At 41.8% G+C, this 60948-nt stretch overlaps 4 protein-coding genes across 6 annotated transcripts; 1 reads left to right on the top strand and 3 right to left on the bottom strand.

Moving 5' to 3' along the window:
- Positions 1 to 1291: 1291 nt before the first annotated feature.
- LOC308123005 (CMP-N-acetylneuraminate-beta-galactosamide-alpha-2,3-sialyltransferase 1-like) lies at positions 1292 to 9236 on the bottom strand. Of its 3 annotated transcripts, XM_080485221.1 has the most exons (9): positions 8983 to 9061; positions 8388 to 8543; positions 7791 to 7951; positions 7039 to 7177; positions 4841 to 5125; positions 3817 to 4013; positions 3472 to 3676; positions 3234 to 3353; positions 1292 to 1844 (listed from the first exon to the last, which is right to left on the bottom strand). In XM_080485221.1, exons 5-9 carry the CDS (start codon positions 5090 to 5092, stop codon positions 1680 to 1682), a joined length of 939 nt encoding a protein of 312 aa, XP_080341347.1. In that variant the 5' UTR covers positions 5093 to 5125; positions 7039 to 7177; positions 7791 to 7951; positions 8388 to 8543; positions 8983 to 9061; the 3' UTR covers positions 1292 to 1679. The 3 variants fall into 3 exon arrangements, with proteins under 3 accessions (XP_080341347.1, XP_080341346.1, XP_080341345.1); XM_080485220.1 differs by lacking the exon at positions 7791 to 7951; XM_080485219.1 differs by lacking the exons at positions 7039 to 7177; positions 7791 to 7951 and having other exon boundaries at positions 8983 to 9236.
- A 12421-nt stretch (positions 9237 to 21657) lies between these two features.
- Positions 21658 to 28353, top strand: LOC308123002 (CMP-N-acetylneuraminate-beta-galactosamide-alpha-2,3-sialyltransferase 1-like). Its single transcript, XM_080485216.1, has 7 exons — positions 21658 to 21800; positions 22951 to 23244; positions 23902 to 24098; positions 24234 to 24401; positions 25550 to 25586; positions 25680 to 25799; positions 26360 to 28353. The coding sequence occupies exons 1-7, from the start codon at positions 21798 to 21800 to the stop codon at positions 26540 to 26542; spliced, it is 1002 nt and encodes a 333-aa protein (XP_080341342.1). The 5' UTR covers positions 21658 to 21797; the 3' UTR covers positions 26543 to 28353.
- A 4134-nt stretch (positions 28354 to 32487) lies between these two features.
- LOC308122967 (CMP-N-acetylneuraminate-beta-galactosamide-alpha-2,3-sialyltransferase 2-like) lies at positions 32488 to 38515 on the bottom strand (the record flags this gene model as incomplete). Its single annotated transcript, XM_080485150.1, has 6 exons — positions 32488 to 32646; positions 34277 to 34396; positions 34488 to 34524; positions 36192 to 36359; positions 37422 to 37618; positions 38447 to 38515. 6 exons carry the CDS (start codon positions 38513 to 38515, stop codon positions 32488 to 32490), a joined length of 750 nt encoding a protein of 249 aa, XP_080341276.1.
- A 4163-nt stretch (positions 38516 to 42678) lies between these two features.
- LOC308123003 (CMP-N-acetylneuraminate-beta-galactosamide-alpha-2,3-sialyltransferase 1-like) lies at positions 42679 to 53905 on the bottom strand. The gene is made up of 7 exons (XM_080485217.1): positions 53513 to 53905; positions 51224 to 51526; positions 46720 to 46916; positions 44842 to 45009; positions 43835 to 43880; positions 43593 to 43712; positions 42679 to 43493 (listed from the first exon to the last, which is right to left on the bottom strand). The coding sequence occupies exons 2-7, from the start codon at positions 51476 to 51478 to the stop codon at positions 43326 to 43328; spliced, it is 954 nt and encodes a 317-aa protein (XP_080341343.1). The 5' UTR covers positions 51479 to 51526; positions 53513 to 53905; the 3' UTR covers positions 42679 to 43325.
- Positions 53906 to 60948: the final 7043 nt, after the last annotated feature.

Below are 60948 nucleotides of genomic sequence, written 5' to 3'. Positions count from 1 at the left end.
AACAGTAGAAAACTGTAAGAACACGAGCACTGATTGATCAATCCTCGCTCTTTGGAGAGTAATAATGATCGGAAGGGATTCGAGGAAAGCAGCTCGGACATTTTAGTTTCAGTCTGAAGGTTGCTCCAGGCACTAAAAGGAACTAAAAGCTGGCTCTCCCAGCTCAGTCCGAACACGAGGAAACATGCAAGTTGAAGAATGTCATTGGAGCGAAGGGAATACTGGCTGTTGGTCCTCTGGAGAAGAGCACTAAGATAAGAAGGAACCTTTCTAAATCAGAGGTGTCCACTATTTTAGTTCCGGGGGCCTGATACAGCCCAATCTCATCTTGAGTGGGCCGGACGGGTCAAATAGCCTCATAGAAAGCTTTAAATTTAAACTTTAACATTTTTCTTTGTTGTTGCACAGAAAATATGTGATGAAAATGTCTATATTTTGATAAAACCAAACAATTACTATAAAAAAAATAGCCAATATCTCAACATAAAGCCAATTTTAATACAACCTACTGGTGCAAAAAACAGTGAAACGTCCAAAATATTTCTCCTACAGCAGTTGAATTATTCATGTTTTTAACTAGTTGCGATCCAACTAATAAAACCCCACGAAACTGGACCCGAGCTATTAGCTGTTGAGGGACCGAAACATCTACATTTTGCAAATTCTTCAATAATTCTTTCTTCTACGGTCCGATCCATTGGACGGTGTGTAGAATGGGAGATATGCACTTTGTATACACTTTTGTTTTTTTTTAACCCGCTGTTTTTATTTTGGTCCCATTACCCTGTCATAATGCTTTCCCCATTAAAAACAAAACACCTATTATTAAGTCTAGACCTCTCGCTTCAAAATACTGAAAGAATTGGGGACAAAAAGAGCTTAAAACATTCACAAGTTGAGGACATTACCACACTTTAATTGGGAAGCACCAGCTTCCCCTGCCCTGTTGAGCCTCAACATTGATTTTGTTATTATTCTCCTTACCCAGTGCTGCTCTGTGAAACATTTCTTTAGTTTGTTTTTTTTTCAAACGTTTTACCTGTGCTCTGTACTGATAGGGCAGTAGGAGTCTGGAGGCGGGGCTAAGACGAGCAGAGGTGACTGAGGAGTGAAAATGGCTGGCGGACGAGAGCGCAGCTCATGAGGAGGGAAAAAAAAACAACTCTTTTTGGGGTGAGTATTGTGTTTAAAATCTGTCGCACCTCTCAAATCAAAGTACCTAAAATAACTTAAAGGTATCACACACAAAACGTACTCGTATTCGAGAGACCACAAGTAACAATAACACACAAACGGTTCCAATACAATGCTGCAGTTGTTTTATTTTCATGACTCATTGCCTGTGTTACAAAACAATATCTGAAAGAAGTATTGGAACACGATGATTCATGTCCACAGCATCTGTCAATTTTCCACATCCCATTCATTGTCTATGTGAAAACGGACCGCAGTGCCAACCCAGTCTCACGGCAGTGGGGCGTAGCCCCGGAGCTGCCCGGAAAAACGCACTTCAACATTATACATTAATTTGGAAATGTAAACCCATTCAGCTCGATATATACAGACAATAAAATGAAAAAAGAAGCCCGTTGGGATACCCAACGGGCATCTCAAGTTCCCCCGTGAATAAATAACACAACTACAGTATATGATTTCACACAAACTCATTGGAACATTAACTACTGTGGCACAAAGAAATGTATTTTCTGTTTGTTGTGTAAATCCTGAATGACTTCAGATTCCTGCTTCCCAGGGTGGGGACCCGTTCTGATTTGGTTTCCCAGTTTTTCAAAGTAATGGTTCCAATTTCCATCTTTGTCAGCTCCAAATCCAAAAACGTTAACCTGGAGAAACAAAGTGAACAGCACCGTCTTCATTGATTCATTGATTACACAACTACTACAAAGATAACTTGGCAAATATTTTGATAAGTTCTTCAAATTATACACGTTTTCCTGACCTGCAGTCAGAGGCCCTGTTTGCATGTGGATTTATGACATGAATACAGCACCCACTAGAGGCCCGACGGGAAAACTACATCATTTCCATGTGTTTGTGCTGTTTCCATGTAAACGGACATTGTTTTTCAAAATGTTGTCGTCTGAACGTGAAAGTTCTCTGAAACTAAAACGTTAAAAACAAGACACTTGAAATGCCGTCGTGTGAACGAGGCCCAAATCGCCGGATTTGGCCTTGTACTAAGTCCTGCATATTTACGGTAACCTTGAGAAGAGATGGCTGTACGTTAATAAGCTCTGGCCCATTCAGATAAACAAATAGCTGAACTGAAATGACATCTCCCAGACAAATGCAACGAAATAGCTTCAGTGCCACAATGACTCGGCCTTATTTTTGTTCAAACACCTCTTGAAGGTTCGAAACTTGTCTGAAACTATTCATTTTCAGGATTTGAGATACTAATCGGAGTAAGCCGGGGAAGATTGTAACCTCTTTGGTATTTTTGTGGTAATTATTACGCTGAAGTTTACAATCAGTCAGGAAACTTTCATAACTCTTTCATTTTTGTTCACAACATTCTAAAGTCTGGGATAAGTGGTGGACGACGGATGGACGGACATTGTAAAAGACCTTTGACTTTCTGGACATCGCCTCAGTGATGAGGCTAAATGCACAGAGGAGAGCGTTTGTTGACTTGAGTAACGCGTTATGAATGAGCAAAGAGCGGGATGGAACCATCAAAGCTGTGGCTTTACACTCTTGCTTATTACACGGCGCCACATGGCGTCCATAAACTCGGGTACGACAAGACAAAATAGGTTTGGCTGCAGGATGAGGCTCCAAACTGAATCCGAGGAGAAAACTGCTATGATGTACGTCAGGGAACATTGAACGACGGCGTTCAATAAAGTAAGCCGATGAAGAAGCTCGGTATGCGGTCCGACATTTTACTTGTGACGTGCAGGTCAAGTATGTGTGTCTCTATTCAGTTCAATCCTCATCTTAAAATGTCAATATTTACACTGTAGTTACTAGTTATGGATTACGTTTGTGACCCTAAATCACATAGAAGCTTAAACAACACAGATCTAAACTAAGAGCGTTGGATATTTCTACTGGGAAGGTTTATTTTACAGCGAGTAACCGTGACTGAGTCCTCCGAGAGCCCCTCTCACTGCACCACTTAATACCACATCTTTGAAGGTATGAGCCAAGATATTGCCGCAGTATTTCTCCTCAGATTGTACACCTGCCCTTTAATATCCCAAACCTACCTCATCGCACATCTGCATGCTGAGAGCGACGGTGAGGAAGCCAGTGGAGGGATAACGGCCCTTCTTCTTCAGCCAGGCTTCATGAACATACCTCATGAAAGCTGGATTGAGGAGCATCACCTGTTTTCAAACCAGACAAAACATGTGGATTTTTATTGCAATTAATCTCTAGTTCCTGCGGTATATGTCAGTTTGTTTAAAAAAAAAAAAAAAAAAAAAACACTTTTAGAATACTCACCAAATCTTTGTTGGCTCCCCTGTTGGTGCTTTTAATGCCGTTTTCCAAGTGAATTTGGAGCCACAACAAATCTTTTATTTTGAAAGAGAAAAACAGGAGTCTGGTAGTGTTGTCCAGTCTGGTGGCGCTCTCTGGATACATGACACGATGAGTGGTTTTGCGTCCAACATCTTCTTCAAAGCCTTTGGTTGGACCCCGATTCATTCTGAAACGTACAAAAGGAACAAACATTTAACCATTCCCTGTTAAAAGTACATCTTTGGACAATAAGACATTGGTACATTGGATTTTGTTTTGATGTGATAATCCAAGTGATGATGGATGTCGACTCACAAACAGGTTTACCTTATAACGATGTCGTGCAAATCTATCAGACGTCCGTAGTGTGACCCCTTCAAATTCCCAGAATTCCCCACCACGGCACAAGACCTGCAGCGGCTCGGACTCGGTCCGACCACACCTGGAATAGGCGGGATTATCTGAAACAGTCTGTCCAGAGTCCCGACGTAGAAGGTGTAGTTGCGTTTTTCCCCCTGTAAACGCTAAAGAGAAAGAGAGAAAGGAGTTTATTTTTATTTTTTTTTTTATCAATTTACAACTCAGTGAAATCGCAGTACTTGACACAATATTTGTTTCTGGTGTTCAATGTGGAGTTATTCACATCGTTCTTAACAAAAGACACTTCCTACACGTACGCACATTTTACCAGCTCATCTTTATTCAGTCTTTTGATGGATTCCATTCAAGCATCTTTGCAGGTTCCACAACAGGCACATTGAAGACCAACATGAAAATAGCCATGAAATCAAAGTAGACCCAGGCTCATGTACTTCCTTTGTATGGGGCATATATTTTAGTTTGTGCCTCCTTGTTTGTAATTTTGCTGGTAAGAAACCAAACATTTAACAGTTCAAATTACGTCACATAAAAGCTCCCAAAAGCACCTTTAAAAGGCAAAACAAGCGGTTTCTGTGAGAAGCAATAACTAAGGATACAAGCCATTCATTGAATGTTTGTTCACAGTCATTCATCATGCAGTACCAGTGTGAGGCGTGCTGTGTTTAGGACACCGAGCGTTGATTTAAAAAGCTTTAACTGGTTTTCCTGCCGAGGACTCGTTTTGCTCATTTTAGGAAGTAATGGAACATAAAGGAGAAGCCAGAATAAACAGTTTGCAAAATAAAGTAGTTCCTTCCAGCAAGCATACGGTCTCACTGAATTAACCACAGTGTGTGTGTGTGTGTGTGTGTGTGTGTGTGTGTGTGTGTGTGTGTGTGTGTGTGTGTGTGTGTGTGTGTGTGTGTGTGTGTGTGTGTGTGTGTGTGTGTGTGTGTGTGTGTGTGTGTGTGTGGTATGAGTCAGTATTTACCTTCCACCAGTTGAAATCCACCTCTGAAGTGTTGTGATCTTTAGACAAAAAGGGTTGTGGAGCTGTATTGATCAGCATCCTGAACCAAGGATCTCCGTCTGTTAAACATTTGCGGCAGGCGCAAACAGGAGACGCCCAGAGGTTGTAGCCGGGCAGGGAGAGATCCCACGAATACGTAAGAAATACAGCAAATGATGTCATGCACACCAGGACAGAAATGGCTCTTTTAAATTTTCCCGCTTTGCACATCATCTTTAGCTGCCTCGGTGTGGAAAGGCTCCAAAGCTGTGGACACAACAGGAAGAGAATTAATGAAAATAAAAGTGTTTCAGATCAATGCAGAATACGTGCTGTAATTCTCAATAAAATGCAAAAAAATTGCTATCTCGTACCCTGTTACACAGACCAATGTTAAAGAACTGTAGTTCTACACTCATTGCAGCAGAAAGGGAAACTCAGGGGTTTAAAGTCTTGGGGGTGTTTGTAAACCCACGTTTTCTCATGCTGCTTGTTCCGGCGGGACTAAAATAGGCAAAACTGACACCAACTTCAACATCCACGTAGCATTTGCAGGCGTTTTCTCAATCAACTAAGAAGCCCTGATATTTATTTGAAGCAGTGGGTTTCGGGACTTCAGGAGTGTGCAGTTTGAGCTTGAAAAGCCCATCGGTCCACGTGAAAAGAGTGAAGAAAGGATTTTATAGGGCTTTCACCACAGCGGGGTTTGTTCTTTGTTTGTTCAGACGCTTGATCAAAATGAAAATGAAACAAGTTTTCAGCTTGAAACGAGCAGGGGTGTGCTGGAAAGCCCTTTTTCCACAGTGCGAGTCCGATTACTCTCATCCGGGTGAAAAAGACGTCCTAACTCACGTCACTGAAATATAACCACACTGTCAACCCGTGCCTTTGACTTATATCCATTTTGTTAGGAAAACTCCAGTTGTGATTCTCTCCTTCGGGGTTTCTGTCAAAACTATAATTGCAGTTTTTTTTTGTTTTTTTTTATCAAAGGATCAAACGGCTTCTTTTGGAAACATCAACCTAGTGTTGAATGACTCTTGTGAAAAACTTAACATTTGCATATTCTCACATAACTGGGAAAAAACATCTCTATTGAAATGCTTGTGTACAATCAGATCACCAATCAGCCACGAGCTTTGTGCGAAACTTTCAGTCAGCCAAACTTTTACTCACTTCTGTTTAACCTAAAAAAAAAAAAAAAAAAACAACAGTCGGGCACCGGTAAAGTCACATATCGGAGCACTTGTACGAACTTGCCTGCACAGGATCTGGCAGGTTGTCAGCGTACACACAGTGTTAACGTCAAAAGGAAGTATTCCTCCCAAAGACTAGTTTTTACATGGGGATTAATAAGCTTTCAGAAACAATCACAACACTGAAAGACTGGAGCTGCAGTGTTTACTCCATATGAAAATAAGCAAGGATTCCTCACCCAGTTAGGAATTTAATTTCTACTCATCTCAGTTTGTTCATTTGTACGGTCAAATAACAAATGTGATGCTTCTGGAAATTATCTTTTTGTTGTTGTTTTTTTTTAACCATTTTAACCAAGTCTTTTACATTTCTGTACTTCGGTTATTTAATTTTTAGATTTTTTAATGGAACCATTTTGGTTTAGTTTTTTTTAAATATATTATTTTCACTCATAGACCCAGGCACAATCTTCTTCATTACAAATGAAAATTACAAGTCAGGGCGGACAATGCCCACAAGTGGAATAAATATTCACACCTTTGATCAACATGTTTGTTGGTAAAATCATTTCAACATTTGTTTAAAATTTAAAAAAAAAAAAATCATAGTCCTTTACTCTCTCAGTTTAGTTAAGTGAAATTAATGCCAATATGATATATTGTAATTAAAAATGTTGAACTCTTCTGGCTTGAATATATCGCTTTTGTTACGCAAATATGGAACAACCCAAATGTCTTCAACCTCCAGAGTGAGAACTGGGAGAAAAAGGGCCCTGGAGTCCCTCTAGAGGAGAGGAGGATAACTGCGGGGCAAGGAGTCCTCCGCTGTGATTGGCCCGGAGAAGACAGGAAGTGGGTCATGAGTCACAGTAAGTCTCTGGATCGGGGGACCGCGACTTTAAGACGCTTTGTACACATTGAATCGCTGGGTGCTTCGTAATAGTCCTTCCTATCTCCTTTCCTATCCGCTTTTCTTGTGTTTACCTGTTTAAGTGGCGGCCATGATAATGAGCGTTGGAATGCTTCCTTTACCAAAGGAGACCAGATCACGTCGCCCCACAATTCCTTGCGGCAACAACATTTAAAGGGACCCGCACATCCGAGCGTTCAGGGAAACTCCTGACTGAAAAGGGAGCAGATCATGTTAAGTTACCAAAGCAATAATCTGCCTTGACCAACTTTAAATAATCTAAAACCCGGATCCCAACTAGGAATGTTAGTGGATGTTGTAAAACAAACACAGTAAGGTAAAGTTTTGTGCTGCTTATTCTCAGTTTCACCAGGCAGCCGTTTCACTTTAGTTCCTTTTCCCTTTGATTTACATTCAAACCTTGTGATATTTCAGATTATATCAATGGTCAGAGCCACAGGGGAAAGTGCTAGAAATGTGCTTTTTGTAGTCCCTTTTCAGAGACTTGTAGTTTTTTTTCACTACGGCAGACGTCACTAACCTTCGCCCCCGGATTATTATTACATCGTCTAGTGGGAGTGCGGTCTGATAAGATATAAGATAAGATATCCCTTTATTTATCTCGCATGTGGAGAAATTTGCATTGGTACAGCAGGATAGTACAGAGAAAGAAGCACGCATAGCAGGAACTAAAAAAGCAGATAAGAATACAATATAACAGAAGAATATGCACACGGTGCCTATAAGTGTGGACATGTACAGAATATGGGGTTGGATGTATTTTACATAGTAAATACGTTCTTATAGATTATTATAGTTATAGCACCACTTCTTGCCCAGTTGGAGTGGAGTGATATTGTCCGGTGGTGGTGTGCAGTGGTCTACTGGGAGCAGGCTTGGTTGAAGAGTCTGACTGCAGCAGGGAGGAAGGACCGGCGGTATCTCTCCTTCAGACACCGCGGGTGGCGAAGCCTGTCACTGAAGGAGCTGCCCAGTGATGTGATTGTCAAAATAACGTGGTCTTGTTAATAAATACTTGTGTAAACTAGAACTATCTCAGGTCTATTGTCCTCAGCCCGCCACAGTTTTGGAACAAGCAGGATACTGAAAATATTTAACAAAATTGAATGCGTGCTGTGATCAATATGATAGTTCAAAAGTGGTACTTTCAGTTTTTCGATGAGTGGTTTTTCATGTTTTACCTTCAGTTGAATATAATTCAGAAGGTGTAACATTACAAATTTACAGTGCTCTCCATTTTCATAATATAGCCTATATATTTCTCAAAACGTTACAATAGTTACAAAAAATAAGACATGGAAAGTGAGTATTACTTGCTGCAACATGTCTTCAAATTGTAAAAGTCGTACCTGCGCTGAAGTGACTGCTCTGGAACCATTTTAAATAAAATTTGTTTTCTTACCTTGTTGTCCTTTTGTACAAAGAGTCACTATTATCCTCCAACAATGGCACGCTCCTTTTTCCTGCTGCACACTGGAGGCGCTTGTGTAACTGTATGACGGAGTGGAAGTCATTGAAGCGGTGTCATTGCAACGAGGATCGGCGGGGCAGGTTTTGTCTGCGAATGAAAACAAAAGATTTGCTTGGAATTAGTAGGAGGAAAAGCAACAGTTCCTTGTAGAGTGATAAACATAATTTGTTCCTGTGCAAATCTATACAGAATGCCAGCTGGTAGGTCATCGTACATCACAGGTTGAAAACATCGGAGCCTAATCTGCCTTGTGTAGGTGCATTTTAATTCATTTACATTTAATCATTGTCTGGTACAAGTTAGGTTAGTATTTTCCTATAACCAATAGAGGCTTAAGAATGACCTTCACGCTACACATACACAGTACAGCTGAAATAAAGTGCTTGTGTCCAGAAGGATGAGCCATAATGCTTCTGAAGCCATTAATCCATTAAAACGTGTCAGGTTCGGTGTTTTTTCATGCCACTCTGTCCCAACATAGCTGTGTCCTGTGTGCGTGCCCCGGCAAACTCAAAATGTACAGTACCGTATTCCGTCCATCCTTCCTTCCCTGCTTCCACTTAGTTCATGTGGTGTTGCAGTAGCAGTTTAGGGAGACACACGTCTCTGTCCACTGCAACTTCCTGCGGCTCTTCTGTGGGAACCCGAAGCCACTCCCAGACCAAATCAGACATACCGTCTCATGGACTCAGACGTGAAGATGTTTTCACACTCAGCAGCGAGCTGCTCCCAGTGACCGCTGGAGGCCCTCGTGTGGCGGTGCCGGGGGGGCGTCGTCATCTGCAAAAAGCAGAGACGTCACACTCAAAACAAACATGATGTCCTACTTGGAGTCCAGCGTCCACCGTGAACAAGTCCGACTTAACCCAGAGTATGAAGTGGGTCATTCTATGTGGGTGATACCGAACAGCTCTGAAACATCGAGTCATGAACTCTACAAGTCTTGTCCGGGGTTCTCTGAGATATCGGATTCCACAATGTTACCAGCAGATTATGAAAGTCCAGTGCGGAGAGTAGTCTTGCCTTCAAACGTGACGACTTTCTCACCAATCCCATAGTCGGGCCAAGCAAAGGTCAAATGAACACTAAATAAACCAAAAGTTTCACTAATGAGTAATTTGATGGTCCACTTCTTAAGGTCATGTGTTCACTGTCAGGATCAGCTGGCTGACAATTCGGTCTGTCCAGATGAAAGAAACTTCCAATTTATTTGACTAAAGCTGTGTATTTTTACTGATGAAGCAGCCCTCGTGCATTTCCCACACACTCACCAATACACAACAGCAATGAAGCTTCCAGGCCAGGGGGCTGGCCCTCCATTGGCTTCACTTTCTTGCCCCAAAAACGGTTCAGAACGCAGAAGAGCAGCTTAACTTCTAAAGTCACTTTGGCAAGTGTAGGACGGTCTTTATTAAAAAAAAAAAAAAAAGAGCTGTAGCGGACCGCAGCCGTAGTGCTGCAAGGTGTTGGCCAGTCTGAACAGGCGCATCAATAAAGCCTGAGCTAAGAAACTGTCCTTAGTTTGACTTATGTGTTAAAGGTCCAGCAGCGCTGCATGCCGGAAACACCCGCATTCAAAATCATCATCAAGTCTTGAACTCATATTATAGAAAAGTTTCCGAGCTGCGTTCTCTCTATTGTGAAGTTTAACTATCTCATCACTAACTAATCTGGAGGAATGAGGCAGAGCCAGCTCTTGTTTGTAAAGATTCCTGGCAGAGGGAACGTTCTGTCCTTCATCACCTGCTGCCCTCGAGTGTTCAGGAATGTAAACGATGCAGGCGAGACGATAACGTCCCATCTCTCCTCAACGACTGTTAAAACCAGATGTCTGCACACTTTATGGTCAATAGATTTCCCTTACATGGGTGCGGCTGCCATGCAGAGAGCTCAGTTCATCCATTGAGATCAGTTGGGCTGTCGTGTCTTGCTCAAGGACGCGTGTGGACAGACGGGGGATTGAACTTGCAACCTTCAGATTGAGAGAAGCCTACGTACTCAACCAAAAAAAGACATTTTTGCCAACTTTTCACAAAACAAATCTGCCTGGACACTCAAAGACAATTTGTAAAGTTTTACTATATTTGGCAAAATTGTATAGTTCAGCGGATATGTAACAATTTAAGACCAAGATGTTCACTTCGGAAGAAAGCATGACATTTTGTATGCAGGGGATTCTGAGTGTGCTGGGTCCGAATTGAATGGGATCCACGCTGGCAATTCAAGGGTTCCCACTGAAAATGGAGAAATCCCAGATATCCGGCCACAACTTTGATTCCGTTTGACATAGAAACATGATCTCAGTGGTAGATTATAGGTTTCTGGGGTCAAGGAATACAATGAAATAGTTTATAGTACTGTCAAGATGCGCTGAGAGCAAGATCCAAGATGGCCACGATCTGTTTTAAGAACTTTGATATCCGATCGTAGCATTGGTTCTTTTTGACATAGAAACATGATCACTGTAGCAAAGCAGCTCAGAAGTACAAGAAGTTCAATGGGATGATGGTTACATATAGTGGAGGAAAAAGCTTGGAAACAATTTGCTGAAATTGCAGAATACATGGTTTTATGCTGCAACAGCAGTGGGGTTAAAGAAAAATGGTTATAGTGGAAGTCAGAGGGACATTTTTGGAAATTAGGAGAATCGAAATAAATAATTTGGCACTACACACATTAAAAAGAGAAGGGTTGGACACTGAAGTTTTTGAAGAAATCCGTGAAAAATGATATTGGCATTTGGTGATTTGATAGCAGTTGTTTTTTTTTTTTTATGAGAGTACATTTTTGCCACAAAAAGAAGGAGAAGATGGGAAAATTGAAAATACTGTGTTTTATCGTCATGACTTGTCAGCTGCATTATAAAAGAGTCTTAGAACATTAAAGTTAACGTGGCACTATTGTTCAAATATTGATAAGTTTCACTTTTTTGAAATAAATTAAAAGAAAAATGCACTTCAATATTATACACTCATTTGATTATCTAAACCCATTCATCAAGATATTTGCAGAAAATGAAATTTAAAAAAAAAAAAATTTCTAATGCAAATAAAACTTTGAATAAACAACAAAAACATACAATTTGACACAAGCTCATAGGAAAAATAACTACCGTGGTACAAACAAACAAATTTTCAGTTTCTTGTGTAAACCCTGAATGGCTTTGTATTCGTGATTCCCAGCGTGAGGTCCAGTTCTGAAACCTCTGTCGGCTCCAAATCCAAAAACGTTAACCTGAAGAAACAAATGTGAAGCCATTAGTCGCATTAGCACGTCACATTTATTGATTATAATTAAAGATAGTGGAAATAACTAATCCAATAAACATGTTTTGATAAGTTCTGCAAATTATAAATGTTTCCCACAACGTTCTCGGATCAAACATTTGAGGCATTTTGGGGCCCGTTTATGCGACAAAGGTCCCCGGAATCACAGAAAACGGAACCTTCAACGGTGGAACTTCTTGTTTGTCTCAACTCCAAACAGAAAAACATTAATCTGGAGAAACAAACGTTAAAAACCATCAGCGTCATTAGTGTGTTTTTCATAGTATCGTCCTCACTGATTACGCTTTGTAAGCTGTCCACCACAACAATACAAGTCATGAATGACTAAATAACAAAAATGCTCCACGACAGCAAAACCTCTGCTATACTTTTCTCAAACACCTCTTGAATGTTTGCAGGACCAAGACCTCGTTTACGCGACAATGTGTGAAGTGAATCCGAATCACATTACTTTTTCAAGGTAACCGTGACGACACTGTACAGGGCAACGTTTTGAAAACGCACGGCCACTCGTGGATGTTTTTGCAATGAAACCACACACGAGCGCAGAGAATGAATAAACTTCACTGGTCAAAGACTTAAACTCCAGAGCCTACCTCATCACACATCTGCATGCTGAGAGCGACGGTGAGGAAGCCAGTGGAGGGATAACGGCCCTTCTTCTCCAGCCAGGCTTCATGAACATACCTCATGAAAGCTGGATTGAGGATCATCACCTGTTTTCAAACAGGAAGAACGTCTTACATTAAACGCAATGAGGGATTATTTCATATCAGTCTTGATAAAAAAAACACCTTCAAATTACTCACCAAGTCCTTGTTGGCTATCCTGGTGGAGGTCTTAGCACTGTTTTCCATGTGGAAGATAGGAGAGAATAGACGAGCGTCAAGCAGGTGTTTTTAGTAAATGAATGCAAATGATAGACTTTCCATCACCTCAGCATCTGTTCATCCCTGATGATGCTTTGTTTATGGTTCCTCTCCCTGCAGGGCTAAATACAGACCAATGAGGTCCAGTGATGACACTTACACCACTTGTACTTTTCAACTCTCAACACTGAGCCAGTGTTTGTTTGGTTTTTTTGGACCGTGGTCACTTTTTGTCCCTTTAAACCTTCAAATTTCATTCAACTACTGTTGAACTCGTGACTTATAGCTTCTGTCCTTCTGTAGCAGCAGATAGCCAGGAGAATTTCTTTTTTTTTTTAATGTACACTGTGATTTTTAGATGAGATCAGGCGGATGTTTTTTTATGGTCAAAATTTGTTTTGACTTTAGTTGATCCATTTACGGAGGAAAAACATTCCTAGAAGCTGCTGTTTGTTGTGAGTATATCTAACTTTGTTTGACGGGCCTTTCACTGCCCAAAACCAGGAAAAATTGGAAATTTGTGCTTTCCTACATTTTTGCATAGAAACATTTACCTTATAATTGTACAGCCTCGATACATTTTCTACAATCTTTGCACCCTTTTTGACAATGAATTGCTCCACATATAAATTTAAAAAAGTTATAATAATGCCATGAGTTTGTCTTCCTAAGAAAAGCGTAAAAAAATTCTCAAAAATAGTAAATGAATTTCTCACATTAGTGTTTTTCCACCACTTCAGCGGTACATTACAATATTAATCACATTTACTCATTCATGGAACCAAACATTTGTGGTCTAGCGTCTTGCTCAAGGACACTTCATCATATGGACAGATATGGAATTGAACCTGCAGCCTTCCAGTTGAGAGACGACCTCTTCTACCAACCGAGCCAGTGGTACCAACATTCCGCGCCCGAAGAAGTTCCTCTGGCTCAGTTGGTGGTCGTCTCTCCTTCGGAAGGCTGGAGGTTTGATTCTCCATCTCCCCCTGTCCACAAACGTCCTTGAGCAAGACACTGAACCCCAAAGTGTTCCCAGCGGAAGGACTGAGCACCTTGCATGGCAGCCGCCTCCATTGGTGTGTGAGTTCATGTGTGAATGGGTGAATGTGATTACCAGTGTGAAGTGCTTTGATACTGGTCATGGTCAAGTTAAATAAAAGGAACTGTGTGTAACTTACTTTGGATTAAACTGATTTTGGAGCCACAACAAATCGTTCGTGTTGAAAGAGAAAAACACGAGTCTGGAAGTGTTGTCCAGTCTGGTGGCGCTCTGTGGATACATGACATGATGAGTGGTTTTGCTTCCAACATCTTCTTCAAAGCCTTTGGTTGGACCCCGATTCATTCTGAAATGTACAAAAGGAACAAACATTTAACCATTCCCTGTTAAAAGTACATCTTTGAACAATGAGACATACTATGGGATACTGGATTCTGGTTTATTTCATAATTCAAGTAATGATGGATGTCGACTCACAAACAGGTTTACCTTATAACGATGTCGTTCAAATCTATCAGACGTCCGTAGTGTGACCCCTTCAAATTCCCAGAATTCCCCACCACGGCACAAGACCTGCAGCGGCTCGGGCTCGGTCCGACCACACCTGGAATAGGCGGGATTATCTGAAACAGTCTGTCCAGAGTCTTGTCGTAGAAGGTGTAGTTGTGTTTTTCCCCCTGTAAACGCTAAAGAGAAAGAGAGAAAGACTGTCTTTACCAATTTACAACCTTCACAGTTTATTTGTCGCGTCGTGGCTGAACCCCAGCCGTCACCTCCCTGTTCCATAGACACGTGAAGGTGAGAAGCACACGAGGCTCCCCCAAACTAAATCCTGATGATTTCATTTATCGTTCAACCAAAAACACCTGGAAATGAATTGATAGAAATACAAAAGTACAATTCCTTTAGCCCACGTGTCTTTGCACCCAGACGACCACAGTTTGCCAGGTCTCTGTGTCTCACCTCACGTTTCCTATTAACCAATGATCTTCTCCTTCTGTGTGCTCCCATCATGAGTTCCACCTGTGTCCTCCCTTTCCCTGTGTATTTAAACCCCTCACCCTCGGTTTGTCTTTGTTGACTTATCTTGTCAACGTCTCGTTCCACTTGTCATCTCGTTGCCCATCGTTCCTGATTTTTTATTTATTTTTTATTTATTAATTTCTTTTTTTGTGTGCTCCCTGAACATTTTCTACAATAAGCTCTGGTTTTAATGTAACTCTGAGTCTGCGCTTGAGTCCTGTGGCACAAGGGTTTGCTGTGTCTCCCAGCACAATGTCCAGAGCATGGAGGAGATACCTGAAGACAAGCCAGTACACCAGGACACGTGGAGGGGGGTGTAGGAGGGCACCAAGCCAGCAGCCGGACCGTTACCTCCTACTTTGTTCACCTCCCGCCCCTTACTTGAGTGTTCCCGGTCAAAATTGAGCGGTCTGTTTTAACTGCTCTTAAATTGGCACAAAAAACATTTTTCACCACTGAATTTTTAAGTCAACATTGTTTAGCTGGGAACAATGTCTCAAAGTAGTGTTTAACATGAATTTATAGAATTAGACATAAAATAACGGCAGTGAAAATACAAATAGGCCAAAAATTGATAGAAAATGGATTACAATATGAACGTGTAATGTGAAAGATAAATGGAAGACCAAACTCAACGTGTGTGGGTGGGTGTGAATTTATGCAGATGAGTGGCATGTGACACTCAGGTCAGAGGGAATCTTACAAACACAGGCATCACATTTGCAGCATCTCAGACATGTTTTGTTGTCTCTAGGGGCACAGAGCTCACAGCACTTCCTTTTCTGCCCATGTCCTTGTTGGGGGAGACCAGCCAGGGCAGCGGCTCGGGCTGGGGCTCGCACACTCCAATCCAGACTGGCAGAGGCTGGTGTGCGGGGAATGTGCTGGTGCCATTGAATAAGAGGAGTCACCAAAGCTTTCCCCAGCTCTGCTAGGAAAAGTTTCCTCTTCAAACTCTTCCCCTGATTCCAGGTTGGGTTGATGGCTGTCGACACCACATATGCATTGATAGTAGACACATCAATGATGTTATGGAACAGTGCCACTGGCCAGAGGGCTGTCAGCTCCCCCCCCCAGGTTTGTCATCTTCAGTATAATTCCCTTGATAGACTCTGGTAAAAAGAGCTGGAAGCTGGACTTGATGCCATCCACCGTGTTGGCCCTGGCGTCATCTTTATGATGTTTTCCACTCTCGCTCTTCGTCCTCTGTCCTGGGGGGATGAAGACCAGAGCAAGTGTCCATTCTTGGACTGGAATGTCTCCTCAGGTGCCTGTTCTTCAGGTGCCTCTCCCTCTCCCATCTGCTGACTGGCCAATCTCCTCAAAGTCTGGATCAAAATCTGTGTTGTCTTCCACTTCCAAGACATCCTCCTCTATCTCTGGTTCAATTTCAGTGCCCTCTTCATCATGTCCAAAAAGCTGGACCAGAACCTCTTCGACAGAGAACCGCTTGGTCAGTCGCTGACTCATTGTGCTCAGAGTCAAAGGAGTGCAAGGCAAACATCAAGCTATATATATATGTGGTCTGTGTGAAGATGATACATTGATTAGTCTGGAAGTTGGTTCACGTGGGAGGATCACTATGGGTGAATATAGTCTGGATACCCATTCATTTCCTATGGCGGTCACTTTTGACCGGGAACACCAAAGCTGTAACAAGGTTGATTAAAACACTCAGAATTCAATGAAAGAGGTGATCATCACTTTTATATGTTTAAGTGCATAGTGTGGAGGATATCATAAGGCCTTGAGGCAATCGGATGTAAAACACTACATTTATGAGTGTTTTAAGTTGTAAATCGGTCAGATTTGACCCGAACACGACAGGAGGGTTAAATTTTCCCAGTTTGCAGATCATCTTTAGCTGCCTCGGTGTGGAAATGCCCCAAAGCTGTGGACACAACAGGAAGATAATCAATCAACTTTAAACTGTTTCCGATCAATGCAGAATATCTGCTGTAATTCTCGAAGAAATGCAATTTGAGTTAAAGATTGTGAAGAACATTTTTAAAATAAATGTGATTTCCTGGCCACTTCTGAGAATGAGCCATAGTCGTAAGAACAGTACGTTTTCCACCGTTCCAAACATCCACTTAATCTTATCATACGATATAAATGTTTAATCTGCAAATCAACCGGATAATGCTGTGTTCCAAAACAAATCTCCAACTCTGCCAGTTGATGGGTGGAAAGTCATTTCCGTCGGGCGTATCAATGGGTCCGAGTGGCTGACAATAAAAACTTACTGGCCGAGCCTAAGTTGTAAAATGTGTTACGTAATATGATAAGTCTATGAAATACATTCAAACTAAGTGATTAAGAACAGCATAAAAAAAGAGGATAAATAAAGTAAATGCTTATTGAGAATAAATGGTTTTCCCACTATGGTAGAGTCACACATTTCAAGTCCAAGTGGAACCCTGCCAAGAACGTCTAGGACCTTTTTTAGGAAAACAAAACAAGTAGAATATCCCCTGGAAATGCTGGAGGAACAGCAATCAATGAGACTGACTCCATAATACACAATGCTGGTGCTGGTGGTTGTCATTCACTTGTTAAGCTTTATAACTCCAGGTGAAGCGTCATAAAGAGTCAAGGTTCTATCTGCTTTACAGCCAACAATAAATCATGAGGTCTGCTACCTTCTCACAGGTAAACACCAGAAATGCATGTTTTTTTTCGTCAATGTTTAGAAAGTGAAATATATACATGACTATTCTATTACACTGCGTACTAAATACTGAGCTTAAGGCACATATTGAGTTTACAAATCTGTATTCAGGACACAGCTAATACCGTCATCATTATCATGGTAGAGATGATATAAAACAGTGACTAGATTACATAACGACCTGAAGGTTGGAGTGTCGATGACACTGGATGACAGGAGTGAAAGAGTTAAAGCAGGGCTCGGCAGCCTTTACAATCAAAAGAGACATTTACGTGATTTTCCACGAAATCTGATTTACCTGCAGCTGCAAAACGATGAGACTACAAAACGTTTGTAAAACACCTTCAAAAACTGTATCTTATGTTGTGTTTATAAAGTTTCAGTTACAGGTTAAGATGGTAAACATTTCTTTACATTTTCAGCTGTTTCATCCTTCCCTTCCTGCGGTTTTCTGACAATTTTGACCTTTTAGAAGAGACAGAATAGAATAGGTAGGTAGGTAGGAAGGTTGGTACGTAGGTAGGTGGGTAGGTAGGTAGATCGGTAGGTAGGTAGGTAGGTAGGTAGGTAGGTAGGTAGGCAGGCAGGTAGGCAGGAAGGAAGGTAGGTCGGTAGGTCAGTCGCTAGGAAGGAAAGTCGGAACGTAGGAAGGTAGGTAGGTAGGTCAGTAGGAAGAAAGGTCGTCGATAGGTAGATATGTAGGTAGGTAGGTAGGTAGGAAGGAAGGTTGGTAGGTAGGTAGGTCGGTCGGTCGGTCAGTAGGTAGGAAAGAAGGTCGGTACGTAGGAAGGAAGGTTGGTAGGTAGGTCGGTTGGTAGGAAAGAAGGTCGGTACGTAGGAAGGTAGGTAGGTAGGAAGGAAGGTTAGTAGGTAGGTAGGAAGGTCGGTAGGTAGTAGGACTAGAGATCTGTTGAAAACCTTTCTCAATAGACTGTTGTTTTTTTCATTGGTGTTTCCTTCTCAAGTCCTTGACTGTCATCAGGTGAAACGTCAGGGTGCTTACGGTGCAGGGTGCTGCTGGAGATGCACGCTCATACTACTCGTGTTTCCTTTGACATATGGAACGTGTTTCACAGAGACAATCTTGCACCGAGACAAGAGAGGAGGCGTTTCAAACGCTGGGGAAGGAAATGACAGGTGAAACTCATGCACAGGGGACGCTGACTGGAAGGTGGACATGGTTATCAAGATACCCATGTTTGTCAATATGTGAAGAATAGCAAGGTGAAGTAAAGTTATGATGGCAGACTTTTTATTTCTAATAACTCCGTTGAGCAGTGGCTTGTTTTTTTTTTTTATTGTTTTTTTCCCATGTGGTAACTGGCTAAACTTCAAAGCTGCCAGTAAACGAGCTGCTGTTTCCTATTTGGCTCAATTAGTTGACGTTAAGAGTTCTGGAGAGGCCTGACTTAAAAATAACCAGCTCATCACTCATGGCTCCAACACCCCAAAGAACAAATCGCAGGGGAACCACCGGGGTACATAGAAGCTCGTATTCAGAAATACAAGTACCTTTGCTGGGGGGGCTATGCTCTGTTTAAGAAGCACAGCTGAGGGCCTTTCTGAACTGACACTGTTGATTCTACCTTCTTGCACAGGTTAAGATAAGATAAGAATTTAGTGATCGCACAGTGGAGAAATCCACATTGTTGTCAGCAGCAGTACACACAGAGATAGACACGTACCGGACAGAAAAAGATAACATGCAAAAAACTAGATTAAAGATTAATGGGTTCATAGAAAGTGAGTCTTCAAGAGTAGTGGAAAAAAAAATCTATCAAAAATCTAAATATTATCTCCACAAAGATCTTTTTGTACAATTAAAATCAATGCAGTGTGTCTGATTTTCAACTTTGAACGCACACACACGGTGTCCATATTATATGTGGAGGTACACCATTGTGACTGAATTTACAAACACATGCATTTCATGATTCATGACATTAATCATAAAGCTTAAACGTTACAACATTATATGTACTATATCTCATTTGTAATGCCAATTTACATTTGTATTAACAATAATGGTCACACAAGCTTTTTTGTTCTAATCTTTATGTTAAACAACAACAAAAATGCAGATACATATATAATGCGACACATCTGAGTCATACCAGGGACGAATTAACTCCCTCCCCTCTCTCACGGTGGCATGCTGGGACATAAAAGAGAGCACGCACAAGAAAAAAAGAGGGAAAAAAAGGAAATAAGGGAAATAAGAAAACAAAAGAATAAGGAATAAAAGAGTAAAAAAAGAAAAAAAGAATTTAAAAAGGTGAAAATAGAAGAAAAAAAGAGAAATAAAAAAGAAGAGAGCGAGAGAGAGAGCACGCTGAAGGAATGAGAAAGAATGGCCTGAAAAGGTAACTCTGGTCTGACACACAATCAAAACGCAAGCTGGAGCTGCGTCTCTGTCCTGGGGAAGGAATGCCCACCACGAGTCTCACGAGCCAATATGATATGAGACTTGTGAGGAGCATCATGAATGTGGAAAAGAAAGTTATTTTAAAGGATTGATCTGGCTGATCTGCCAGTCTTGAAAAAAAACCAAAAGTATTCCATTACGCTATGTAGGGTCAGGCAGAAGACCTTGTATTGAGTGATCTCCGACAAGACTGTTCTCTTCTGCTTGCGACTAAGAAATCTAAGTTGAACTTGATTTTCCCGGGTAAAACTACTAACATTCATTTTTGCTTATATTTAGATGACTAGACGATGATGTAGTGACCATGGACGTGGTTAAGCTGTTTTTCATCCAGCACAGTTCGTCAGAGGGAAGTTATTGAATTTCATTACTAATGAAAGAAAGAAAAAAATCATTAAAATTATGAAAAATTCCTTCTTTATTTAAAAATATATATGAAATGTTGTATGAGCAGCAGGACACAGAGCGAGACTCGAGTTATGACGTAGAGAGCCGATTCTGTCCGAGGTGATCAACCTCATTCAGTTAAAGAAGCCTGTTGTTATCGGAAGCACTGTTTTGATCTTATAGTACAGTCTGCTGCGGAGACTCGGGTCCTCTGGAGTGCAGGGGGCGCTCCTGAGGACCTTTTATGACTCAGTGGTGGCATCAGCCATTTTCTATGGAGTGGTCTGCTGGAGCAGCAGCACTACGGCTGCAGACAGGAACCAACTGAACAAACTGGTGAGGAAGGCCAGCTCTGTCCTGGGCTGCCCCTCCTGGACCCTGTGGAGGCGGTGGGAGACAGGAGGATGTTGAAGAAGCTTTCATCCCTGATGGAGACCGTCTCCCACCCCCTACATGGTACCGTCACATCACTGGGCAGCTCCTTCAGTGACAGGCCCAGTGATGTGACGGTACCATGTAGGGGGTGGGAGACCGTCTCCCACCCCCTACATGGTACCGTCACATCACTGGGCAGCTCCTTCAGTGACAGGCTTCTCCACCCGCGGTGTCTGAAGGAGAGACATCGCCGGTCCTTCCTCCCTGCTGCAGTCAGACTCTTCAACCAAGCCTGCTCCCAGTAGACCACTGCACACCACCACCGGACAATATCACTCCACTCCAACTGGGCGATAACAATAATAATCTATAAAAACGTATTCACTATGTGCAATACATCCACCCCCATATTCTGTACATGTCCACCCTTATATGCACCGTGTGCATAATATTTGATATCTATCTATTTCTATTTCAGTATATTGTATTGTTATCTGTTTTGTTTTAGTTCCTGCTATGTGAGTTTTTCTTTTTTACTATCCTGTTGTACCGCTGCAAATTCCTCCACATGTGAGATAAATAAAGGATATATGATCTTATCTTATCTAGTTCATATTGTTGTTCATGTTTTCCATGTCAGTGACGATAAGGAGTGAGACATACAGGAATGACAGGATGCGTCACAACATTACCTCACCTTAGCTTCCTTCACACATCGACAAGTATGAGAAGCTTGATATTCATCGCCACCTGTCGGGTCCCCCGCATGCTTGAGCGCCTTTACTGTTTTCGTTCCTTCCTCTTTTAAAATCACAAAAAGATCTCTTGTAGTCATGAAGGCCGTGCTTTAACCCTTTCACTCCCAAACCTTTCGCCTTTACGGTCTCATCCACACTCCAACCAGTCAATGTTTTATATCAATATGACCTTGTGAGCTGTGAAGACATGATATCGCGCTCTATTTTCCTTTCTAAGCATTGACCAAACAAAGAATACAAACAATATGCATTGCTAGTGTTCAACGGTGAGAAGGTAGCAGACGGCATAATATATTGTTGGCTGTAAAACCGACTTTTCATGACACATCACTTGAGGGTTATAAAGCTTGATGAATGAATAACAACCACCAGCACCATCGCTGTGTATTATGTAGTCGGCCTCACTTGTTGCTGCAGCGGTTCCAGACGATGTTTCACTGGTTTTGTTCCTAGAAGCTCTTTGCAGAGGTCCATTTGTGCTGGAAACGTGGGACTCTGCCATAGTGGGAAAGCTTTATTTCGCCAGTGGGAACTGCAACTCGTATGGTGGGTAACTTCACGTTTCGTCACTCTTTTTCCTCGCCTGGGTGCCTTTTCTTCCAGGTAGGTACGAGAGGAAAGCATGCTTTACCGCCGCGCATGTTATACTTCCTTCAAATGTCCGACTGATCTTTATTGAACATCCGGATCAAGCTCAACTTCATTTTCTTTGACGTTCAAGTGTGGAAAGGTTAAAAGGTCAGTCTGGACTCAGGACAAATGAAGCCAGACGCCTGGGAATGATTATGAAGTGACACCTGAAATCCAACCACCACGTTAAGACAATAATGAAATCAGATCACTGCCTTCTGGAGAATATTGCAAGAACTAGAGGATTTCTGGCCGGTTGATTAAACTTTAAATGGTCTGGGGCCTAAATACATCTTAGGTTTACTTGTAGAGTGTCAAACATGGAGACTTCCGAGGTCCTCAGGAAGAGATTTACTCAGTCAGAAGCAGTTTTTAGTTCCTACGCTCCTCACCTGTGGAACAAACGTCCTGCTGCTGACACACTCACTCCTTTTAAATCAAGACTTAAAACACTAGTACTGGTCCACTTCTTCCATTAAACAATACAGCTTGCATGTTATATTAATGCTATCTTCATAAAGCATTTACTTAATGTTAAACTCGATATTAAGATTATTTCATCGTGTTTCTTTGCGCTGTGACTCGCCGTGTGTCTGAATGGCGCTACATGCCCATGAAGACTAACTTCCAACACTCATTGTGAGCGACTGTTAGTCATTTAATGTCATTGTAAAGCAACTTAAAATGTACATGAAGTCAGATTTCGATCGTTTGGTCCATCTTAAACAATGATTGACAGGGTGAAGCTCGATCTTGTAAGGGTGAAGTTCAGATACGAATTGCTTACGTATGAGTACTCGTCATCTGCAAAGCAACGTGATAAGCTACCATTGCATAACATAAAGGCACATATCTATCTGAAACTGATAGTCACATTGATATTCAGACTCAACCAGGGATTTCTAGAATAATACAGGAATAAGAGCATTTTCTTTGTCATTTGCCATCTCCTAATTGTAAGAGCTATCTTTGTGGATGTTTGGAACAGTGGAAAATTACAGCACATATTCTGCATTGATCTGAAACACTTTTATTTTCATTCATTCTCTTCCTGTTGTGTCCACAGCTTTGGAGCCTTTCCACACCGAGGCAGCTAAAGATGATGCGCAAAGCGGGACAATTTAAAAGAGCCATTTCTGTCCTGGTGTGCATGACATCATTTGTTTCATTTGCTGTATTTCTTACGTATTCATGGGATCTCTCCCTGCCCGGCTACAACCTCTGGGCGTCTCCTGTTTGCGCCTGCCGCAAATGTTTAACAGACGGAGATCCTTGGTTCAGGACGCTGATCAATACAGCTCCACAACCCTTTTTGTCTAAAGATCATAACACTTCAGAGGTGGATTTCAACTGGTGGAAGGTAAATACTGACTCATATCTGCATTAAAAAACACAAACACAACATGACTCATAATGGTACCTCATGATCAATGACTGAGTTAGTTAAAGATGTAAGAAATCCATGTTTTTCCTCAAAAGTGTTTTTAACAGAAACAAGTGACATACTTTGACCTGTTCGATGTTTGGTTTCTTATGAACAAGCTGACAAACGAGAAGGTGCCTTTTTTTTTTTCATGAATCCTTCAGGCAGTGCGACAATCTATGCAAGAGATTAAAACCAATCCTCTGTATTTTTATTTTGTTTCTTTAATATAACGCCCATACATTATCGCTGTAGTGAACAGATGGAGTAAAAACAAAACAGGAAAAAACAGAAAAGTGCATTTGGACTAGTCCAGCATCATTCGAGCTACACACACAAACTGTGGTCGTCTGGGTGCAAAGACACGTGGGCTAAAGGAATTGTACTTTTGTATTTCGATCAATTCATTTCCAGGTGTTTTTGGTGGAACGATAAATGAAATCATCAGGATTTAGTTTGGGGGAGCCTCGTGTGCTTCTCACCTTCACGTGTCTATGGAACAGGGAGGTGACGGCTGGGGTTCAGCCACGACGCGACAAATAAACTGTGAAGGTTGTAAATTGGTAAAGACAGTCTTTCTCTCTTTCTCTTTAGCGTTTACAGGGGGAAAAACGCAACTACACCTTCTACGACAAGACTCTGGACAGACTGTTTCAGATAATCCCGCCTATTCCAGGTGTGGTCGGACCGAGTCCGAGCCGCTGCAGGTCTTGTGCCGTGGTGGGGAATTCTGGGAATTTGAAGGGGTCACACTACGGACGTCTGATAGATTTGCATGACATCGTTATAAGGTAAACCTGTTTGTGAGTCAACAATCAGCATTACTTCAATTTAACCAGAATCCAGTGTCCCATAGTATGTCTCATTGTCCAAGGATGTACTTTTAACAGTGCAAAATTAAAAGTGTGTCCCTGTGTACGTTTCAGAATGAATCGGGGTCCAACCAAAGGCTTTGAAGAAGATGTTGGAAGCAAAACCACTCATCATGTCATGTATCCACAGAGCGCCACCAGACTGGGCAACACTTCCAGACTCGTGTTTTTCTCTTTCAACACGAACGATTTGTTGTGGCTCCAAAATCAGTTTAAGCCAAAGTAAGTTACACACAGTTCCTGTCTGTGTTCTGGTTAACTTGGTTAGGACGATATTCACGTTGCAAAGTCACAGTTTATAGACTAAGGAGCCAATGAAATACTACCTGTATGCTTTTTAGCATTTTTTGTTGTTGTTGTTGTTGTTAAATGAACATTGTTATTGAACACAGAAAAAAGACACAAAGAAAACTGCATTGGCACCTTTTATGTGTTCTCTGTGAATGTCAGGAGAATGTCCGAGAGGAAAAACCCTCAGGGAGATAGAAAACCCGAAGTTGAAGACAATTTTATTCCGTTATTCTTGCACGAAGAGACAAAGTCACTGAATTGTTTTGAGAAAGATCCTCATGCCTCCTGCACTGTAGACTCTGAAGGTTACAAAAAGTAGCACAGAGGTTCTGAACGTGCCGCCACAGGTCATCCTGGGAACTCAAGACTGCAAAATTGCCCACGATTCAATCGGAAGGTTGCAGGTTTGATTCCCGCCGCCACCTGTCGAGACACTGAACCCCGTATTGTTCCCAACGGAGAGACTCTATTGGCGTGTAAATGGCTGAATGTGATCAAAGATGTAAAGCGCTTTGGGACAGCTCACACAGTTGAAAAGCGCTATAGAAGTGAAAGTTGAATTGTGTTCATTTTGTCGTTATAAATACATATGTTATGGATTCTTCTTTAACGACAGGAAAATGCAGGAAAAGTTTTTTTACCTGGCTGACATGTTTCTGCTGCGTCTGCAAGCATCATCTGACGTGTGATGAAGTGTGAAGTTAACCGTGTAATGGCAAAACAGAGAACGTCCATCCAAACTTAACCTGCTGTGGTTATATGACAGTTTAGATTTGGTATGGAGTGTGTAGTAGGATCGGAAGCTGTGTGATTGATTAATTTTTTCTGTTGCTTTGGAGTCTAGTATTCTGGCTCCCAGTCCGTATTCTAGTTTTATAGTTGATATTCACCGCTAATATTGTCTGATCACTGGACCTCATTGGTCTGTATTTAGCCCTGCAGGGAGAGGAACCATAAACAAAGCATCATCAGGGATGAACAGATGCTGAGGTGATGGAAAGTCTATCATTTGCATTCATTTACTAAAAACACCTGCTTGATGCTCGTCTATTCTCTCCTATCTTCCACATGGAAAACAGTGCTAAGACCTCCACCAGGATAGCCAACAAGGACTTGGTGAGTAACTTGAAGGTGTTTTTTTTATTAAGACTGATATGAAATAATCCCTCACTGCGTTTAATGTAAGACGTTCTTCCTGTTTGAAAACAGGTGATGATCCTCAATCCAGCTTTCATGAGGTATGTTCATGAAGCCTGGCTGGAGAACAAGGGAAGTTATCCCTCCACTGGCTTCCTAACCGTCGCTCTCAGCATGCAGATGTGTGATGAGGTAGGCTCTGGAGTTTAAGTCCTTGACCAGTGAAGACAAACTGGTTAAAATGTCAATGATGATGATCGACCTGCAATTTTGGTGAACTCACACGGAAGATAAATATTTTAATGTAATTATGTTAGAGCATTTCACAAATATCACTCAACACATTTCAATTCTACATCCTCCCATTATAATTTTTAGTGAACTTTTACGATTGATTGATTCCTCTGACATTATTTTTCCATCTCTTTAAATAAACCTTGATCTGTTGTCTGATCATCAAAATACAGATGTGAACCAGAGACACAAGCTTCTGAGTAACTACAATGTAAATATTGTTGTGCTTTGGGCCTTTTGGGTGATTTTGTCCATATGACTGTCCAAGGTACTCCCGTTGTTAACGTTTCTAACGTATTGTTCTCTCTGTTTGGTTTAATCACAAAAAACAACCAACAGCACCCACTAGTGGCTCTACATGAAGAGTAGATCGCTTTCAGTGCTTCTGCCATTCCGTGAGGACGATACCATGAAAAACCTGCTAATGACACGGACGGTTTTTACGTTTGTTTCTTCAGGTTAACGTTTTTGGATTTGGAGCCGACAGAGACGGGAACTGGAACCATTACTTTGAAGACCTCAAAAACAAACGTTTCAGAACTGGACCACACGCTGGAAATCACGAATACAAAGTCATTGAGAAATTACACCAGACACTGAAAATTCAGTTTCATGTACCACACAGTGGCGACTGGTGGTGAAATGTCTTAGGTGGGGCTCTTCATCATTCTTCATCATTCTTCAGTTTCAGTGTTGTGAACTTAAATCCTGTGTGTTCAGAGCACTTATTAGGACGACTCTTTTAGGACCGCTTGTAAACAAATACAAGCAGAAGCTTCATTGGTCCCTGTTAGTAAATCAGTGTGTTTTGGGGCTGGTTTACTGGAAATGACCGTCAGTCTGAGTTTTGGGGAAAACTAAAGCCAACCTCAGAAAGATGGATTCATGTGTTGTTTGAAAATCTACCTAAGCCTTTTAGGATTGTGCCTCAAAAAAGACTTTACCAAAACAAAAGCAAAAAAGTTTAAACTCTTAGATTTTCAGTCATTATTAAATATGAGCATATCTAAATATTTATAAACCTTTAACAAAGCTTTTGCAAAAATCTGAACACATTGATGTTTGTGTGCATTTAAAAATAACTATAATGGAGAAAGATGAAGCTGACCCGCAGCTTTTCAGCCAATTTCTCCTATAAAAACGGATAAATTACACATCTTGTAGAAACATGCGAGAACACACCAGAACTGACGTCTGCCCTCTACTGGCCAGCTGCCACTGAAACCACAGTAGTTCATTTTCATAGGAGTTTGTGTCAGAGAGTATATTTTTGTTATTTATTCACAGTGATCCTGAGTTTTATTTGCATAGAATCACATAAGGCTTCTTTTTTATTGTCTGCAAATATCTTGCTGAATGGGTTTAAATACTCAAATGAGTGTCTGATATATAATGCATTTTTCTCTTAATTTATTTCAAAGAGTGAAACTTCATTTACTGTAATGTTGCAAGACTCTTTTATAATGCAGCCGACAAGTCATGACAATAAAAGAAAGACAGTATTTTAACCTATATGTACTTTTCAATTTGCCTACCTTTTCATCTTTTTTGTGGCGAGAATGCAGTCGAGCGCGGGCGGTAAGACACTTAAATACCCGAGGTCATGGGTGAGTGTGGGAATCTGTTGAACCAATTACATGTTTTCACCGTAGTAACAGAAAAGTATAATTAAAGGAGAAATTAGACTCCAGGTGTGTCTGTTGTTCTCCCACTCTGAGGGCGTGGTCACATTCTACTGTTTGGTCCGGACCAGAGTCTCTTCGGGGAAAAACCATGTCATTTTAGGTGACATGAACACGCCCACGAACTCTGAACCGGCGCTAACAAGCTCTCTGGGACTCGATTCGTCAACAAATGCTCTTTCTCTCGGGCGTGGTGAGAGGACGTGACATAGTGCGCGATGTATTCTGGGTAGTAAGCAAACAAAGCTAACCGCACGAATCAGAAGAATTAGACGCAGAAAGAAAAAGTTGGTAAATATCTCGTGGCCAGACGTGGACTAGAGAGGAAGAAGTAAAGAGGAAAACTCTGATTGATTTATTGTCTGAAGACTATATATCCTGGTTGTTTGTGGCTACCCGTTAGCCACGAGCTAACGGGCATAGCCACCACGGGCTAAAGTGGTGGGACTTCTGGTTTTCGGTCCGGAACAATCAATGAGCCGTGTTTCTTCTTCACTTTCTCTCTGGTCAGTGTTTGTTTCAGTAACATTTTCCATGCGGTTTGATCCAGTATCTAAAGTGACTGTGAACGCCACCAGAACCAAATGAAGGGGTGAAAATTCTCGGCTCTGCCCCCGCCAAACGAACAACTGTTGTTATCGCAGGATGTCGTCCAGAAGATTTTGCAATCAATCCAAACCAAATACATTTTTGAGACTGACCATCAAATATTAGCTTATCTCAAGAAAATCTATGCTGTCCAGGTAGACTCAAATAAATCGCAAAACTGTTAAATTTTCTGATGTCTTTCTTTTTTGACATACATGATGCAAAATTGGACTGTCTATACATCTTTGTACACCCAGGAGGCGTCTCAACACACATGAATCAGATCAACTGGACTTGGTCAAATGTTTTAGGAGACATTTCTCCCGTTGTCCAGGTGGATAGCCCTAACCCGACCAGGCCAGCTCATTTAACTGGAATGCAGACATTTAAAGTGTTCAAGTCGGGAGGTGTGTAACCCAAGTTTTCCCACCAACACCCTTCATTGTTATCCTTTGAGCCACATGAGGCCATATGTGGTTCTAAAGTTGACGACAACATAAAAACAACAAATCAGACCAGTTTTACACAAGTCAACTATGGCCGTCATGCTTCAGTGGACTTATTTAGGCAAACTGACGGCAACAAAGAATTTTTGAATGCTTTCAGCGAAGGTGTACCGATACCATGAGTAGGCTGAGGAATGAGCTTAGTGAGAAAAGGAGTAATCCAGAGTTTGACCTGGGAAAGCCATTTGATCATAGTTAAAAGAAGTTCAAGGCTTGGTTGTACCATGATTTTAAAGCGTGTTCACACCCTACAGCTTTGTTAAAATAAATATAAATACATTGTAAGTGAGGAGGTCGAAACATGCGAATAGGAATGTGCTGAAAGCTATTTTCCACCGTGAGAGTATGAGTACTTGCATTTGGGTTTTTTGTCCATACCAACTATGGATATGAGTGCTTAAAGAAAATTAAACACCGCTGATTACACTTTCTTCATTTCATTTATTAGTTTATTTGGACGGGACAGTGTATATTAATGAACAGGCCATCTTTTCACCAGGTCACTGTAAATATAAGGCTAAATTCCATCTGTTGTCCCACATAAAACCATACAAGGTTACAAACATGTAAAAACAATAAAAACAAAATGGTAAAACAAAGACAAAGATGATAAAATAGTTGTTCCTAAAAACCGACCATAAAGTACAAATATTAAAGTGCTTACTCTTTATAATCAGTGGTTTGACATACTGTCATGTTTTTGTTCTTTATATATATATATATATATGCATCACAAGTTTGGTTGTTGATAAATCACATCCCCTACTGCTTTTTTTTTTTTTAAACCGACAACGGTGGAGCTTTCTTGGAAAACTGGAGATATAGTATTCCAGTTGGTGCAACCTTTGACAGATAAGGCATTCTGGACAAAAGAGGACTTTCTAAAATAAATTACACAATCACCCCCTGGTGGTTGATCTGGGATTAATAAGATGTTTTTTGGGTTGTTTTTTTTCATAAACTCCCCGGGGCGGTGGGGCCATCCCATGCATGGATTTGTATATTACACAGGCACTTTTAAATAATTTAACATTCTCCAAACTGAGAAGTTGATATTTGACACTTCTCGTTGTTCGTCTAAGCTGACCAAAAGGGATTTTAACAAGCTTTTTATCTTTTTAAATTGCTCTGGATTATCTATTTTTATCTGCAGACTCCTTCCATCGCTGAATCGTGGCATTTCACCCATCTGAAGCACAGAAATTCCTTAAAAAATTTTTTTTTTAGAAAAGTCTCTGGTAAACACGTATCTTGCTGTTGCTCGATCTAGACTTGCCATGGCGGACGCGGCGCATGCTCAAACAGGCAGTTGCAGTCATAGAACCAAGTTGATATGGAAGCTGCTAAACGGCACATTGGCCCTCGCAATTGGAAATTTGAGTAAAAAAAAACCCATGACAGGACAGTCGACTCACAAAGTATTTTGCACACTCTGCAGGAAGTTTCACTGAGGCCGAGTTTATACGTGCCAGGATATTTAAAATAACGGTGATATTTCTATGTTTGGGCAGTGCATCTACACATAAACACAACTACAACTCACCACACATGATGAACAATGAAGATTTTGAAAAACTCTATCTCCATTTGCATCTAAAGGGGGGGGTAGGTGGAAATGTACATCACAATTTGTATGTATTTTCCAGGATTCTCGCTACACTGCCCCCTACAGGTTTGGCTGCTCATAGCAGCTCTGAACCAGGTGTATATGAGGGTACATGTCAATAAAGATTTTTTTTTGTAAATGAACAGGTGGAAATATCTGCTTTTGTAAAAACCTGGGTACTCGTAAAAGTGGCCTTAAGCACTTCCAGCTTAAAATACCATATTAACACGAAGCATACTTGAGTCGAGGATTCTGCTGACTGTTGACTCAATCTATTAAAACTCTGGTAAGCATTATTGTGGGTTTCTTATGTGATGACATCCCAGAAATCCCCCAAAATGGAGCCAGTTAATCCTGAACCACTAGTGACATACTTCCATTAATGAAAATCATACTTTTAAATTCACAAATACCATAATTGAAAAAGCCTTATATGAGAAGATCGACGAGTTGTTTCAACCAAACCCTGTGGAAAGTCTCTGAAGTATTTGCATTATGAATAAAGTCTGAAATCCTCATGTCGTAAGTTTGATCCCCTGCCTGGCCCCATCAATGGGTTCAAGGGTCCTTAGGCAAGGCACCGATCCCTCAGTTGGTCTCAGTGATGTGAGCATGTTGCATGGCAGCCATCGCCATTGGTATGAGATATAGGATGAATAGGTGAATGTGACAAATAATGTAAATAAGCTATGCATCTGAGATCTCAAGCCAATAGCTTGAGAGTATTTTTGCTGCTAAAGCCACTTTAAGTAGCTGCAGCTCCATTTCAGTGCAGATTAAGGCAGCGGACCTCCAGCCGTCATTTGGACGGTCAATTTTCAAAAAAGACGGCGGAATAAATAGCGCACAGCTGCTCAAAACCTCGGAAGAAGGGACCCAGTAAGAGCAGAGAAATAGAGAAGCATAGAGATTTTTACTGTTAACACACCTTAATGAGGGACAGCCACCAGCAACTCGGTGCTGCTGTGAAGTTTACTTCAGTCAAACACGAGGCCCGTGGACCAAAACCGGCCGCCAAAAGCTCCAATCAGCCCCAGAAACCACTAAGCAAGGTGGTTATACATAGGATTTATAGGAGGGGCTTATTTTTTTTTACAATTCACTGTATTTTGGAGCAGAAGGTTTCATTAAAATTGACTTTATGTTGAGATTGTAGTGATTTCCAGTTGTAATTGTGTGATCTTGCAAAATTATAGACAATTTCACCACGTAAACTGTGACCACAACAAATCAAATAACTGTCAAATTAAAGGTTTCTTATAGCAATATTTTACTGGTCCAGCCCGCTCAAGATGAAACTAGACTGTACGTGTCTCCTGAAGTCAAATTTTATTTAGTATTTATTTTGTATACCTCTTTGTATATATTATATACATCTTTATATTGATTCAGTAATGTGCTTTCAAATAAGTAGGTTCCTTTCATAATATATTATTTGGTGTTTGGTTCGTTCAATATCGTCACAATATAGTATTTTGTAGTGCACAGTGCATTATGCACCATTTAAGGTCTATGTCCTGGAGGAAACACTGGACTTATTGACGCACAGTAAATTGGCAATGACGAATGTAACTGACGTTTGTTTGTAAAAACTACACAGCTGACACACAAAGACAAAAATTTAAACCATCAGGTATCTCTGCGTGAATAGTCAAACTCATAATGTCTCTTTTTTGTGTAATTAAACCTTGGGACTACCTTCAAGGCAATGACATCACACAATTTTTTGCCAAGCCTAGGCTTATGCACTGACCATCCTTGGCATAGGCGTCAACTCCTGCTGTCTGTAAACTGTAAACAACCAGTAAGATTTTTCATAAAGGGTGAATCCAAGTTATACATGGGATCTTTTAGTCCATTTAACTAATATTATTTTCTGTACAAAGCAAATGAATGTGACCAAACTAACACAGAAGGAAAAAAACAGTCAACAGAATGCATAACAAAGCCATGAGATAAAAAACAGGAGTCATGATTTTATTTATTACTCAGTGCTTGTATAACAAAGTCAAAGCCGGTATGTTGAGGAAACCTGCAAAACGAGCTTTGGTAACGTATCACATCTTGGAGGCACGGGCGTGTCTTCCACTACCCAAGTCTTTCGTCCAGCAACTGTTTGTGTTCGAATTTTAAAGTCAGCAGCAAAATCCGTCGATAATGGAGAGAAGTGTTTGTTTGTTGTTGTTTCTTTTTTATTATCAACCCTAAAAAAGCTGTATCTTCTTTTTGTTGTGTAATTTCTGAAAAACTTCATATTCATGCTTTCCGGGGTGGAGTCCAGTTTTAAGCCTTTTATTGCGGAGTTTTTCAAAGTAATGGCTCCAATTTCCATCGCTGTCAGCTCCAAACCCGAAAACATTCACCTGCGAAAAGAGGGTGGCTGGTTAGTGCTGGAACTTCATTACCAGGAGTTCTCTTCGTGGCTGCGGGATTCCTGTGAGGAATTAGCATATTCATACAAACCGAAAGAAAGCCGACCCTGTCCACCTGTCCTGGGACTGTCCCTCCAATGGCAGCTATTAGCAGGAGCTTAAAAATTGCACGGACAGTGTTTGGGGGGGGGGTCGATCTTCCATTCATGTTCGAGGTTTTATATTTTGGGAAATTGTACGCAGCATTTAGACGATTTGGCGATAAATAAAAGCAATTACCAGGAAGTGGCTGAAGACAGAGCTTCCTAACGTTGAAGACTGGATGGATGTCATGCATGATTTATATGTGATGAAAAAGCTCACTTTTTCTGTGGGACTGGAGGAGGAGAAAGTTAAATCAAACAATTGGAAACACTGGATTGAGTTCATAAAACCGATTAGATCTAAATTCCCTAGTTCATAACGACAGGAGTTGAAGCGTTTTGATTTGCTTTACTCTATTTGCTGCACTGGTAACATGGTTTGGTTTATCGGGTCAAAAGTTTGGCATGGTATCGTGGACATATTTTCATTCAGGTGCACGTATAGATCATTTTTTGCTTCGGTCTGATACGTAGTTCCATAGCAAAAAAAAAAGAAACGTAAAGAAAAAAAACAAAACAACAACAGCATTTTCTATAATATACTCCAGATTCCTTCCACAATTAAAAAAAAATTTAAATGTGTTGGGATATAGGCTGTACCAAGCCAATCAAAACGTTGAGCAGAAGGTCAAATGTTTGCATTCTCTTCGCCAGCAGAGCTATTTGTATCTCGCGAGAAGAAAGCCTCACTGTTTTAGAACCCGACAAATCAAGGCTCTGTTGACATGACTTTTGAGGCGAAAACGTCTCCCAAGAAAAAAGCTTTGACTCTGTCTCCGTGGAAATGGGGAGGGGTCACTGCTTACTGCACATGTGCACCCCGGCTAGTAAGTAGTTCTTCTGCACAACGTTTCCCTCCAGAGTGTCATGACTCTATATTCTCCTGGGACTTGGTGCTTTTATAGTTGAGAGTTCACCTGTAATAACGATCCACCATTAATAGTAACTTGACTTTGTCATCTGTTCATATGAATGTCTGTGTATTTACCATTTTTAATGTTCCTGCATGTGTGTGTGGTTTCATCACAAAAGCAACCAACAATGCCAACTCATGGATCGATATGGAAATTAAATCATGTTCAGCATTTAAGCATCTTTTTCAAAACTTTACCGCGTTAACGCTGAACTCTTTGCTAAACATTGTCATGTAAATGGTGGACAGTAAACATAAATCTATATTATTGTATCTACGTTCATTTGTTGGGTTTCTCTCTGTTATAAGCACCTAGAAATGACTGTATTTTTATGCGGTGCTTTAGAAATGAAGTTGAAAATTGAAAATGTATACAATGCATTAATTAAGTGGACTAATGGAATAAGATACAACAGAATTTCATTATGAACTTTTGAAGGTCATGTTGCGTCCCAGTCATTTCACTTTTTCACCCAAATATGCACTCCTCAAGCATGTCAGTCAATTGATTTTGAACATTTATTCTATCGTGTCTTTTGATATCCAATAGTCATACAGAACCAACCTGATCGCACATGTACAAGCTGAGCACAAACGTCATGAAGCCAGTGGACGCCCAATGGCCCTTCCGTGCCAGCCACTCGTGATGAACAAATTTCATGAAGGCTGGATTAACTATCATAACCTGTTGAGAATCAAACCACACCCTTCAAATACACATTTGAAAAGCTTACGTCCCTTTAAAAAAAAAAAAAAGGCGTCAACATTTTACTCACCAAATCCTTGTTGGCAATTGTCTTTGACTTCGGAATCCTGTTGAAGAAAATTGATCAAGAGAAGGAGACAAATGAATGATCAAATTTGTACTCGTCAGCATAAATCTAGATTTTAGTTGCTTTCCTACATTTTTACACAGCTCAGGATACTGTGAAAGAGACATGAGGGAGATGACCCAGGAGAAACTAATATTCACAACGAGCAAAAAAAGATGGTCGTACTTGTGTTTTCACTTGTGACACAGTACAGCTCATGACATTGTGCAGAAATTCTTTACATTCTTTTTGGCCAAAGAGGCATTTTTGTCTGCCGCCATACAGCGTGTGACATATTCTCGGTGTAGCCCAGTGAAAAGTATTAACAAATGTATGATCATGAGAAATAAACAAATTAATAGATAAATACAATAAATAATAAATAAAGGGTTAAAAGCACTTTAAAAAGAGTAATATAAATACATCATTTTGGTTTATGTAAAACTGTGTGGCTAAAAGTTAATGAGATTATGTGAAAATGCTGTAATGTATTTCATTTCATTTATTTTGTAAGAAAGTTAAATCCGGGAGCGCTTCCCTTCTGTGGCCACCACTCAGGCCACATTTACACGGACCTGCATAAACACCTGTTTCATATGAGCAGCTAAACCTGTAGGGGGCAGTGTAGCGAGAAGCATGAAGCCATTCTGACAGCCAATCAGATTCTTGGAAACAAATGTCTCGAATTGTGAGGTAAATCTCTGTTCTCAAAAGTTGAGCAACTTGTTTCTATGGATTATTAGCAACTTAAGCTGCAAGACGCCACTTTTCTGGACCTTCAGTTTAAAGTTTCAAGACGTTTTTGGACTGAATTAACTCCTGGTTTAACCAGTGAGCAGAGACAGACGTCAGGCTGGCTTCGTTTGGACTCTTTGACTCGTTCCTGGATCGTTTTCGACCAGAAAAACTAGACTCATCCTCCAGATCAGGCAGGGTCCAAAATGGTACTACCTTGTTGATTCTTTTAGTTTGGAGAACAAGTCCGTTTTGATTTCTACACACTCCAGTGAACAGGCCTGTTGATTTAGGCTACTTTATTCTGCCGGCTTAGTAGAGCGTTTTCTGTTGAAATTGTTTTAAGATGAAAATTGTAATTGTTAGGGATTTTTTTTTTTTTTGAATAAAGAAATTATTTGTGTACTTGAATACATTTTCTGTGTTGCGGTTTGTGTGAATGGATATTACAAGGTTTAAAGGGCCTCATACATAATAATCATATATATAATGATATAGTTGTTTCCTGGTGTTAACAGTTAATTTACATACTAAAACTACACAATATTTCTACTCACTGAGGTGGTAGACAGGCTCCTTGACCAACTTCAACTAAATGATCTGTCTTATTGACTCTCAATTGAAGCAATTGAAGAAAATTAACGGGACTTGAACTGAACATAAAGTGATGAAAACACTTGGACAAGCAGTGGAACGTCTTCTAAGACCAGTTGTACTAGTTCATCCTACATATTTCTGATTGGAGTACTGGACCAACAGACACTCTACAGGGCCATACTATGCTCTGAATCTGCTGCCTTCATCATACGTCGTGCTCAGTTGCAACTCAAAATATCACACAGTACAATGACGTATTTGATACTCACTAAGTATTTTGGATCAAGATTTGAAGGCCACTGAAGGTATCCTTCAGTCACCAGTTCTTTGACCTACTTTGAATCAAACTTCTTGAAGAGCCAGTCAAAGTCCCTTATCTTGAATGGGAAAAACACCAGATGAGTAGCGTTCTCCAGGTTCACGGCGCTCTCCGGATACAAGATGTGATGAGTCGTTCTACTCCCAACGTCTTCTTCGTAGTTTTTCACGCGACCACGGTTCATTCTGGAAAGGGCACGGAAATAATGAGAGGCTTGTTCCAACTGAAGCATGGAAATATTGGAAAACTTTCAGGAATCACAGTTTCATGATGAGTTCACTCAGTCCAATAGACAGACACACACACACACACACACACACACACACACACACACACACACACACACACACACACACACACACACACACACACACACACACACACACATTTCAGCAAATCCTTTTAACAGCGACATTTGCATGATCACTTGCTTTTTTGTGCACCTGAACGTGTTCCCTCGGATTAAAGGATCAGATTCGGTCCAGAGTCAGTTCAGAAAATGACAAGTACATGTTTGAGAGCTTTGCCACTATTTTTTTCCCGAAACACTGTGCATGAAGCATCATGTGTTTAGTGGCCCGGAGGCTTGAGAAGTGGACTAGATATTAGGAGTTCACCGGTTCAATTCCCACAGTGGACAGGTCACCAAAGTGGGTCCAGACCCTTGACTGCCATCAGCTCCCCGGAACTGCCAACAGCAGTAAATGTGTAAAAATGGAATTTCCCCAAGGGGAATGATAAAGTATTATTAGTTTAGTTGACTTGTAAGATTTTTTATTTTTTTATTTTTTTACCTTATCATGATAATCTGACCTGAACTCGGTATTCATGATTGGAATGTTTTGCGTTCATGGGCTCCATTCAGAATGAGGATCGACATAAATCACTGCTCCGGTTCAATAACTCTCTGAAATATCCTCATCAACCACGAGTCTTGTTTCCATGTATTGGTTTATTACCGTAGCATGTATTGGTCTGTTACGACTGATCAGGTTTTACATGCGTGACGAAGGCAAATACAGCTTCTGACTTTGTCAATGACGACTTGGTTTTTGCAACCATGTGTAAAATAAGCCTCCACAATGCGGTGATGTAGGGAAGACACAACTAATGTCACTTGACATTGAGAGGAAACCAGTTAAACTTCAAACACACGCTTGGCTGAGGCGCTACCGAGTTCCCTCTGGTTCCTGATGCCCAGTAATCCATCCATGACTTTTGAAAACAGAGACTCGTAAGATCATTACCTGATCACAATATCATGTGAATTGATCAGAGACCCATAATGGGATCCTATTAGATTTCGAGAATTCCCCACAACCGCGCATTTCTTGCAGCGGTCGGGGCCGGGCTTCGTCACATCTGGAAAAGGCGGGAACATCTGAAAGACTTTGTCCAGCGTCTCATTGTAGGAAGTGTAGTTGCATTTTGAAGCCTGTAGACGCTGCAAAAGGGGGGAAAAAACCCAACAGAGTTATTTTGAAATTATTTGGGGGGAGGAAAGTTGGATGCTTTTTGTTATTTTGAAATTTTTACTAAACTCAACCTTTATGGAACTGTACAGTCACTAATATGTTTTCAGGGATTAAATGTTATTTCTAGGTAGTGTCTGTATATGTGTGTGTGTGTGTGTGTGTGTGTGTGTGCAGAAGGATGTTGAGATTTAACACGGTAGACGTGAAACCTGTTGCGTCTCTATACCTCCCAGTTCTTCGTTTTTATTCCTGCGGCTCAAATAAGCTGACTTGTCGTTTGCTGCAGCTCTCTTCCATGTGACTAAAGGTTACTACTTTTACATTGTCGTTTCAGAAAGTGGTATCAGTACATCCATGAAGAAAATGCACGAGGAAGGAACAGAAAGTAACCGAAACAAAACCCCACGTCACGCAAAATAAATGACAAGCAATGTCGAGTTTACAATTATAACAAATGTTCTAACGCATATAACAATTGAACCTGCAGAATCTGTTAGGAGTCGTAAATATTCAACAAAAGAAGAAGTGAACAAAACAGAAACCAAGAGAGAATTCACATGTTTCTTTTGTGCTGCTCAGAAGATTTGAAATATGTGACGGTGAAACGCGTAACCTACCTTCCACCAGTTGAATGCATCATGTGGGGGTCTTGATGTCCTTGATAAAAATGGCTCGGGAGCTTCGTTGACCAACTCTGTGAAGCAGGAATCGCCATCCCTTAAACATTTGCTGCAGGCACAGGGACGTGTTTCCAAAAGGACGCGCCAAGGCATCGGAAACTTCATCGAAACGCCGACGAAGAGTCCGGCTGCAGCGAAACACAGCAGCGTGATGGTGAACAGGAAGAACCTCGGTCTGTAGCGCATCATAGCGCCACAGAAGAACAGGTCTGATCTGTGGGACACATGCAAAGGTAGAATATTCAACTTGGTTAACTCAAAAGTTTATTAATCAATTGAATCCCGAGCAGCTTCTGATTGTTTATGCTTCGGTCACATGTTTACTCACTGCGATCGCGTTTCTCTCTGCAAAGTGAGGTTCTGCTCCTCTATAGATTCAGGACAACAACGGCTGTGGGATCATTTTAATAAGTCTTCAAGCGGTGGCTCAGCTCAAGGAAGTGACGACCATAGTGATCTACGAGACACCTGATTAAAAAACCTGACCTGTCAAAGATGCATTATGAGTTTCACGCAGTTTTAATTTCACAGTGGGTCCTGTTTGATTTTGGGAAATTTTGTGTTTTGTTTTTTTTGTCTTGCACAGCACTGCTTCTATTTTGAAAAGTTCTTATATCTGGCTATTTTTTAGAACATATCTTGAAAGCAGTTTGACACAGCTGGACTCTTTACCAGTCAGTAGAGTCACAGTGACAATAAATATACTATCAGAGGAATTGATAAGGCCCTGAGATTAAACAAGAGACATCCTGTAAGTCCAGACGCAGGACAGACTGCCAGGTCTCTCTGAAAGACTAAAAAAATTCCACTTGCTATATAAAGTTTATTATTGCGGCTTGATTTATGTCTCAAGAGGAGTGAAATTGATTTTGGTTCAACAGGAGTTAAAAAGGTGATCTTCAGTGACATGGATGATAACAAGGTATTGGTTAGATTCTAAAATGCGAGGAAGAAACACACAAACGTAAGTATAATCAACAAAATCTGGAAAATAAATGAGTCATTGATCTAGTTTAGGTAGACTATCTATACATATATTTGTGCGTTCATGTCATTGAAAAAATGGGATTTAACACTCTAGCTGTGATTTCAGAGTAAACGGTGCGTCAATGTGACAAAGCAGCACGGCAAATTGTTAGAATTGTGTCTCTTACCTGGCACAAGGAGAAATAAAAATCAGGCGAGAGCGAGAGAGAAGTGATGAGACAAAGAGCAGCCGCCATCCGCTGAGCCGCCGCTCAAACAGTGAGAGGCCAAGGCTCAGTGACGGGTGAGATAAAAAACACATTGTGTGTGTGTGTGTGTGTGTGTGTGTGTGTGTGTGTGTGTCTGTGTGCGTGTGTGTGTTTCTTCAGAACTCAGAAAAACTAAATGTGAGGTAATTTATACATTTACTGCGAGTCCATTAAATTAAAACAGTGGTTTTGTATTAGTTATTAAAAGAAGAGTAACACGGGCACTGCTTTCAATTGTGTCTCTGACGCGGAATGTCACACATTGCAACATGGCGGTACTCATGTCTGATATTGTCCCTTTTCGTCACTACACGCCAAGGTCAGGCAGGCGGTTTCCTGATAACGTGGTCACTTTTCCAGAAAATGTGCAAGTAAACGATGTCTCCCCTCACTGGAGACCCCCTTTTGATGATTGCCAACCACCGTGTTGCAACGCCTCCTGGTGGTAACTGACATGTCGGCACTGTGCACTTCAGACTGTTCGGCTCGGCACAACACCCGGACAGTTAAGGTGAACTAAAAACCTGTGGCCAGCGGCAGATGGGTCCCCTCAAGGTGAGCTCGTGTTTATTTAGGACTTATGAATGACTGGTGCTGAGGTTTCAGGATAACGCGAATGTGTCTGTGCCAATGCATATTGCCAAGAGGAAGACGGATGCACCGTCGACACGACAAGGTCTTCAAGTGAAAATGGAAAACTTCTCCGTCTCCGTGGAAATGGGAAAAACGCAAGTTTTAGGAAACGCTGTTGGTAGCTGGACAACAACAACAACACCAGTGGCGGCCTCTGTCGTGTCATGACTCCCAGTCCATATTGTCGGACTTGGTAGTTTTATAGTTGAATCACTCATACTAGCAATGCAACTTGGTCGTCTGTCCATACGAATGTCCGTGTGCTCACCATTGTTAATATTTATAGTGTGTTGTTGTTCTCCGCGCATGTGTGGGTGGTTTGGTTCCCAAAGCAAACAGCTCCCACTAGTGGCCCGTCATGAAACCTATATTGTTTTCAGCATTTCCGCAGTTTCCATGCTCCACAGACATCGTTTTCAGAACGTTACTGTGTAAACATGAAACTTTTCTGAAACAAAAGGTGCTTTTTCTCTGATGTTTAATAAAAATAACTGTTAAAAAAAAAAAAAAGGATTCAGTTCGCTGAAACTTTAGTAATGGTATCTGTGTTTGACAGTTCGTAGTCGGTTACTACGAGCAGGAGAAGTGGCTTTACAGTTTTGTGTTACTGTAGCTCTCTTGGCGTCTTTCATGAAAATACAGTTAAACTCTTCAAAAAAAAAAAAACACCATAACTACTTTTTTTCTGTCTTTGGCTTCATTAAATATTGCTCTGTTCCTCTTAATTTTTCTTTGATGTTATGACGAAACTCTCCCCAAATCTGTCTTCAACAATACTGACACTCTAATCTACTGATTAATTCCAAAAAACGTCATTTTCACACCCTAACTCACTCCATCAACAGTTTCGGAGGCAGCGGTGGACTAGAGCCTGGAGGAGTGGATTTGGGGTTAGAAGTTCGGACCCTTGACCCCGATGGGCTCTCCGTAGTGCCTCAACTTGGCCGCCCACAGATAGGGCAACACGGAAAAAAGGAATTTTAACAGATTTCTTTTTGCCGTGCTCAGATTGTAACATTTCAAAACATCTACGGATCCCAATTAGAAAGAAAAATACAACAGCACGATAATGGCCTGGATCTTGATTTGAGCCGTTGAGACTGAAATAAATTTCCCCCCCCCCAGTGTGTGAATTCAGCCTACTACTTGCTTGTTCTGGTGCTTGAGTCTGCCTCCGCTCTCAACGCGATGTAGACAAACAGCCTGACCGGCGAGAGCAGACGAAAGGGAGGCATCAGTTTTTATGCCGCCTTCATATCAGGAAGGTCAGGACACTTAAGTCAAAACTGTTATTCGGAGCACTTGGAGGTCATCAGCGCTCTCTGGCCTGACGTAATGACAGACTCTGAGTGCTTCAAACAGGAAAGCTTCTAAACTTTGTCCCAGATCAGGATCGAGGTTTATCACACGTTTACACTTTTGTTGGAGGTGCCATTCCTGTGCACTGTGGAAACTTTGTTTTACGTTACTGCTTTAATCGATAGTTGGGAAAATATCAAAAGTCATCAATGTTAGACCTGTGCTGGTTGGAGGCATCCTAATTGTATATATCTGGTAAGCTCTTATATATACTTCTGTTACACTGATGGCTTTAGAAGCACGTACTATGAGTTTAATCGTCTCGTCACACCTCCAAATAATTCAGGAATGAAAGGTATGGCGGTATTATCGCGGAAAAAGATCTGAGCACTTGTAAAAGTGGAATTTCTAGTTTTGTACCATGAGCTGTGTACTTGTGGATTACATCTGTAGTTGTGCCCCATGAGCTTTGTACATGTAGATTTACTTTTCTGTCTGTAAATATAACGCTTACACATTCACAAACGTTTAATTGCATGTGCACAAATCCTATTTAAAAGTCTCACGTTATAAAACTGACACGCTCACATTTTTCCTTCAATTGTTACAGTAAATTTGGTTAAAAAAAATAAATATATATATATAAAATTGTGCCCCTGAATCAATGTGAAGTTATTCTCCGCGAGTCACAGATTGTTTCTTTCATCTACAAGTCACACATTGCGGCTCCGCTGAGATATCAGGTGGAAAACTACCAGTGAGTTCAGTCAGTGGAGGAAAAGACCGATTTCACAGCCAATCGGAGGAGAGAAGCTTTTGTTTGTATAAGAGTTCTCCCTGCTGGGAATCAACACGTCCATTGAATCAACAGCAGCAGAGACCAGATTTCAGTAACATTCGAAATATGTTGTCTTTTTAGCCACATTGATGAAAATAACTGACGCGAAGCTGAAGAGGAGTAGCGTCCCGTCACTTCTTTCCTCCATTTCTGCCTCAAAGCAGACAAAAGCCCCTCCCTTTCTGATCGGCTGCAAAATCAGTCGATCTCTGATAAGCGCCGCGTGCGCGATCAGCGACTACGTCATTTGGTTTTGCTTCGTAGGCCAGAGTTTGACACCCCGGATTTAGATCAATCGTATTCAAAACAGAAGAAAAAAAACAAACAAACCTGAAGACAACTTTAAATTTCTTACATTTATTGAAGTATAAAAAAGACCTCGCTCTCTGAATACATTAAAAACAAACCAAGCCATCACCAGGATGCATTGAAAACAGCACAAATGAGGAGAAATAATCAATATACAGTATATCTACAACACATTTGTGTCACCGTGCCCAATTTTGCATAAAATTCCCATTTTCCTAGAGCAAAACCTCAATACTCATAACATAATGAAGTTATGTTTAATCACACTGCGACAAGAAAAGATACCTTTCCTCAAAAACAACATGGGTTTTTTCAGAAGAAGACACCACTTAAGGTCCTGGAATCCTTTTTTACCCCCAAGTTGTGCTGTGTGGCATCTTCCTTCTGATCTTCACATTTTTATAACAATTGTCCAAAACTCTCTTAATTTAGGTTTTGTGTGGCACCAAACGAATAAAAGAGAGCAGAGTCATTTCTTCTCAGATGCATTCATTGATCTTCTAAACACAACAGTGTAGCCATCAAACGTGACATTGCAAAGAACACATCAAAGGTTGTCAAGTTCAGTCCCCAAGAGCTTTAAAAAGATTTAATAAAACATTCTGCAGTGGAAATCCCATTGTCTGCAAATCATTGTATGCAAGCACAGATTTTTGTTTTCATCAAAACAACAGGAAAAAAGTTAAAATCCTTTAAAAAACTCGATTATCTTCTTCTCGTGCAACTTCTCAATCATTGTGTACTCATGGCTGCCAGGATGACCTCCAGTTTTTAGCTTTTTGTTTCTCAGTATTTCAAAGTAATGGTCCCAGTTTCCATCCTGGTCCGCGCCAAACCCGAAAACATTGACCTGGGAGGAAACAAAAGAGAGACGGACAAAAACGTAAATAAAAGTCACGTTCCGATTTTGTGCTGTGAAGCGAAAACCTTTGAGAGTCAACTCACTGACCTCGTCACAGAAGTACATGCTGAGAGCTAAGCCCATGAAACCGGTGGACGCGTAACTTCCCGCCCTCCTCAGCCAGGCTTCGTGAACATACCGCATGAACGCTGGGCTGAGGATCAACACCTGTTAAGAATCGAACAATCATTTATTAGCCAGATGTTTCCAGCTGTCAGTGTTGGGAGTTTAGGCTTAGGATTCTGTTCAAGCTCACGCTGTTCAGCACGGAACTGTTTGAGGGAACTCACCAAATCCTTGTTCGGAAATCGTTTGGACTTCGCAGCAGCGTTTTCGCTGTCGGAGACAAAATGAATGATTCCATTTAATGAACACTGGTGAGCTTAAGCTCAGCTTATGAAGAGGCATATAAAGCAGAAATGAGGTCATCATCTGGACCTCTTTAGAGCATAAATTTGACAGGTGACGACTTCTGGGGCTGAAGCTGAACCTCAAATGTGACGGCGACAACGAATTCTGACTCTTTCCTGTTATGTTTAACACGCTTATTCACTTCAGTTGAATTACGTTTGTTTGTTCCAGCGGCAGAAATTACATGTCAATATTTAGGGGATATTAAATGCATGAGTTTCTCAAGAGACATGTTTTTTTTTTGGGGGGGGGGGGGGGGGTTAATAGGGAGTAAGGAAGTGGAGGATCCAAATCCCCCGCCTGCTGTGATTTCTACCTATTCTTTCCTTTGAGTTAATCCTTCGCCAAAATGAAGTTTAAGACGATAGAGGTCACCAGTGTTTCCCTACGCCCAGATTGCCATCAAGAGAGTCTGTGCACCCCCTCTCTGATCTCAGATTTACCACAACATCAGAATAAATCCAAACACCGGTGCACACACCAACTCAGAATAACATACAAAAGTCAAAGAAATAAGCAGTGGACATTTTTTTTTTACCAGATCTGCCCGAGATTGTCGTAAGTGTTTTCTGATGTGCCCGGTGGACTGGGTTATGGAGAAGGTTCTTAAATACTCATTCAAGACAATGAACATGAAGATAAAGTTGATCTTGTGGAGAAGATTTGGGCACCGCAGTGCGGCTCCTGTTTAGAATTTGGCTTCTCAGAAAAGAAAAACGTCATCCGGTTTGTTTGTAGAAACTCCAGCTGTCACTCCCAAATGCACTCTCACACAGCTTGAGCTTTCTAACCTTGTGCAACACTGTTCCTGCAGCCACCAAGGTTTTTCATTCCTGTTTTGAAAACACAGATAAAGACAAGAGAGGGTTGCCGCGGGTGGACTTACTCTGTGCGGTAGCGGTCCATGAGCCACAGAAAATCTCTTGTCTTGAACGGAAAAAACAAGAGATAGGTGGAGTTGTCCAGTTCGGTTTGACTTTCCGGGTACATGACGCGATGAGTTGTTTTGGCCCCAACGTCTTGTTCATAGCCTTCAGTGCGGCCGCGGTTTATTCTAGACAATATAGAACAGTCACATTACCTTAGGGTCTTTTCATCCCTGCACAATTTATCCTCAATATCACTTTCTAAATCTTTTTTTTTTTTTTTTTTTAAAGGTTTCCACATGTTTAGAATAAATAAACCACAAACCGAGCTTGAGCTGTAAGGTACTTTTTGTACAAGTTGAAATAACAAAGTACTTCAAAACAAACAAGTGATTACAAAACAAACAGAGAAAATATCAAAGGTAAACAAGGACTAATCAAAGTAAAATACAAATCCATTTCTAAGACCAGTTTTACTTCCTGAACGCCACATGATGCATGAGCAAAATGACAGAGAGATTCAACTTAACATGAAATGGAAAGCCGAACCTTTATATTCAACCCAAAAAGATTATTTTTTTTATCTGAACTAAATGAGTCAAGTCTAGGTTATGGAGTTACTCTGGGAGCTGATGTGAAAGTACAAATCTGCATTTGGCTTGTTCTGTAATTATTTTTCTTTCTGTCTCGTCTTATATTTGATGACGTCTCCCTGATTGCACTGGTGTCCTTGCTGCCTATCGTGATCCTCCTGTTTGAGTGAGCTATCATGGGGGCAAAGTGTCAATCAATGTCAAAATTGTCGATGAACTTTATCCCACTGGAGAGGCATGTCGAAATCAGCCATGTGTTCTGGGCGGAAGGGCGAGAGAAAGGTTCATTTCATGTTCCCAGGGTTGGAATGGGGCCTTGGGATGGAAACATTTTTGTGAATTAGAGTCCTTCAGTTCCTCTATGAGCTGGCAAAAGTCATTTTTCGGGACCTCTCCCGTGTGTCAAAGGAGCCGGTGAACTTTTCAGTCCTTCCCGTTCTGACTTTCCATGATTTGAGACCCCCGTCAAAAGAGTGTCCAACTGGTATTGTCTTGAAAAGGAGCTTGTTGCATTTGCTAGGTTTCGGCTCAGTCAGTTTGTCTTTTCTGCCTCAGAGTAATCGTGGTTTCTGGCTGGGGTACTGGGGTACCAAGTGAGCATGGGTTAACAATGAACAGTCTACATGGGACCCTAACGGTAGACCGAGAGTGCCCTGTATAGGTTATGTGGGCTTCCTTTATGGGTCCTAGTTAGGTCAGTTATGGGACTGGACAACTTCTAATGGTACCACATGGGCACCAAGACTGCACTGAGCCCACATGGGCATTTGGAAAGGGGCCATTATGGAACCCGAGGACAAACCCACATAGGGTCAATGTTTCAGGCCATTTACTACCCGACAGGCCCCTCGCACAAATACTGGCTGGGCTGTGGCTCAATCAACTCCCCCGAGTTCTGAATGGTTCACGTTAGAACACATTTCATTCAGAACCAGAGGATCATGCCTGCTCTGGCTGAATATGCCTCTGTTAAGCGCAACATCAGACCATGTCTGGACTGGAGTTGATGTCTTGGATATGTAAAAAATATTTCTGAGATTAGCAGTTGAAAGAAGGTCTGTCAGTACAGACTGTTCACAAGCGACCTGCAGGACATTTATTTTTGGGATTTGGTGTCACTTCAACACGCCGGCACAAAAAAGGCAATTTTCTGGTATAGATGGAAAAGTGAAAAGTTGCAGAAGGGCCCAGGTCGTACGCTTTGGACCATCGCGATGGTTATATATTCTGATGCAACACCGTGAGATATATGAATACTAATCCTAACCCCAGTCATAATCATTGGTAACTCAGTGGTTTGATTACCTTATTACAATGTTGTGGTGATCGATCAAAGGTCCAAGATGCGATCCCCTCAAAGTCCCAGAATTTCCCACCACAGCACAGGACCTGCAGCGGTCCGGGTGGGGGCCGGGAAGTGTCGGAAAGCGAGGGAACATCTCAAACACTCTCTTCACCGTTTCATTGTATAAGGTGAAGTTGCCTTTTGTCCCCTGTATGGGCTGACGCACAAGACCAGAGGAAATAAAACGCGTGAATCAGTACATGAGCTGTTCAAGATTGTAATTCTTCACAGTTTCACATCTCAGCACTTTTCCTGAATGTTCACGCTTCTCAATATTACGGTTCAGTGAGACTTCTTGGGTTGAACTTCAGGGAGAAATGGCGACAAATATTGACTGAAAATGACAATATCAAGCATATTGCAGATCACGAAAATAGCCTCAAGACTTTTAATTCAGAATTTTAAAATAACCCCTTTAGGTTTGTATACTAGTTGTAACAAGCATATTTTAATGAAACCTTCTGCTACAAAATACAGTGAAATGTCCGAAAAACTTCTCCTGTCAGCACGGCTTTGAGGCTGCTTTGCTTCCTGAAATGTCTTTTATTAAGTCCATTTTTATTCATTTGCATGTTTTTTTCATTCACATTTGAAAGCCAGGTTAAAATAACAGAACAATGCAACACACCTCTCTCATACCTCTCGGATTAGGAGAAAAATCAAAAGGTTACTCAAACACAAATATTTGCCAAATAAAACCCTGTAAACCTGTAGGACGACTCCAACCGACGACTTGTCTGTTTGCTGCTGCCGTCAGGAAACAGACTTACTTATTCAATGCTGCTGCACTTCCACTTTAACTGTTGGACTGAACTGACTCTGAACCGGCAGCTATGTGTAACTGAATGCTACTGTCTTATATACAGTAGAACCTCTGATGAGCGGACCACTGTGGACACATATTCAACTGTTAACACACCGTGATGAGTGGACAACCTGCCTGGCGAGGACAGCGGACAGGTTTGCCTGGCAAATTTCCAGCGGCGCAACACTGAAGCGGCCAAAATGCTTGGGCGGGACCCGATCATCGGAATATTCAGGCCGCGGGTGATGCGCGTAACATAACGTAATGTACCGGAGCCGAGCACACCGGGTGGATGACGAGGGTGGATGACAAAACCGACTGCAAGAGGCTCCAATCTGGTCCCACCAAGCAAGGTGCTTATGTAGGATTTATTTTGACATTTCATTGTATTTTGCACCAGAATGTTTCATTAACCTGTTTGATCTTGTAAAAAATATAGACAATTTCATTCCATAAACTGTGACCACGACAAAGAAAAACTTTGAAGTGTAAATTTAAAGGTTATTACAGCAATATTTTACCAGTCTGGTCCACTCAAGATGAAACTGGACTGTATGTGGTACCTGAAGTAAATTAAATCTTATATAATAATTATCTTGTATACATCTTTTGTATTGGTTCAGTTATTTGCTTTTAAATCACCATAACATATTTGGTGTTTGGTTCAATCAATATCAACTGGTCCTACAATTTGTCCTCGCGACCAGTCCCTCTGAAGAGAGGACACCTGTCTTCAGGGGACACTTGCCCTCGGATTTGAGGGCGTCCCTACATCAGAGGTTTTACTGTGTATAGTGTTTCTTTCTTTCTTTTTTCTTCTTTTTAAAAAAAAAAAAGACCCTTAAGACCCTGTTTCAAGTGAAAACAATACAAGCAGGTACTTTGTGCAGGATCCCGAAATGTGAATGTGTACCTTAAAGCGACAAGGAATGTAAATATCGAAATTTCTGATATTTTTTATCTTGTTATTTAAACTCTTAAGTCTTCTTTATGCTGCTGTTACTAATTTTAATGCTGTTTGTAGGCCCCTTATTCAGAAGCGGTCAACAATTTCATTGTTTGCGCTGCCATACAATGACGATAAAGGTTGTCGTTTTCGAAAAGGTTTATGCATTTGTTTCAGAAAAGCTTTGCGTTGACACGGTAACATTTTGAAAACACTGTCTGTTTCCATGGCAATGCAAACACAAGCTGGCGCTGTTGGCGAGTCCACAGACACTCACATGGACAGACGACAATGTCGGATTGCACAAAACTCGATGGAAGTTTCCCCGTTTCACTTGAAAACTGAAAGCATCACACGTATGTTTTGAAAGTTTGGCCAAACTATGAACATTATAAATTACTTTTATCCGTTTGAAAGAAGCAAAGAAAAGAAGTTGTCCGAAGTCTTTGGGTCATTTTTCCGACGTTAATGTCATTTCTTGTATCACTTGGCTGCTCCCATACTGTACAGATCAGATTGATTCTGATGATATTTGTTGAATTATGTGTGAAAGTAATCTAGTTTTTATAGTGTCATTGTGATAAATGTGTCGGTTAGATCCAGGAAGTGGCCATTAAAAATAGTTTCAACACAGTATTCTGACTACATTTGTCATATTCAAGAATCTTGTATTCCAGAACACAACAGTCCTATTTTTCTGCCTTTTTTCTAGCAAAACTTACACGTTCCTATAAGTAGAGTATGTCTATTATACACAGTGTTGCCACAGTTACCTTGAAAAAGTAATCCGATTACTGATTACTCGTTACTCCTCAAAAAAGTAATTTAGTAACTTTACTGATTACTTGTTTTTAAAAGTAACTAAGTTAGATTAGAAGTCCCTTTTTAGTTACTTTCAACAGCTGCTGACACCACCCCATCGTCTCAAAATAAAAAGGACAATTGTTTTTTTTCAAACTCTGAGCTGATCGCTGCCTGGCCTCTTGCACCGTGTTTATACATATTTAACCTTTGACCTACATTATTTGTTGTATTTATATCTGACTCGTGGTTTTATTATCAGATTTTTACAATTACTGATATTTATATACCCGGTGATGTAGTTGTAGTCTGTTGTTGCACTATTTATATATTTATATATTTTCTCTGCCAAATATATATTATATGCGACTTTTTAATTGCCCCCCTCGGGGACAAATAAAGTATTTTATTGATTGATTGATTGATTGATTGATTGATGGAAAAATAAAAAGAATTTACAAAAATAATTCAACATCCCTGCAGTTGTGTTATTGTTGCAATGATATGGTTTAGTGTTGACATTTCTTGGTTCCAAATCTTTTGTGTCTGTGATTGGTTAAGAGTGGAGAAGGGGGCGGGTCAGGTCATACTGCATGTGCTGCGTTCGTTTGTGTCCGTTTGGAGGAGAACTTAGGAGCAGCCGGTTCTGATTAATAATAAAGCGGCTTTACAGACAAGAATCTCGTCCTGCTGGATGCTGCAATAGTAACGCTACAGTAGTAACGCCACAATAGTAACGCTACAGTAGTAACGCCACAATAGTAACGCTACAGTAGTAACGCCACAATAGTAACGCCACAATAGTAACGCTACAGTAGTAACGCCACAATAGTAACGCTACAGTAGTAACGCCACAATAGTAACACTACAGTAGTAACGCTACAATAGTAACGCTACAGTAGTAACACCACAATAGTAACGCCACAATAGTAACGCTACAGGAGTAACGCTACAGGAGTAACGCAACAGGAGTAACGCTACAATAGTACCGCCACAATAGTAACGCCACAATAGTAACGCTACAGTAGTAATGCTACAATAGTAACGCCACAATAGTAACGCTACAGTAGTAACACTGCAATAGTAACGCTACAATAGTAACGCCACAATAGTAACACTACAGTAGTAACGCCACAATAGTAACGCCACAATAGTAACGCTACAGTAGTAATGCTACAATAGTAACGCCACAATAGTAACGTTACAATAGTAACGTTACAGTAGTAACGCCACAGTAGTAACGCCACAATAGTAACGCCACAATAGTAACGCCACAGTAGTAATGCTACAGGAGTAACGCTACAGTAGTAACGCCACAATAGTAACGCCACAATAGTAACGCTACAGTAGTAACGCTACAATAGTAACGCTACAATAGTAACGCTACAATAGTAATTCTACCGTAGTAACGCTACCGTAGTAACGCTACAGTAGTAATTCTACCGTAGTAACGCTACCGTAGTAACGCTACAGTAGTAACGCTACAATAGTAATTCTACCGTAGTAACGCTACCGTAGTAACGCTACAGTAGTAACGCTACAATAGTAACGCTACAATAGTAATTCTACCGTAGTAACGCTACCGTAGTAACGCTACAGTAGTAACGCTACTATAGTAACGCTACTATAGTAACGCTACAATAGTAACGCTACAATAGTAACACACAGTGACTTGGAGAAGTAACTTTAACCTGATTACTTGTTTAGAAATAGTAACGCGTTAGATTACTCGTTACTGAAGAAAAGGGTCATATGAGGCATCACTGATTATACGTTACTTTAAAAATATGTGTGAAATTCCCTCAAGATATGTGTTAATGTCTTGGAAACTAAGAGATTATTATTTTCTATATAATGGTTAAAAAGCACTCCAGACAGTGGTCCAAGATGTAACCTGTTTATAAACGTTTACCTTCCACCACTTGAAGTCCTCTGCGGAGATTGCATGTTCTTTGGATAAAAATGGATCTGGAGCTTCTTTGAGGATATCGGTGAAGCAGGGATTTCGCTCCGGGAGGCATTTGTGGCAGGAGCAGAGTCGTGGCCCCCAGAGGCTTCGCAGGGAGCGCGACATGGAGTGATTCCCCACCGAGGTCAGAAACAGTCCCACCGTGGCCACGCACAGCAGCAGGGACACGACGGTGCGGGGGCGGAACCTGCAGCGCATCCCGGAAGTCCCTGAAACACCACAGGCAGGTGGACGGTTCAAGTGGAGCTGCAACAGAAGTAAGAAGACGGATGGTGGCCGCCTCAGTTGGCAGTGTTGGGAAAGTTCAGTTTCTACATGAACTAGTTCAAAGTTCAGTTCACAAATTTTAAAATGAACTTGTTCAGTTCATAGTTCTAAATTCACCGTTCCAAAAATGAACTAGTTCGAGCAATTACCCTCAGAATACTGGCATTTCCCCATTGTTGCCACCCATTCAGTCCACACGAGTAGCTAAGTCATAAACATGATGATTCGCATTTTTATGACTCATGCAGCGGTTCGACTCGGTGTTGGCTGCTGTTGCCAGATTGGCTGTTTTCCCCCAACATACGGTGGCCCAGAAGGGCCTACAACACAACACACCAACAAAAGCCACAACACAACAACAAAGAGTCGCAACACAACAACAAAAGCCACAACACAACAACAAAAGCCGCAACACAACAAAGAGTCGCAACACAACAACAAAAGTCACAACACAACAACAAAGAGTTGCAACACAACAAAAGCCGCAACACAACAACAAAAGCCACAACACAACAAGAAAAGCTGCAACACAACAACAAAGAGTCCCAACACAACAACAAAAGCCACAACACAACAAGAAAAGCTGCGACACAACAACAAAAGCTGCAATGCAACAACAAAAGCCACAACACAACAAGAAAAGCTGCGACACAACAACAAAAGCTGCAATGCAACAACAAAAGCCACAACACAACAACAAAAGCCACAACACAACAACAAAGAGTCCCAACACAACAAGAAAAGCCACAACACAACAAGAAAAGCTGCGACACAACAACAAAAGCCACAACACAACAACAAAGAGTTGCAACACAACAACAAAAGCCACAACACAACAAGAAAAGCTGCAACACAACAACAAAGAGTCCCAACACAACAAGAAAAGCCACAACACAACAAGAAAAGCTGCAATGCAACAAGAAAAGCCACAACACAACAACAAAAGCCACAACACAACAACAAAGAGTCCCAACACAACAAGAAAAGCCACAACACAACAAGAAAAGCTGCAACACAACAACAAAAGCCACAACACAACAAAAGCCACTTGTTATTTATTTTTTTCTGGTTCATTGTGTGTTTTTGGAGCCAAAATGCACACATCTGCAAAACAAATCTCTCTTCACGTGTAAAAATTGCCAATAATGTTATAATGTAATGAATAAATTCAACTTGTACTTCTTTACATTCATTTTCAGATGTGTTGCTTTTTTATTTTTTGCAATATACTTATTATCTTTGGGTTTTTTTGGTATGTTTTTTTTCCCTAAACAAATAAATTCACAGGAAAGACAATCTAGTTCTTTTATATCACATCAAAATTATTTAGCAGCAGCAGACACTGGAACCAGTTCTCCAAGATAAATCATTGACCGTTAAAGCACTGTCTGAAACGACAATCCTCTCTTTACAAGGTAATGTTCTTGATAAGCTCCTAAATGTCTTATAAGTTACTTATTACTTTAAATTATTCGTAAGTAAACTTGATTTGGTGGAAAAAATGGCTCAATGGTTGCAGAGCCCTGACTTCGACCTACAATCCAGACCCGTCGGACTTCACCAAAACCACAACTGAAACCTGTGAAGTCTCACAGTACTAAACAAATGGGTTGGTTCTGGAATTCATCAGGGACTAGTGGCTAGTGTGTATCTAATTGTTTCCAGCAAGACAGTTGAATGTGCATTTTGTTTCTTGTTTTTATGTCTGTGAGAGTCTGTGGACTGTTTTTTTTTTCCTGAAGACTGAGATGAAGTCTGAAGAGCTAAAGTCTTAATAGATTAGAAAAATGCACAATTTATTTAAATAAATTTGAATTGAACTGAACTTTCTGGAAAAGCTCCCATGAAATCAGGGTTTTTTTAGACAAGCAACAATGACAAAAAAAAATACAAAAAACACGCAAAATCCTGGAGGGACTGTTTAAAGAACAGAGTGTCCAGATATGAAGTGTGTTTTCCTCTTACCTGGCAGGAGGCGAGATGGAGAAGCAGCTCAACAAGGCGAGAGGAGACCCGATGAGTCACTGTCAGAGGTGCAGATGTCTGCAGCAGTTGAGGGAGGGACCATGATATCTCCTCTGATAACACGCCAAACAAGTGTTGAGACACAAGCAAACACAGAGATGTCGAATGGCTGTGACCTTTACTTAACAATATAAACACACGCGCACACCTTGTGATGGAGCGGCTCCATCACGCGCGCTGACGTGATACATATCATCGCGGCGCACCCGCCGCGTAATGCGCGCACACGCACGCGCGTCACACCTCTTCAGTTTTAAGTATTTTGAATCTTCCTAGAACTGTTGAGGGAAACACAATTATTGTATGAGACCGATGACTGAGTTCCTCTATTGTGTTCTCTCGCTTCGCTTGATTCCAAAGATGGCGTGGCTTCAAAGAATAAATGGATTTCATTGAGGAGTGTGAACAGATCAAACCACACCTACAGTACTTTGTATTGTATGCTCTGTTTCTTTAGACAGAACACCCAGGAACATGGTGTACTTGACCGGAGCAGCAGATAGTCTCGCCTCTGAGTTCTGAGTCTGGTTCTGCAGGTTTCCTTCTTTCAAAATACAGTTTTTCCCTTCCACCGCCTCCTCTATTTGCTCACGCCCAATTCATGGGTTTATTCCTCTTGAGGTACCTTGAAATGATTTGTTTATGGTGCTGGAGAAAGAAAACTGAATTGAATAGAGCCGCTACCTTCTAGGACGACGCAGTCGTGGTATTTGTCTTCTAATTTGTCCCATTGGCGTGGGGGGGTGATTTATGCGCACATCTATTTGCTGAGAAAAAGAAGCTCCTGCACTCCTTGTTTGTGCTGGAAACGTTTGTGCCTACTTCATGTCGGCACTGGAGGAGAATCGACATTCACATTCCTCCTCTCTCTTGAACATTTTTAATAACTCGGCGCGATATTCAAAGACAATGTCTACACATTATTTAAAGACATAGGTTTCATTACTCTTATGGTTGGTTAAAACATGACTTTTAAAAAGTGGATTCCTTCAGTTATTTATACATCAAATACAAATTGTTGTGAAAGTTTCATCATCCAGTGTCATGGTAAGTGAGGGGTGTACTTTGCTTTCACGAACTCGGCTCTGTTACGGCCTTGGCCGTATGTTTTAGTTCTGTTTATGTCCTCCTGTGTTTTTGTTTTGGTCCGTACTTCTCTGTATGAGTCCTGTTTTTTTCATAGCAGCTCTGCTCGCCCCGCCCACTTCCAGACGTCAAGTGGAGTCAAGCCCCTATTGGTCAGCTCTTCACCTGCCAGGAGCCAAAAGGTGCAGGAAGTGTGGAGGAAGGGGGGGACTCGGCCTGACAGCAGCTGTGTTGCGTTTGTGTGTTTTCTTGTCAGAGTTTTTGTCAGAACTGGTGATGTCCCCCTGAGCAGCATTTCTGTGTGATTCGGTGAGAGTTTTGTGTGAGAACTGGTGGCATTCTCATATTGGTAGTTGAGATTATTTGTACCGTTGTACATATTCAGTACTTTCTTTGTTTTACTTTGATTTAATTACCTTTTTACCTGGAAATCAGGCCTCTTTTTGTTAAATAAATCCACCATTGAAGTGATCTGACTTGTTTTGTCAAGTGTTTGTTTTGGAACACGGTTTATGTTCCTTACTTTCTTTTAATCTTTTATGTTGCGGCCTTGCCCCTAGACTGGGTCGTAACATAAATTGGGGGCTCGTCCATTTCTTTTTCCTACCGTGGTAAGATTTTGTTTAATTAACAGGATGGCTTTCGATTTTGATGATTTTGTACAGGCTCCCACACTAGTGAAGCTGGAAAAGTGCACAAAAGCAGATTTATTGGTAATTGCTAATTTTTTCAAGCTTGATGTGCCTTTGAATGCTCGTAAGGCAGAAATTAAACTGTGTTTGTCGGGTAAGTTGTTGGAGGAAGGCATTGTGAAGCCTGAGCGTGAGGCGGTCAGTGCATCTGACGTGTTTCAGCAGGAAGTGGGAGCGGAGGCTGCCACTGCCGCAGACACTGTCAGCGGCCAGTTGAATGTTGGAGCGGAGGCTCGTTCATTCAGTCTGGGAGGCACGGATCCGATCGCTCTGATCCAGGCTGGGGTGGACACGGAGGATCTGAAGCTGGCCCTCCGCCTGAGAGAGGTGGAGCTTGAGACAAAAACCCGCGAGGTTGAGCTTATGCATCTCCGCATAAGGGCCATGGAGCTCGATCCATCCAACCGCAAAACATCCACCACCGTGAGTACGTCTGTCCCCTCAACTCCTGACCAGTTTGATGTGAGCAGGCACATTGCTTTAGTACCTCAATTTAGAGAGCGTGAGGTTGATTCCTATTTCAATGCTTTTGAGCGCATTGCTGCAACTTTGAAGTGGCCCAAAGATGTTTGGAGTATTTTGCTTCAGTGTAAATTGGTGGGAAAAGCTCAAGAGGTCTGTGCAACTTTATCAATTACCGAAAGTTTGGATTATGATGTGGTTAAAGCCACAGTGTTAAGAGCATATGAGCTCGTCCCTGAGGCCTACCGACAAAAATTTCGTTCACGTGACAAGTCAGTGAACCAAACGTACGTAGAGTTTGCACGAGAGAAATCTCTTCTTTTTGACAAGTGGTGTGCCGCCAGCAAAGTGGAAGACTTTGCTCAGCTCCGTGAATTAGTTCTGCTGGAAGAGTTCAAGACGTGTCTTCCAGAGAAAATCGTTGTTCATTTAAATGAACAAAAAGTGGACTCATTATCAAAAGCTGCGGTGTGTGCGGATGAGTTTGCTTTAACGCATCGTGTTGCTTTTGCACCAGTAAGGCGTGAGCACAGTCAAGCTATCGGTACCGGCAAGCTCGTTAACACGGCACCAAAAAGTCCACCGCGCTCCATTTCTAACCGGGAATGTTTTTACTGCCATGAGACAGGCCATTTGATTGCCAATTGTCCTGCTCTCCAGCGTAAAGAGCACTTTCAGAGCGCTAAAAAGCCTAAACGTGTGGGTTCTGTGCAACTTACTTCCACTCAGTCTCCAGTCAACACTGGCCAGGCAGAGGGCGATGTTGACGAGAGTTACCGACCTTTTACTTTTAAAGGTTTTGTCTCTCTTTCGGGGAAGGAGGAGGATCAGGTGCCAATTACAATTTTGCGCGATACCGGAGCAACACAGTCTCTAATGTTGCAAACATTGTTGCCGTTTTCGTCTGATTCTTTTGTGGTTCGGATGTTCTTTTGTGGGGAGTGAAAATGAGCGTTTTGAGAGCACCTCTCCACTCCGTGTTTTTGACGTCGCCGCTTGTGTCTGGCTTAGTGCGAATTGGGTTGCGCACTAAGTTGCCCGTACGAGGGGTTGCCATGATCCTCGGCAATGATCTGGCAGGAGGAAAAGTTTTTCCACGCCCTGAAGTAATTGAAACCCCTGTTGCCGATTCGCGTGTTTGTGTTCCAGCTGCTGTCAACCCGACTGCTTTGTACCCGCTTGTGCTGTAACACGCGCACAGTCGCGTAACTTTGGTGATGTGCTGGACTTGTCTGACTCATTTCTGTGTTCTCAGAGTGTTCTGGAAAGTCCAGGCAAGGAAGAAACCTCGGCAGAAAGATGCCAAATGTCTGTATACAATGAACTGTTACCAGCTGACGCTAACACATCTTTCTCTGTCAACAGGATCGAGTTTATCAAAGAGCAACAGGCTGACCCGTCTCTGGCTGAGTGTTTCTCATCTGCGGCCAACACAAGCACTCTCAATCCCTCTGTGTATAGCATTGACAATGGTGTGCTAATGTGCAATTGGTGCTCTCCCCCTTCTGTTAAATTGCATTGGGATTCAGTGCAACAGGTGGTTGTTCCTAAAAAAATTCCGTTCAGAAGTTCTTCAGGTAGCCCACGACAACCTTGCAGGCCATTTAGGTATTAAGAAAACCTATCATCGGATCCTGCGTTATTTCTTTTGGCCAGGTTTGAAAGGTGAGGTGACCAAATTTTGTCGCTCTTGCCACGTTTGTCAGGTCTGTGGAAAACCAAATCAGGTCATTCCACCAGCTCCTCTGCATCCGATTCCTGTGTTAGGTGAACCATTTGAACACATAATCCTCAAATGTGAGTTTGGTCGCGCTACCATGACCTATTTGGGAAAACAAGTAGGTCAGGGTCAGGTGCGGGTCCTCACGGATAAAATCCAGGCAATTCTAGATTTCCCTGTACCTCAGACACGGCGTGAGCTTCGCCGATTTTTGGGCATGGCTGGTTATTACCGTGGTTTCTGCAGAAACTTTTCGGATATTGTGGCTCCACTCACTGCGTTAACCAGTACCTCACGGCCATTTGAATGGTCTTCTGTTTGTACCGCAGCTTTCCAGTCAGCGAAAGCTGTCCTCTGCAGCACACCTGTTTTAGTTGCTCCTAACTTTGAGTGCCCCTTTAGTATAGAAGTGGACGCCAGTGCCAGCGGTGCAGGGGCAGTGCTGCTGCAGCAGGATGAGAGTGGTGTCAACCACCCCATTTGTTACTTCTCTAAGAAGTTCCAAAAACATCAGGTACAGTACAGCACCATTGAGAAAGAAGCCCTGTCATTGTTGCTTGCTCTCCAACATTTTGAAGTTTATGTAGGCTCCAGCCCTCTGCCAGTGGTGGTCTATACGGACCACAACCCTCTTGTGTTTCTGACCCAGATGAGAAATGCCAACCAGAGACTGATGAGGTGGTCCCTGTTACTCCAGGATTTCAACCTGGAAATTCGGTACAAAAAGGGCTCAGAAAATGTGTTAGCTGATGCTCTCTCACGGGTGACCTTCTGACGTATCAGGCATTATAGCCTGATATTTAGGGAGGGGGGTGTTACGGCCTTGGCCGTATGTTTTAGTTCTGTTTATGTCCTCCTGTGTTTTTGTTTTGGTCCGTACCTCTCTGTATGAGTCCTGTTTTTTTCATAGCAGCTCTGCTCGCCCCGCCCACTTCCAGACGTCAAGTGGAGTCAAGCCCCTATTGGTCAGCTCTTCACCTACCAGGAGCCAAAAGGTGCAGGAAGTGTGGAGGAAGGGGGGACTCGGCCTGACAGCAGCTGTGTTGCGTTTGTGTGTTTTCTTGTCAGAGTTTTTGTCAGAACTGGTGATGTCCCCCTGAGCAGCATTTCTGTGTGATTCGGTGAGAGTTTTGTGTGAGAACTGGTGGCGTTCTCATATTGGTGGTTGAGATTATTTGTACCATTGTACATATTCAGTACTTTCTTTGTTTTACTTTGATTTAATTACCTTTTTACCTGGAAATCAGGCCTCTTTTTGTTAAATAAATCCACCATTGAAGTGATCTGACTTGTTTTGTCAAGCGTTTGTTTTGGAACACGGTTTATGTTCCTTATTTTCTTTTAATCTTTTATGTAGCGGCCTTGCCCCTAGACTGGATCGTAACAGGCTCATAAAACTCATTTCGTATCATCATGTAGATAAGATAAAAATGATATCAATTTGAAGTTGGATGAGGGGGGGGGGAGGCTCTTGATGGTCCTCCTGTAGAAGTTCACCAGCAAGGGTTGAGGGAGGTGAGCCTGCTTTATCTTCTTGAGGAAGTAAAGTCTCTGTTGTGCTTTCCCCACTGGGCGGGAGATGTTGTTGGTCCAGCTGATGTCAGCAGAGATGTGCACAACAAGGAACTTGAAGCTCTCCACCCTCTCCACCTCCTCTCCGTTGACGCAGAGGGCAGAGTGCTCGGTGCGCGTGGATAGTCTGAAATCCACAACTAGTTCCTTGGTTTTGCTGGTGTTCAGGTCCAGGTTGTTGCTGTTATACCATCTTGTCAAGTGCTGGACCTCCTCCCTGTAGGTTGACTTGTTAGTGTCCATTATCAGTCCTACAGTGGTGGTGTCATCAACAAACTTAATGGTGTTGGTGGTGTGGATTGGGGTGCAGTTGTGGGTGAGGAGGGAGTAGAGGATGTGGCTGAGGACACACCCCTGTGGTGTTCCTGTGTTTAGGAGGAGAGTGGAAGATGTGCGGTCTCCCATCCTGATGTACTGGGGTCTATTGCTCAGGAAGTCCAGGACCCATGCACACAGTGAGCTGCCCAGGGCCAGGTCGCTCAGCATGTTCTTGCGGTCGAGGTCAGCAGGGACGGCAGAACTGATGTAACTGATGATGCATCTCTTGAAACATTTTGCTACGATGGGGGTCAGGGCGACTGGGCGGAAGCCGTTCAGGCAGCTCACTGAGTTCTTCTTGGGGACTGGAATGATGGTGGAGGTCTTAAGGCAGGTGGGAACCGTGGACTATTACAGCGACAGGTTGAAGATGGTGGTGAAAACCTCTGCTGGCTGGTCTGCGCAGGCCTTAAGAATCCTCCCTGAGATGCCGTGTGGACCGGTGGCTTTCCTCGCGTTGACCTGACGCAGGGTGGCCCAGGGTGGCCCCCATCTAGCTGGTCCAGCTAGAATGGGGGCGTCAGACTCTGGTGGTTTAGGCTGAGGGGCAGCTCCCCTGGTCAAATGGAGAGAAGAACTGGTTCAGAGAGTCTGGATGGATGCTGCCGGAGGGTGTGGACATGGTGTTACCTCTATAACCTGTGAAAGTGTTGATCCTCTGCCACATTCCTCTGGAGTTGTTGCTCCCGGATGCGCTATTGGAATTTGCGCTTGGCCTGGTTGATGACCCTCCTCAGGTTGCTCCTCGCGCTCCTGTAGGCCTGCTGGTCCCCTGATCTGAAAGCGGAGCTCTGAGGAGGGCCCTCAGTTCACCGGTGAACCATGGCTTCTGGTTGAGCAGCACTTGGTCTCTGTCACACACTCAGCGCAGAAGGTGATGTAGTCCAGCGCAGCTGATGTGTGACACTTGAAGCAGTCCTGCAGGGCTGAGTTGCTTCCTCAGTCCAGACTCTGACTGTCTTTGTGGTTGGTTTGTCTCTGCGGACTAGTGGTTTATATGCTGGAGTGAGTCACAGGGACAGACGGTTGGAGAGACCCAGGTGTGGCAGGGGGCTTTGTAGGCATCCCTCATGTTGCACTAGACCTGATCTAATGTGTTTTTCGCTCTTGTGGGGAAATTTACATATTTGTGGAACTTGGGTAGGACAGACTTCAGGCTGGCGTGATTGAAGTCCTCAGCCGCCATGACCATGCTGTCTGGTTGTGCCGCAAGTTGCTGGTTGATGGCGAGGCGTCGTTTCACCATAGCTGGCCTAGCATTAGCCTGCGGCGGCACGTATATCTGTTATCACTACCGATGTAAACTCTCTGCACAAATAGATCAATCTCCACTACAACATCATCGGGCCTTCTCCTCAGTTGCCCCAAAACTCTGGAACACCCTCCCTGACCACCTTAGGGCTCCACAAACGACTGATGCTTTTAAACAAAAACTAAAAACTTATCTTTATAAAATAAAGGCTTTTTTTTTTTAATGTTTTGTGTCCCTTTGAAATTTTAACAGACTTTTCTCGCCCTGACCTACC

This window comes from Lipophrys pholis, assembly GCF_963383615.2.
Source record: "Lipophrys pholis genome assembly, chromosome: 17".
Classification (NCBI taxonomy): domain Eukaryota; kingdom Metazoa; phylum Chordata; class Actinopteri; order Blenniiformes; family Blenniidae; genus Lipophrys; species Lipophrys pholis.
This window is presented reverse-complemented; position numbering and strand designations above follow the sequence as displayed.

Coding starts and splice junctions, on each gene's coding strand:
- LOC308123005 (XM_080485219.1), bottom strand. CDS start 5,092: ATGATGTGCAAAGCGGGAAAATTTAAAAGAGCCATTTCTGTCCTGGTG. Junction 4,014..4,840: donor TGGATTTCAACTGGTGGAAG/GTAAATACTGAC, acceptor CTTTCTCTTTAG/CGTTTACAGGGGGAAAAACG. Junction 1,845..3,233: donor GCATGCAGATGTGCGATGAG/GTAGGTTTGGGA, acceptor TTGTTTCTCCAG/GTTAACGTTTTTGGATTTGG.
- LOC308123002 (XM_080485216.1), top strand. Junction 24,402..25,549: donor CAAAATCAGTTTAAGCCAAA/GTAAGTTACACA, acceptor CATGGAAAACAG/TGCTAAGACCTCCACCAGGA. Junction 25,800..26,359: donor GCATGCAGATGTGTGATGAG/GTAGGCTCTGGA, acceptor TTGTTTCTTCAG/GTTAACGTTTTTGGATTTGG.
- LOC308123003 (XM_080485217.1), bottom strand. CDS start 51,478: ATGCGCTGCAGGTTCCGCCCCCGCACCGTCGTGTCCCTGCTGCTGTGC. Junction 43,881..44,841: donor ATGGACCGCTACCGCACAGA/GTAAGTCCACCC, acceptor TGTCTCCGACAG/CGAAAACGCTGCTGCGAAGT. Junction 43,494..43,592: donor GCATGTACTTCTGTGACGAG/GTCAGTGAGTTG, acceptor GTTTCCTCCCAG/GTCAATGTTTTCGGGTTTGG.